The sequence below is a fragment of the Varanus komodoensis genome, unplaced genomic scaffold (assembly GCF_004798865.1).
Source record: "Varanus komodoensis strain SLA01 unplaced genomic scaffold, ASM479886v1 scaffold29_1, whole genome shotgun sequence".
NCBI lineage: Eukaryota > Metazoa > Chordata > Lepidosauria > Squamata > Varanidae > Varanus > Varanus komodoensis.
Window position 1 is genome coordinate 10,569,070 of NW_025335759.1, and position 69,577 is coordinate 10,638,646.

The window sequence follows — 69,577 nt, forward strand, 5'->3', positions numbered from 1 at the left end:
AAACTGGAAAAGTTTCAGAGGAGGGCAGCAAGGATGACGCAGGGACTGTAACCAAAGCCCTGTGAGGAGGCACGGAAAGAACTGGGCATGTTTAGCCTGGAGAAGAGAAGGTGGAGGGGAGATAGATAGCACTCAGCAGGTACTTGACAGGCTGTCACAAAGAAGATGGCTGGGATCTCTTGAGTGCAGGACACGGAATCACTGGCTCAGGTTACAGGAAGCCAGATTCCAGCTAGATACCAGGAAACATTTCCTGACTGTTAGAGCGACTTGTACACAACAGTGAAACCAGTTGCCCGGGGCGGTCACGGAGAGGCAGCTGGACGGCCGTCTGTCAGGGATGCTGTCATCTGGAGCCCTGCATGGAGCAGAGGGCTGGACCCACTAACCTTACGGGACCCTTCCAAGGCTACTAGTCTGTGTTTGTATGAGATGCGATGCAAATCAGCATCCTCACCCAGCCTGGCACCCTGCACTTGCGCTGGAATACAGCCCCCATCCTCCCCAGCCAGCATGCTGCTGCATTTGGTCTTCAGGGCAGGGATAGATGTCTTTTGGCCCTCCAGTTGTTTCGGTCTGCAACTCCCATCAGCCCTAGCCAACATAACCAATGATGAGGGATTGTGGGAGTTGTAGGCCAAAACATCTGGAGGGCCACAAGTTGCCTCTCCTTGCTGAGGAGATAACCAGCATCCCAAGATGCTTTCAGTCCCCAGACTCCGCCACCTCTCAGGGTCCCCCGAACGTCACCCCTGACCACCCACCTTTCCTCCCCAGGAGCCTGGTATCTTGGGTCGAATTCCGCGAAGGACTCAGTCGGGTCCACCCCGTGGATCCTGGCCCCATGGCCATTGCCCTGAAATCCACCATCGACCTCACCTGCAATGGACACATTTCGATATTTGAGTTCGACATTTTCACCCGCCTCTTCCAGGTACAGCTGGGCTGGATGGGACCCTTGTGTGGGAGCCGTTTTCTCTCTAAGCTTGCAAGAAAGCATGGAAACCCAGGTCCAGTAACCAGGTGTGGGCTTAGTGGCCTCAATCTTGCCTTCTGGGACTTCCTGAAATGGGCACACACCGCTTTTCTCCAACCACCTTTTGTTTAGTGGTTCCCCAGCCTTGGTGCCGTTTCCCCCCATTCTAGAAAACTTGAAATCCCCTCCCAAAGCTCAGTGAAAGCCCAGAGCTGAGCCGTGCTGTTATTTTGACCCAACCACAGTCCCAAAGTGATCCTCCCTGGAAAGGAATACCCGAACCCTAAAGCCTCAGAAGCAAAGTGAACGAACCCAGAGGCGCAGACGGAGCATCTCCAGCACAACCCTTCCCATTGCAGAACTTCGAATTTTGGAAGAAAGGGGCAGCTGTGCTGCTGTCCAGGCTTGCACATGGCGCGAAGTCCCCGGGCTGCTTCTGGCCCTAGACGCTCCCTTCTGCACACGCCGGCGAGGCGGGCGCACCTCCCCCTCCCGCCCCCAGTGGACGGATGGTGCCTTTTCACGCATTTGCTCTAGCACCTTTCAGCAGGGAGAGCGGCCGACCACATGGCAGGATGTGGCTGCCTGGAGGGCCATTGCTCAAGGCTGCCGGGCGTGGGTGGAAAGAGGGGGTCAGCCGCCCCAAATTTCCGTTCCGGAACGGTTGACAAGCACTGCAGGTCTTTTAGTTCAGCTTAAATTGGGCTGGAAGGGAGCTGTTTGCTTCCTGGACGGGCAAACGCTCCCACTTCGCATGGACAAGTAACCGGCAATGATTTGTGGAGGAGTGAGAGGGAGAGGGTGCGTTAAGAGTGCAAGACCAGGACTCGGGCAGTCTGGGTTCTAGTCCTCACTCCGCCACGGAACCCGCTGGGTGACTTTGGGCCAGGCGGACCCTCAGCCCAGCCTGTGGGGAGAAGACTGAGAGAAGGAACGACATAAGCCGCTTTGAGTTCTTCACCAAAAGGAAAAAGGCGGCACATGCATCTCATAAAGTCATGCATTCTAATAAATATTTATAAATATGTAAGCTCAGGTGATGAATGCTGATGCAAGAGACCCAAAAGAGGGCCAGGCACAAATGAGGCATGGAGGAGGGATAGTGTGTTTTGCAGAAGTACGACAAAAATCTTTTTTAAAAACTACCCCAAAGGCCTGATTCTGCTGGGCAGCACAGGATAGCTTAAGTGTCGGCTAAGCAGCATGGCTGGCTGGCGGGAAGCTTTAACACAAGCACCTGTATTGATGGTTCAAAGTCTTTGCCACATACACACCCAGTGAGGGAGCTGTATAAGTTGCTTGGGTTCTTAGCAAGAGGAAAAAATGTGGGCTATAAATGCAGTGTTGCTTTCAGCATTATTATGACCACTACTATTATTATTATTTCTAAAAAACCCCATAATAGTCACCAACCGATACATGAAATGAACTTTATCAGCTCCAGCATGTGGGACTGGGAAAAGAGAAAACAAGCTATCGTTATGACTGAAGCTTGGCTGTCTGCATTCCCTGTGCTCAATTGAAGAGGATAATCCTATTCGAAGAATTCAATTCTTCTTACATTTGAAGGAGGGCAGGGCATGATTTGAACACGAAACTTCGCAATTCCCCCTCGGGGAAATCGTGGGGGAAAGGATGGTGCTCAAAGGACACATTTTCACCCTGTGAATGCAAGTCTGGAAAGCTGAGGCTTTTTCCCCCCGAAGGTGATCTGGCTCTCGCTTGTGTTTGGGCCCGTGCACCTGTCCCGCCACGTTTTCCCCTGAGCTGTGGCTTCCTGCCTCACCTCTCTCCCCATCCGCCGCCCCTCCCACAGCCTTGGGCCATGCTGCTGAAGAACTGGACACTACTTGCTGTTACGCACCCAGGATACATGGCCTTCCTCACGTACGACGAGGTCAAGGCCCGGCTGCAGGCGTACGTCAATAAGCCCGGCAGGTAAGGCCCATCTCCTCGAAGGGAGATCAGCCCAGGTCCAAAGTCGGCGTGCTTGGAGTCTTCCAAAGCCCGGGAAATCCCCATTCGTGGCTAAATGCAGGCTGACACCAGCACCTTTGGACCCAAGCGATTTGTAAGGCTTCCTTTTCCTGTGCTGGCCTGCCCACGGTTCGAGGACACCCACAGAAGCCCCTCGCGCCCCTCTGCTGCCTGCCACGGTCAGGCTGGGGAGTACAAGTGGAAGGGCCTTCTCCATGCGGCTCAGGAATCCGCTCCCACAGGGGGTTCAGGGGTCCCCTCTTTACAGGTCCTCAGGACACCTGCTTTTGCTGGCCTCTGGAATCTCGGGAGGCAGGCTTTCTTGATACAGTCTGTTTTTATACTTTTGATTATTTCTTTGCCTATTTGTAGATTTGTGTGTGTTCCCTTAATCCAGCACGCCACCTGGTGAGGGTTTTCCTTTAAAGGTCTGCTAAAAACTTTTTCGATTAACAAAAAACCCAGAGCCGCAAGGCCCAGACCCATCCCTCGAGGCAACACCTGCACAGCTTTTCATGCCCTACCCCAAATGCCAGAACCCAAACCTGGCAGGGGGGGTGGGGGGGCCCTCCTGGACTGATCCGTCTCCCCTCCTTCCTCCTCCACAGCTACATCTTCCGGCTCAGCTGCACCCGGCTGGGCCAGTGGGCCATCGGCTACGTGACGGAGGCCGGGAGCATCCTGCAGACCATTCCCCAGAACAAGCCCCTTTTCCAGGCGCTGATTGACGGGCACAAGGAGGGCTTGTGAGTGCTGGCGGGGAGGGGGGGGAGTGTGCAAGACACGTGTGCTCCGTGCGCCAGTCCGTGGCCGTCCGAGCTGGACTTCGCAGGCCGTTCTCAGGCAATGCGACCTCGCGCTTTAAGCTGGCTCGGTGTGTTTCAGGATGGAACGGCACGATGCGGGGAGAGCTAAGCCTTCATTGGACTTGGGGCAGAGACCCATGGAAATCAATAAGAGGACTTTAGTTGGCCATGGCTAACTGCGGCCTCGTTGATTTCAGTGTAAGCATGATAAGTCTGGATTGAACCCCATCTGTTCAGTGTGGCTTACTCCCAGGTAGGAGCGCTAGAAGCGCTTTGCAACTGGTGTGGAGCAGTGGTCAGAGGGCAGGATTGGGACTCGGTCCTGACCCTTCCTGGCTGTCTTTGGGGCCAGACACAGACTCCTGGCCTGATCTACCTCGCAGGGTTGTTGTTAGGATAACATGGAGAAGAGAAGAATCTTGTAAGCTGCTTTGGATTCCCTGCAAGAGAAAAAACAACAGGGTATAAATGTAAACAATCACAGCAATAATAATTCCTGTTCGCTTTGCCAAAGAAGCTTAGCAACGCCTGCTAAGTTTACGATCACCTTGCCAATTTGAGTTCTGCACCAGCCTCCTGAAGCCTAGGACCCCCCCCCCCCTTTGCCTTGGACTGCACTGTCCATCACTCCCAGCCTGAGAATAATGGGAAGTGCAAGCCAATGCACCTGGAAGGCTACAGGTTGGGAAAGGCTGCTCTGAGTCTTCAAAAGATGCAGTTCCTTGCAAGCCAGGAGGCAGCTGTTTGATTTCCATGGAAATGGACATGCCATGCACTCCCCAAATGCTAAAGAGTTCCAAGGAAGGCTCTCTCTCATCCTGCAGCTACCTGTACCCCGATGGGAAGCATATGAATCCGGACCTGGCAGAGTTATCTGAGGTGCCCCCACGGAACCGAATCAAGGTCTCACAGGTAGGCCTTCCCGCAGGTAGATGCATCTTACACATCTTAAAGTTTCACTGCACTGCACTTTCCTGTAACCCCCCAATAGGATCAGGCCACTGAAATACTGGGCCACAAATACAAGGAGATCTGGCAAGGAACGGGGCTCTAGCACAATACACAAATGTGCCTCTTTATTAAGATCGTCATCCGAAGCTTTTTTCCAGCGCTCTTATCAGCAGAGGTCAGGCAGGTGTGGATTGGCTGCAGGGTCCTTTTTGTGGTAGCTCCATTTCCGTGGGATACCCCTTCCCCAGAGAGATATATTTAGCACCATCCCCTTTTTCTTGCTATTTAACATAGCAGATTGAAACTGTTCTATTTGTCTGAACTTTTGGGGAATAACACAGAAACAGAGAGAGTCAGAAGGGACCTCCTGGGCCATCTAGTCTGACCGCCGGCTCCAGCTGACTCCACTTATGACATGCTTCCCATGTGCATGTCCAGCCTGTCCTTGAACACCCTCACCCATATTGGTGGAGATGTTTGGCACCACTTTCTTGCACCTTCCCCCCTTTGGCACATCTTTGGTATCATTGCCACCTTTGTGGGGTGAGGGGCATGGAGTTACAGAGGCCAGAGAGAGATGTGCTACCTCCCCAATCTCCTTTTTAAAATTAAAGCGCTGCGGAATGCAGTGCTTCTTCATTAAAAAGCTGTCCATGCAGCGGCTGAGATGAGACGCTACTTAGCAAAAATCCAGTTTGGAACCCAGGTGATAGGTTTGACAATCCTTTTGCAAGGAGGAGAACTGGTGCCCAGAGGAAAGCCAGCACTCCCACCTGGGCCTCACCTGCTGCCTGTTCCTCCGTAAGGTCTCCTCAGCCCTTGCAATAGGAAGGGAAGGGACTGCTTCGGTTGCAGTACACAGCTCCACCCTGAGCAGGGATTCAGGCTGCCTTCCTCGGGATGCTTTGGGCTGCAACCTGTCCTGCAGAACCAGCAGGCAGGTGTACTCAGTGCACCTGGAGGGCATCAGCGCGCAGAAGCCACCTGAGCCCCAGACTTCTCTCAGCTCCACTCCCCTCCCTCTGCTTCTTCTGCAGGAGCAGTACGAGCTTTACTGTCAGGTGGGCTCCACATTTCAGCTCTGCAAAATATGTGCCGAAAACGACAAGGACATCCGCATCCAGCCGTGTGGGCACCTGCTTTGCCGGGGCTGCCTGGAGGCGTGGCAGGTGAGTCCTGCACCTTCTTCCTGGTGGGGCTTCCACCGCCACCACGGCCCCACGGGGTGGAACCCACGTGCGAACTGAGGCAGCCGTTTCCAGTGTTAAATCCCACCTGAATCTCTCTAGCCCTTACCGCCTCCTCCAATGCAGTCCACGCTCTCCCGACGCTTGTATTGAAAAGGGTTTTCTTTCTGTTATTTATAAAAGGGAAATTCCCACTACTGGTTAATATTCAACTCCTGCAGTTGCTCTGTAAAAGGTCTGAAAACACAGTCTGTTTGCTAGTGTTCCAGGTGAAAGATCTTCCAAATACGCCTTGTATCCCTTCACCGCAGAAACCTCATTTTCTATTTGTTTTCCACATGACCTGTCTCAGACCTTTTAGAATTACACTTCAGGATAGGTTCCACTTCTAATTTTTCTGGTCTGTTCTGACAAAGTGAGAATCTTCTACATCTGTCCTCTTTTCCTGAATTTCTTTTCCAATTCCACATTTCTCTCTCTCTCTCTCTCCTCTCTTTTAAAGACAAGTTTGGAAACTTTACAAACTTTAGACCTTCTGAAGTAACTTTGCTCTCAACGTCAGAAAGTAAGTTGAACCTTCAGGTCACACAGAACCTTCTTTGTCCTGTTTTCTTCCCCCTTGAGCAAGAATTGAGAATACTCTCAGCCTTGGAAAGCTCCAGGGCTGGCACAAATTTTCCCGTATTTTGGAAGCATGCCTTGGGACTGGGAATGGGAAGGCATTCAGTCCTGCAGATTCTCACTTAATGAGTGCTAATATGTTGTTAGTCCAGCCATTTTCGCCTCAGCTTTGCTGGTGGGAAATTAATAGCTATAGGGATTTCCACGAGACCTTCACCCCTGGAGAGGGAGGCCAGAAAAGTCCTCTGGGTACCGGGATAGGATTCCCGCCTTGGGACTTGTAAATGCTTCTTCTTAATGGCTTATGTATGGAGAAGTGCTTAGAAATGTCGCATCAAGATATAATCTCTTCCCAGATGACTCAGGAAGGTTCACGAGTCATTAAGAAAAATCTGATTCATTCTCATTTACGGTAGCTTCATTTTATTTTGAAAACTTTAATCCGACCTTATTTCCAAAAATGATACCAGTGACGATTTCCTAAAGGCTCAGTGTACAAACCATTCACAAAGTCATTCCCATTTCAGCTGAATGGAGCAATTCCATCTCATTTGACGACGCATTTGCATTCACGACTCATTAGGGCCATTCCTAATAATAATAATTCAGCACAGAGAGGCCTCGCGCTTGTGTTTTATGGATCCAGTTGCTCTTGCGGGTCTGGACGGCTTCGCAGTCAGACCACTGGGCGCCAGAAGCAAAGGTGGAGGCTCCTCGGCGCGAAACAACGGGGTAACTTCAGGCCAGTCGCTACCTTGCCATCAGACCTACCCTGCAGGGTCGTTCTGCAGATATGGGAAGGGATGCTCAGGGCTCCTCTGCCTCCCGCCAGCTCTCTGAAGCGCATACCTGCCCCTTCTGCCGCCGGGAGATCTGGGGCCATGAAGAGGTCCTCATCGACCCGTTCAGCCACCAGAAGGGCGGCCTCCCCCCAGAGGATGATGGAGACGACGAGGACCTGGAGGACGTCCAGCACGTCCTGCAGCAGCTGGATCACATGCGCCAGGCCAAAGCGGTTGGTACCACGTGCCAGCTCGGGGAGGGGGTGGGCACAGCAGGCCGGCACGCAAGGCGGAGAGCCCCAGACCAACGGTGCACTCTGCCCCTTCTCCCGCCCCCCCCCCCGCCACCCCAGGCAGCGGATGCCGTCTCTCCTCCAGGCCTGAGCCCCGAGGGGCAGACACCTCCGGTGCCCCCGCCGCGGGCCAATCTCCCACCGCAGAAGAAGGCCCCCCTGCCCAATCCGGACTATGAGGTGAGTGGGCTGCCCGACCCGCTCCGGTGGGCCGTTTGCACCTTTGACTTCTGGGATGGAGAGGTCCACTTCTGCCCGTTTCACAGACCAGACCCGTGCCTCCTCCCCACACCTTCGCCCTGCCCTTGTGCAACAGCCCTGCACACACGTCAGGCGTGCAGCACGCTTGCTCTCCCCCACCCCCGCCTCTTTCTGACGAACTGAATGCCGGGATGGGAGCACCGGAAAAGCCGAGGAGCCCCACCGGACAGGTGCGCCGCCCTTCACGCGGCGTCAGCTCGTGTGCCCCTCTTAGCACAGAAAGTGTGGGGGCTGGGGAAGGGCCCACCTGCTCACCTGTGCGCGTGCCGCAGAGGGTCAGAGCGGGGGCCGCGTGCAAACCTGCCCCCAAGCCCTGCTGCCGAAGCCTGGCTTTAACATTCGCTTTCAAACTTCATTACGGCAGAGTTCCATCATGGCTAGAAGAATAAAAAGGGGTGCGTGGCTGCCCCCCAGATGCATTTAACTGGGGATAAGGGGAAACCTGGGCAGAAGCAATACTTGTTAAAGAAAAGGACTGTATATTTTTGAAGTAAAAAGAAGACAATTGGTATTCTGGTTAGCCATGCCAACCCTCAAATGTTTCTTAAAATAACAAGGAGTACAGGATACTGTGTCATACCACGTCCATCATGCTGGGTGTTGGGAGCTGATGCTGGGCTCGTTTGCTCCTTGATATCACTTTGGGTGTCATCTCACCCCCCCCCCCGGGTTGTGGGGCCCAGCTTTGGCCTCCAGGCCTGCCTCTGTACCAAAAATGACACCCTCCCCTCCATCTCTGCCTCCAGCAAGACCCTTCAGTCCACTGGCTCCACCAGCACCCCCTGCCAAGCATTCCCCAAGACGGCCCCCCTCTGCCAGTCCTGTGGGGTCCCTCCACATCCTCCCCACTTCACAGGGGTCAGCCGGAGCCACAAGAGCTGAGCTGATTAAAGGTAAGCTCTAAGCGATGGACACGTGTTTTCCCTGAGTGAATTCAGCAGCCTCCGCTTTAAGAGGATTCTCTTGGGCGGGGTGGGGGGGAGGTTGACAATTGCCTCTTCCCTGGCAAGGTAAACAGAGAATGCTAAAAAATAGGAGACCGAACTATTCTGCTGGGTTGCAGAATGGGATGAGAAAGGTAGGGGTGGAAAAACAGGGAGAAAACCTGCGGGGTTCTCCCTTGCACTGGAGCAATTCCTGCAGGCCCAAGGTTGCAAGCTTTCCAGGTTACACAGAATTCTTCAGCAAAATCCCCTCTGACCATAGATCAGTATCATCATGGTGATGATTCATTTCATTTCTACGCTGGCCAATAGCCGGGTGGTTCACAACAGTTCACAAAAGTTAGAAGCCACGGGCGAAAAGAATTCCAGTATGAGTCAGCAGAAGCCCCCATGGATGTGTGAGAGCAGGCAGCCTTACTCCAGCACTGAAAGGGTGACAGAGCGGGCCCCGAAGGGGAAATGGTTCCATAATCCCTGAGCCTTCATGCTCCTTCAGAGACTCCCTTGGAGGGAAGGCCTCGGGTGTTAACCATGGCTTGTTCTTCATGTGGGGAAAGTAACTCTGTTGGGCATGTGAGGCTTGCTAGGTTAAAGCAAACACTGAAGCAGGTTTGCAAGCACCCCGGCAGCCAGCGCAAGCAGGCCAGAACGGGCCGTCTCTCTTCAGACCTACTGGTCCCAGTCTTTAACCAGGCTGGTGCATTTCACACAAGCGGCAGCTTCGGAACAGTCTTCCAGGGCAGCCCCATGTGCAGTCAGGCAACCTGGAGGTTACCAGAGCAGGTGGGGTGTGCCCGGGCTGCCCGCCAAAGCGGGTAGAAGGCCCTCCATGCCACTGAAGCCCCTTGAACCTCGAGGGACCACAAGGGCTTCAGGAGAGTTTCCAAATGATGAACCTGCACCTTCAGGGGGGGCCCAGCCTCACCCAGACCAGGTGGAGCACCTTCCTTGGGTCAGAAGGACCACCCACCCAGCTGGCTTGCAGCACCTGCCTCTCTGCTGAGTCTACTCTGCCGGGTCGTTGTGCTGCTCAGATGCCATCCTAAGCTCCTGGAGGGAAAGCCTGTCTGTTTCCCTGAACCCATTTCCCGTATGAATGGTGCTTTCGTCATCTTGCTTCACCTGTTACCCAACAACAATCCAGCAAAGTTGGTTTATCCAGCCAGCACTTTCCATCTGAAGGAGGATCCCTGCTTGGCTCGAACCTTTTTCCTTTACAAAACATTTGGCCCCTGACTTGTTCCTTCAGGTGTTTTAGGTTAGAATATTGCTGCTGCATTTTCAGTTGTTTTACCGTGATGGCAGGATCTTTTCGGCACTTTGCAGTTGCCTGCTTGATTCATCTCAATAAGCATTTTGTGGCCCCTTGGGATCAAAGATGCAGTGTAAGAATTTTAATAGGAATGACTCAGAAGCTTGCATTCTCCCCCACCGAGGGAAAGCGGCTGGGTGCCAACCAGCTTCTTTTCTGTTTGTTCAGCTAGGGCCACACGATTGCCTCTGGACCACACAGTCACCTGCCGGCCTCCACCTATCGCGCTCCCTGCCGCTACCTGTGGCCAGCCTGGACTATGCAGGTTGATCTCCGGAGGTCCGAGAGCACAAGATCCCCCAAGCCAAATGTCCCCATCAGAGTGACAGTCATGCATCCCTCAAGTGTTATCGCTGGAAGCGCTGATGGACGCGGCAGCTGCCAGGATCATGGCCTTGATTTTCCCCCCTTGCAGGAGGACAGTTTTGATAAGGTCCACAGCTCCTCTCGGGCAGTGCCCATGGCATCGCTGCTGAGTGCATTGAGGGCCCTTTTGCACCTCATCATTTTCGGCAAGACACCGGCTTCTAATTGCTTTTCTGCCTCTTTTGGGGGCTGGGCATTCTCACTTTCTGGCAGGAAAGCCAAGGACATTTTCTTTCAAAAAAAACCCTGGGGTCAAAGCAAAATCTGGTTTCTTGGAAAGAGAAAAGGATCGTTTTCACAGGCATTTCAAGTCCAAGGACTGGCTAAGTACAGAATGGTTGTCCTGGGTGGACAGGCGCTAATGCTGGTTATGTCCATTAGGTGGCGCCAGTGTCTTGGCGATAGGCGCGTCCTGGTAAGTATCCTCAGGTCTTGTTCCCACGTGCAAAACGATGCCTGCATACTCTCCCTCTGTATTTTTTTGTTTATCATGGATCCCGGTGGATGAAAAGATCTCAGGAAAATAATAAAATGTGGCAAGCTGATCCTTGCCTTAAAAGTTCACTGCCATTAAAAATTCATCAAGAAAAGACACGGTTTTCTGTCCGGCGGACATTTCAAACGCAACCTCCAGAAGGGTTTGAGGTTTAGGGCCCTCCATCTCCTGGACCACAGCATCTCTTGCACTTGAACAGCAGCTGGAGAGGCAGAGTTTTGACAGGCATATCTGGGGAGGGAACATTTTCCGCCTCCCCTTGGTCTGTGCGGAGAATGTCCCCTCCCAGAGCAAAAATATTGATCCGTCTCCCCAGGCGGAGGTGACTGCTGCCTCCGGATGGTTTGCTGAGTTCAGCTCCTGTTCCAGGAACCGTTGAGAGTGCTGATCGATGCTTAGTGGTGGAATGGAATGCCGCCGCGTGCGGAGAGGGGGGTCCTCTGAGTGGGGGCGGGTGGCCAGGCCCACGGGGTATGGGTCAGACATGAAGAGCAGCAGTGGCCGCAAAGGCAGACAGAAAAGGACATGCTGCCCCTCTCGGGGTCTTGGAGGCAGGCGGTTGTCCCACGGGGCTGTGGCAGACCGGATGTGCTAGGAGGGCGGCCAAGGATGGCTTTGATGCATGGGGAAAATCACCTGTCCCAGCGCCACTGGAAGCAACCAGTGAATTTCCCCACAGATTGTGTGCCTCATGCTAATTTTTGATTCGATTTGATTCGATTCGATTTGGATGCTGCCCCATTAGCCATGGGCTCTCCGGGCCGCTCACAGCATAATAAACAGTTAACAGTGAAAACAATGCAGTTAATTCATAAAACCGTAATATAAAAACAACCAATAAGGTAACAATAAAATCAAAGAGAAAGAAAGAGGGGAAAAAACCCATCTGGGTGAAGGAGTGGTCCAAAAAGGTTCGACTCGTCCTGCCAAGGTTCGACTCGTCCTGCCGTCTGCCCCTCTGAGGCACAGAACACCTGCCCTAGAGAACTAGCATTATTTGTTGTTTATTATCATGTTTATTTTCTCTTGCAAGGAAACCCAGGTGACTTCTGTGGTCAGTCCTCCTCCTCTCCATTTTATCCTCACAACAACCCTGTGAGGTAGGTTAGGCCTAGCGGCAGCAGCTACCCAGGAATCACCCACTGAGCCGAGGGAGGATTAAGACCCAAGTCCCAGCCCGGCTTTCCAAGCCCTGCGCTGCACTGGCTCCTTGCTACCGCCCCCCCCAACCTGAAACCCCCCAGGTGTCTCTGGCCGCGTGGCCTGGCCTCCCCCGGGCAGGCTGGGAGCTGCTCTCCCACACGTCCAGAGAGTGGGCCAGGGCTGTTCTAGGCAGAACTCCCTCTTACCCTTCCTGTGCAGTAGGAAAGGCCCCAGAAAGCCGCACTTGGGCAAAACATCCACAGAAGCCGCAGCCTCTTGCCCCCAGCCTGGCTCAGCTGGCACACCCTTTGGGACAAGCAACGGCCCATGTGCAAGTCCACAACGGGTGTTGCCGTTAGAATGTAAATTGTAGCTCGGAAAATGGGCGCAATCAGAGGACAGGGCCAGCAGGAGCCGTCGGGGAATCTGACGAGGTGCCCTCTACCTGGAGCTCAGCCCAGCATCACACCTGTCGGGGGGGGTGAAGGAGGGAGGGAGGGAGGGGAGCATCTCTTTCCCCCTCTGCCCCCTGTGTTCTTCTTTTAATCCCCCACGTCACGCTGCGCCCACTCTGCAGCCTCCTCCGCAGCTGCGCTCACGCTCCGTTTCCCAATTTCCATCCTGGCCCCGAGCGAGGGGGGTGGTGAAGCCAGCCTGGGGAGGCAGACGACCGGAGGCCGCTGTGGGCGCCCCAGATTGCTTCCTCCCCCCTGGGCACACCCAGGCATCGGGGACACGCACTCCTCGGAAGCGAAATGAGGTCCCTCCGCCGGGTGTGGGGAGGGAGGGAGGGTCCCTTCATGAAGCCTGCGGCCTGCAAAGGGGGGCGGGATGAAGCAGGGGACAGGGTCCCCCATCCATCCCACCCCCTCCAAAGAAACGGCCCGCCTTCCCGCCACACGTGACCCGTCCTTGCTCTTGCATCCCAAGGATGTGGTCCAGTCGGCAGGGAGGGAGGGATACGCGGTTTCCACGGAGACGGATGAAGCGTCTTGCTTGGCCAGCTGATTTCAAGGTTGGGGTGGGCGGGATCAGAGGGGTAACTTTGCCGGCGGGGAAACCACACAGAGGAGAGTCAGTGAGGGGGAAAGACGGGGAGTGACAGAGTGGGGCGGTGGGGGGGTGGCCATCCAACAGAAAGCAGTGCCTCGGGCTGCTGGCCACTTTCAGGACCCATTTCCAGACACCCCATCCCTCCTGCAACCCCCCCCCCCACTGCCTCTCCCCCTGGGTGGCATCCAGATTCCCCTCTGCCTCTCACCCTCAAACCGGGAGAAATCTTGGTGCAGGCCTGGGCTGGGTGCCTGCCGGGGAGCTGTGGATAAACCTTGTAAGTAAATCAGTTTAATAAACTGGGACTGTTTGAACACCGAATTCACTGGCCACGTCTGAGCAGGTTTGAGTCGCTTCTGCCGGTGGGCAGCCAGGACATCGGGGGGGGGGGGAATTTTTTGCCCCTAAAGAGGGAATGGTGCACCTCATTTCTGGACAGTCGGCAAGCCCTACGCCTTAGCTCCTGGGAAAGAACCACCTCTGTCTTCGTTCCGTGGCCTCCTCACATCTCGGGACCTGAGAAATGCGTCTCTCGCTTTGCACGTGTCCATGCAAACATCAGCAGCACAGACCCAGCTTTTGCAGTCCGGTCTCCTGGTGGATCCGTGTGCCTCGGCTGGGGGGGGGGTGCGCATTGCTGGGGCCCCTCCATCCCCTTTCTTTCGCTCTGTTGTCACACCCAGGCAGCCCGCGTGATCGTGAAGAGCCGGATGCTCACCAGCATTTATGAGCCCTTAATAAGGTTTTGGCTCCGTTTGGCGGATGCATGTTTTCTTTCAGAGTTCATTAAACTGAGCCGGCTCATTAGCCATGCTCATCCGCTTCCCTGCCCTCTGTGCCAGCTCTCAGCACACACCCACCCCCTCCACACCAGTCTCACCTCCTGCTTTAGGGGTAGCCAACCCTGCCTGCACCCTTCCCTCTCCCAGTGTCTCCCCTTCCCCTCTTGCCCTGAGAGGTACCCAGGAAGAGAGCCAGGGAAAAGAGGGATACTGCCTCCCACAAAATGCAGCTTGGCTCACTTTCTTGAGCTGGCCAAAACATCTAGTCTGCTGTCCTGTGGTACTCAAGAACCTGGGAGGTGGACTGTGTTCTGGAGAATGGAACCCACCCAGGCAAACTTTCAAGTCAGGGTGAGGGGCTGTAATCAATATGGGGAGAGAGACCTCTTCCATATGCTGCTCTGGAGGTCAGGTTTATGCCCGAAGGGGACCAGGCGTGCCAGATGTCCCTTGGTCGAAAGATGACACACTGTCCCCTTTTTCCACTGAATATCAGAGTGCTGCAGAAAATGCGCGTTTGATAGAGGACAACTCCTGAGTCCATGTGCCCCAGTGCTTCCACTTCTCGAAGCCAGATTGAAGCTGGATCACCTGGGTCCAAAGAAGTAAGCTCCTCCAACCACACTTTTTCACAGTGGACCCCCCCCCCGCCCCCAGGCAGAGGTCTTTCCACTAGGCGAGCTTTTCTTCTTGTGGACGGACTCTCCCCCCCAGTAAAATGAAATAAAATAAAATAAAAGCTAGCCCTTATTCACAAGTCATGAACCTGGAACAGCTGCTGCGTTTGACTTCAATCCAGCTTTCCCAAGCTGCGGTCCTGCTGGATTGCAACTCCCATAATCCCCGGTCAGCATGGATCGTGGCATCCCTCTTGAACTCGGGCAAATTCGGTCCAGTGAAACCACCCATAAATATCCTTACGAATTAGAATATCGTGGCTGCAGCCCAGTTCTGCAGCACAGCGACCATCCGCCAGCCGGCTCCTCTTTGCACGGGTATGATGCTCCGGCCAGCTCACGTTCGCACATTTTTGCACGAGGGGCTCTCCAGCACCTGTAATATAGGACGCCGGGAGACCGCAAGGCTGTTGCGCTAACAGCGCAAGCCGGCAAGCCCGCCCCCCAGCGGTGAGGCAGCCGGGCTCCACGGGGCTTCCTCCACAGGTGGGGCGCCCCGCGACCCAGCCTGCCTGGGGGGCCCTGGGCTGAGTTCGGCCCCGAGGTCCAGCCCTGGCTGCACCGCTGGCCGGCGAGTCTTCCCCTGAGGTCGCTGCCGGGGAGGGAAGTGCGCGCTTCCCTCGCTCTGGCACCCCGGCCGAGCTTGCACACGCGCCCCCCCCCCCGCTCCCCGCGCCCCCCCACCCCGCTCACACGCCGCCCGCCCGCAATGCCCTGCACGGCCTCCCGGTGCTGAAGGACGCAGCCTCGTCCAGGGGCTGCCCGAAGGGAAGGAAGGGAGGGAGCAGGGCTTCCCACCCAGCCCTTCCGCCCATAGGGGAACCTGGGTGAGGTCCGCGCATCCACGCCCCGAGCATCAGGAAAGGAAGGCGCTCGCTGCGCCCGGCCGAGCACACACGTGCCCCGCGCCGCGCAACACGCCCGCGTTCACCCTTTCTCTGGCTTCTTGCGCTCGGGACCGTTGGAAATTGGACTGTGCAGGGAAGAAAGAGGAGCTCCCTCGCTTAACGCGCGCCCCCCTTCCTGCCCTGAGTTTGTGGCGCGTGTGGATTCCAAGCCCCAGGAGGGATTGCTGGGAGCTCGGCAGCTGCTGGTCCCAGCTCTGCCCTCTGCCTTGAGCAGGAGCCTCGCAGGCCACCTGGCTCTCCTCCCGCTCCTCCTGCGCAGCACAGGCGAAGTTTCCCCGGCTAAATCGCTGTGCGTCAGGATCCTATTCAAGGCCCGGGACAACCTTCCCAGGAGTCCGGCTCCTGTGTGTTTCCAGCTGTCAGCCCTGTTCAGCAGCCCCAAGCTAGACGCGGGACCCCAAACCCCGATGGTGATGATCATCGTGTGCAGTCAAGCATGTGCAGAGTGCTGCTTGCTCATTAAGACGGGCGTCCAAACCCTCAGTGGCTTCCCTTTACACGCTCCGCACAGATTGAATGTTCCTTTCTCTCTGCTCTACCTGGAATTCCAGCAAAAGATGCCACATTCAGCACAGGGAGGAAAGCTCCCCGAGGGGGTGGAGCTGGCATGTGCCCGCACCATCTGCGCCGGGTGTGTCGGGGAACTGCTGCATTGCAGCAGGATGAGGGATTGCCCGCATTCACGGAGCCGGGAGAGGGCGCAGAGCAAAGCCGGGGGGGCCGCGAGTGGCCTGTTCACGCACGTCTGCAGCTCGCATGGGAGAGCCCCAGGATCAGGCACGGATAACAAAGGCCCCCCCAGCTCCAGCAGCACCGGAAGAATGGGTGCACTTCATCCAACAGCCAGGGGTATCCAGCGCAGGGGCACATACCTTCACCCCCAAGTCATCAAGTAGCGAAATCCTTTCCGTGGGCCAGTGACTAGTGCACCAGACTGCAGCTCGGGAGGCCTAATCCCCACTCGGCCCTGAAGCTCAGGGACTCCCGGGCTACCTGGCAGGGCTGTCGTGGGGTTTAAAATACAGAGGGGAAGAGCCCTGTCGGCTGCCTTGGTTTCCTTGAAAATGGAAACAAAGGAGGGATGTGAAGAGATCCAGCAATCATGTGGAACCCCTGTTCCCATTCTCGTACGCTCCTGAAAGCAGATGGGCTTTGTTGGCCGGCTGCTCAGGATAACCAGAGTGGGCGTTGGAGCACCCAGAGACACCCTCTTGCTTGTAGACGCCCGGAGAGGGAAACCCCGATGCAGCCCTTTCTGATGATACGACCCTGACCTGGGCTCCTGAACCCTCATTTCTGGAAAACTGTGAAAGTGAGCGGTGTTCGCGGAAGGGCCTCCTGGCTAGAGCTTCATCAGGAGATTGTCCCCTTGAAGAGGCGCGTGCTCTCTGATCAACACGAAAGAGGTTCCCGCATGAATAGCAGGGCCTGCATTTGCTAACTGAGCTCTCTCCCTCGGAAGTTTTGCCTGAAGTGCCTGATCCTGCCTAATCTTGGAAGTTAAGCAGGGTCAGGCCTGGTCAGAATTGGGATGGGTGACTTGAGTGTATGATTCTATGATTATTGCTGTCAACTGCCTAGAGAGCCTTGGCTATGGGCAGTATAAAAATGTAATAATAATAATAATAATAATAATAATAATAAGCAACAGGGAACCACAGCCGCTGTGGAGCTTTTCCTTTTCTCGCAGTCACGCCTTCCAGGCATGGGAGCTGTCAGTTTGGCCCAGCTCTGCGTTTGATCTGCAGCCCAGAGGGAGGAGCCCTCGGCCGGCCGGGTCACTCGGGCACCTGCTCCGCCGCCCGTCCCCCTGGCTGGCCCCGGCTTGCTCTCCTTTGGGCCCAGGGGACCCGCAGGCTACTCTGCACACGCACTGGCTTAGGTGTTATTTTCGAGGCCGGTTGCCAGTGGCCATTGTCTCTCTGTGACTTGGCTCGCCCTGCGGCCTCTGTATGGAACTGGCAGCATAATGCTATGCAGGGAGCCAAATCATAAACTATGCATCCTGTCCAGAAGCACCCATGGAGTTCAGGAACAGACTGAGTAACTGGGTACCCACCTCCCTGTGTTCTCTTTTCCCTGGCCGGCCTCCTCTGATAGGCAAGAATGCAACCAGTGGCACTTTCTTTTCCGTCCGTTGTACTGATGAAAGCTGCACCAGTTGGATTTCTGCCTGTGCAACCCCTCTGAAAGGCACAGAAACACTGCCAGGAAAGCCCCTGGAAACCTATACAAAGAGACGTCCTTCCTTAGTCATCTTGCCACATTCTCATTTCAGTTCTCTGCCAAAGGCACCCTGCTTTGTGTCAAAATTTGCATGCGTGTTTACCGGTAGAAGTAGACCAGATTTTTTGCTTATGGGGTCTCACACTGTAGATTACACACCCTGCATTATTGAACGCTGTAAAACTGAGATCATAAAAGTTCTACATTATTCACTAGCCTCTGGCTCCCCAGACAATGGTTAGGTAAATGTTATACACAGAGAACACTTTGCCTTGGAGCGTGGCTCTTTCGCACCAGGAATTCTGCGGGCATGGGGCTTACCCAGAGCAGTCCACTGGCGCCCCATGTCCATTACCCTGAGCTGGGGAACCCCACCGTTGTGGCTCCTCAGATTTTTCTGTGCCAAGGTTCTGTCTGCCAGCATAGCATGCAAGAAGAGCATTTAAGCAGGTGCAAAGTGCCCTTCTTTCCGAGTAGCCAGAAACTGCCCCCACCTCTCCAAGATTAGAGCAGGAACGGATTTCTTCCCATAGAACATTTTCCTGGCCCGAGCCCAGTTCACAACACGGACTTTAATGGGCAAGAAATTCAGCAAGTCCAATGCAGAAACCCCTCAATGGAAACAGGGCTGGTCTGTTGTCTCTCTTTGTTGTGTAGCGATGAAAGGCGGGGGAGTTGTGCCAAGCAGAGGAAGCACAGAACTTCAGAAGCACAACTTAAGAAAATATATAATCATACACACTACACGGATGGAATTAGTTTCCATTCTCCTGCCAGAGCTGAGGGAAAATACAAGGTGTACTCTTCATCCTAGACACCACTTAGCATCCTTCTACCCCTGAGGCCCAGCTACAATTCCCATCCTCCTGGACCTTCAGTACGCTGACTGTGGATAATAAGAGCTGCAGTCCAAAACATGGGGAAGTCCAAAAGCTGCTCTGATCACTGGCAATCCCGCACACACATCCATGCTTCTTTACAGTACCTCTGGAAACTGGAAGCTGGTCAGTTCGACCCACTACCATTTATACAATGGGTGGACAGAAGTCCAGCGGCCGTTTGCCATCCCATCCCAACTCCTGGCCGATCCTTCCCTAATCAACAGCTCCTGCTCCTGCCACTGGTTTGCAAGCTAAACCTTGCTGAGCTTGGAAGCAAGCAAAACGTGACCTTTTTAAAGACATGGGGCCAGTTGGAGCTGAAATTCAGCAGATGCGGGAGGGGGGATTTGCTGAGCTCCCCAACACAAAGCCACTCTTCTGAATTCAGATAAAGATGCTGCTGGAGGGACACAGCAAGCCAGTTTCCCAGACGACGACGATGATGATAAAGTCTTAAGAAATAAAATCAGCAGAGAGGGACACAGGGCGCCCTGTTGGAGACCCCAAACAAGCATTGCCTTGGCCAGGCTTGTCAAGACAGCCCTATAGGAGAGGCTGGCGTTCCTTCCATGGCGTGCGTCAGGGGAAATCTAAGAGAGAAGGAGCTGCTTTGACTGGGTGGCCGAGGCGAAACCGGAAGGGAGGACCGCTCGGCTCGTTCTCTTACGTGCAACGCTCTCCCGGCTTCCGCCTCCCCCAGCCCATCTTCCACACACATGCGCACGCGCACGTGCCAGCATTCCTCAGAGGAGGCACGCCTGGGCTTGAGAGTGCCCACACCTGGCCGTCCTCCTGCTCCTGGCAGCTGTGCCCGGGTGTTGTCGGCCCTGCCGGGCAGGCCCGCACACCCACAGCTCCGCCCTCGCACGCTCGAGCCAGCCGCCCCTGCCTAATGGGAGGCACGGCCTCGTGCCAAGGAAGATGACAGCACTGCAGCGGGGCCTCCCCAAGCCTCCCCCGATGGCCCCCGTCTCCGCAGGGCTCTTGCTCTGCACAGATGTCCCCGTCGGCCCTTTCCTCAAGCCCCCGCCCCACCCCGCCCCGCCATGGCTCCTATTTCCAGGCTGGGGAGCTTCTCCTTCTGGGAAGAGCTCAGGCCGACTCCAGCACGGGGTCGGGGTCAGGCAGTCTCCCCGCATCCTTCTGGCCGAGCGCAGGCCTCTGCCCCCTCCTCCAGGGCCTGTGGAGAAGCGGAAAGGGAGAGGCGGCGCCTGCCATCTGAGCTGCTTATGAGGCAGGAGGGGTCTGTCCAGCCCGCCCTTCCCATGCCCCCCCAGGCATTTTGCGCCTCTTTGGGCTGCCCCAGGAGGCTTCTGGGAGACGCCAGAGTCTCTCAGGCACACTGAAGGCCCCCGTGTGTGGTGGCGGCCCTCCGCGGTTCCCCACGGAACAGGCACGCAGGGGAGGGATTCTGGGGTGGCCGCTGCCCCTTGCCCCAGCGCCTCAGCCAAAAGGGGACCAAAGCGCTCGGGGGGTCTAAAACGTGCCATTGGCAGCCGGTCGGAATGGATGAGACCCTGGAGGAGAGCCCTCCGAACCGAAGTGCAGTGGGGCACGAGTCAGGGAGCTGGGCAACCCTCCTTTGCTCTCCAGGGCCTATCTGGTGGCAGGTGACCATCCTGCGGGTTTTGGACAGTCCTCTAAAACAGGGCACGCACCATCGTAAGCGAGGAAGGCCCACCTCTCCCAGTTTCTGCCTGCCTCTCTCAGAGCCGAACAGTCAGCTGCAGTCAGGGGAGGCAGAGATGCGGGTCCAGGTGGACACGGCGGGAGGGTGTAGGCGTCTTCCGGAGTTCCTTTGTCCCCACCAGCACTCTTTCGGACTTTGGAGAAATGCTGCCAAGTGCACATGGCCACACCCCATCCTTCCTTCCCAAAGAGTATTAATAGATCCCCCCCCCATTCCCAAGCATGGAAAAAGTCAGCCCAAATTTGGGCCTTACTTAGAACAAGATCATACATTTGTTTCCAAGGCGAGAAATGGTGGAAGGAACAGTGAACGAACCGGGAACCCTTTTGACGCAAGTATCAGCTGCATCCGTACAAGGTGCTCTGGCAGGAGGCACAGCCGTTTCGTCACAAAGCAACGCCCGGCCTGAACGCTTCCACTTGGGAAGGCTGGCAGTCACCCCCTCGCAAGGTTCTCGGATCAACAAGTGGCACAAAACGTGAAATCTTTGAACCCTCTGAAACAATTTCACCAGGCGAGAAATTACCAGTTGGTCACCAGCCGATCGGCAAAATGAACGTCCTGGCTCGCTCCTGGACCTTAATGCCAAAGCATGAAATGTCGAAACTCCCATCCCTTCGGGGAGAAGCCTGGTCGTCAGTCTAGAGGTTGGGCCCATTAAATCCCTGCAGCGAAACAAGAGATTTTTGTGCTTCTGCAAAGTTGAACACATTCATTTTGGCATAAGCTTTCGTGGACTGCAGCGCATTTCATCACAGAGTTATCCTGAGATACAGGAATAGATATACACATAGTTGGAAGTGGCAATTGGGATCAGAAATGCAAAACGGCAAAATGCTAAAAAAAATGGCAAAAATGCAAAAAATGGGCAAAACGCATAATGGAATGATTGAAAACCGTGCTGCTAGCACAGGCCAGCGGCAAATACAGAAACATAGCCCAGTGAACGTGTATTGCCTGATTTAAAACAAAGCAAAGCAAAACAAGGAGGAAGAAAGAAGTCTTTCTCCTCATTCAGTCCTCTGCAGACACAGGATTTTTCAAGAGCTTCAGTTCCATCTCCGGAGGGATAAAGGTGTTTAAAAACAAGCGTATAAATCAACCGTACTGCGTATGACTGACTGGTTGACCCAGAGATGGGTTTTTCAGTTGTCAGCAAACAGGTATTTCTGATAATGTGGTTATCGCTTAGTACTTTCTTTGTGCCTTTCCCCCCAAACCCCCCACCCCACCCATCATCCTTGAACACAGATCTCAAAGTCAGAGGGACCCTTCGCACTTCCAGACTGGGCCACAAAGGGGGGAGCCGTCACAAAGGTCTCACAGGCCTCTTCGTTGCACTGGCTGCAGCTTACTTTGCTTTTAAAGGTCCAGGAGTCACTTCGAATGTTCCCAGTCCCATGGCAGCATGAGTGCAAGGAAACATACCTGGTTATTCCTTGGAAAAGACCGGGGAGGCAGCGAATGTGTTAAAAGGGGTGTGGGATCCCTTGGAAGGAAGTGAGGCAGGATGCTGTGACTAATGAACTGTGCAGGAAGGAATTGCTCTAATTAGCACTTTATGAATCTTTCCAGTGCTGTGGTCCCAGCAGAGCCATGTGGAAGATGGAAAATCTGGAACACTTGGGTCAGAAGGCTCTGCATGGCTGCCCATGGTTGGTCTCCAGAGGAACATCTCTGGCTTCGAAGAATTCACACCTAGTTCCACTTCACTTCCAAGCCCAGGAGGACTTCATGGAGCCCAGAAGCGAGGCACACATGTGAGCATCCCTGGAGGGCGGGTGGTGGGGGGGATACACTTGAAAGAAAAAGCAGAAGAGGGCCCTGCCAAAGGGGAGCTGTCCATTGTTTCAGTCCTCCTACCCACTGATCAGGCAGGCGTCCTAGGGCTGGACAGTTGTGGGAACCCACAATACAGGAGAAGTTCCCCCTTAGCCTGCTCTATTCCACCCATTATATACACTCACAATACCAGGCTGTCTCCGACTTTCCTAAATATCCTTCAGCAGGTTGAATGTTGGTGAACATTCCTCGACATCACATCAACTCAGCCAATCAGGTAATGAAGACGTGGCCACATGGTATCTCGGTGCGTTCCAGTGTGGTTCAAGGCACACACCAGGGCCTGGCATCTCTGCAAACCGCAGGCAGGATGCCGCAAGAAGGCAGCTAGGAGGACAACAGTGCACAGAAGGCAGGCCAAGGTTTGCCTGCAGGCTGCTGGGTGGCTTTTGCAAGAGGGGTAAGACGGACTGGCGAACGAGATCCGATTGCTCTTTCCAGCAATCATCAGCTTGGAGACAATGCTTCTTTTCCCCATAATCCACCTGAGAATGTTACCCAAAGTTATAGCGCTGTTTACATGGGACTTCCGGTAATACTGGGAATTGGGCAATACCAGTCTCTTCCCCAGAAGGCTTCAGGTGCACAGGGAAGGGCTGTTGTGGTAGAAGCAAAAACTCAAGGGGAAAAAAAGAGGCCTCGTTCTGCCCGTTGTGCCTAAAAACATTTGATTCACCCTGAATTTCTATTTTTGCCTCTTGGATGAATTCCACTGGCACTCAGGCCTCCAATTCTCCTATTTTGAAGCAAACTGGTTCCACTTCACTTCACTTCAGGGAAGACCAGTTCACACAGGTTAACTTCCCACTCCTGTAACCACTGAAAGATTGCTAACCTGCACTCTTAGCTTTTAAAATTGAATACGCTGCCGTGGGCCACGAGGAGAGCAGATCAAAAAGCACGGTGGCTAACAAGAGCGAGAGCGTTAGCCCAGCCCGAATCACACTGCCCACCCTGCGGGAGAGAACAATCAAGTCAAAATAAACAGCTCCACTTGCGTTCTCAGCTGACATTTCCTTCCCTGGAGGAAGGAAGGCCGAGTGTCTCCAAAGTCAATACCAAAAGCATCGGGAAGGTCAGCCAGGGAGAGGGGCTACCTCGAAAGTGCTGAAGGAGACCTGCCCCACCCAAGCGAGGCTGTGGGTCTGATCTTCAGGGACAAGGGGGTTGTGCGAAGGCGGCACAACGGCCCACCAGGAGATGGATGAAGAAAGACGCAACGCAGGAGCCGAACGGAGGTTACAAGACTTTTAATGGCTAATGTACAGTGTAACCCGGGGAAGGGCAGCAGGCATCACACATCTGAGGGCAACCTGGAGCTATGGCACCGGGGGCGGGGGGAACTCGGGGGACGGCCTGGGTGCCCCGCTCCCGAATCCTGAGCCACTTGGTCTGCAGGGAACATAAATCAGGAGGTGGAGCTTTGCACAGCTTTGGTTTGCACAGAACAACACAGAATGTGGGTTGTTGCCTTACCTGGTTGATCCATGGTTTGTTTGCCAGACCACTGCAAAAGCAGCGGGGGGGGGGTTCCCCCAATTCCTGGGTTCTCAAGTCTTTCCTGTTTCCCTCCTTCCCCCCATCCCTGTACCTCAAATGTCTTTCTGGATTTGTAGTACTGGCATGTACAGCCACTGTGAGGTTTTATCACTTTTGCCCGCCAGCTCTGTACCCTCACAAAACAACCCATGAACAACCTCTCATTCTGAGTTCACATGTAAGGACAACCATGGTTCAAGCAACCCAGGGTTCACAACCCATCCATAAAACATTGGCTCTCTTCCTGAACTGTCCTGTTCACTCATCCTTCTTTCCAGGTTTGCCTGTCGTGACAACAGCAGGCTCCAACCACCCCTATGGGGCCCATGCTTGGGTTGCCACTGCTTGCAAACCAGGCCTTAGAACCACAACCGAAGAGGTCTTGGAGACCCCCTCGTTCAACCCCCTGCTCAGTGCAGGCAATTAGCACTATCCCTCCAGCAAGAAAAGGAGCTTTAAAGCAGCAGATCAAGCTCCCGTGATCCATGGAGCAACAGGGCCATTGCTGTGTTTGTTTGGGTTTTTTTAAAGTGGGCAACCCTAAACATAAAAACAGGTAGGGTGAAAAGGCAGGGGAAGGGCAAGCTTTAAAGGGGAGGTTTTGGTCAGTGGGGTGTGCAACACAAACACAACTCCATCCCTTGTTAGGAAAAGGAGAGCCACCGGATGGGAGGGAGTCCAGGTGTTTTCCCAGCTGCCGTTCAAGGAGGAAATGGGAGCATCTGTCCCTGTGAAAATGCTTCTTTTAAAGAACTTTGTGATCAGTGTAGCCCCAGATATTGCTCAGCACCTCCCCGGGTCTCCCCGCTGCCATAGCTCCAGTCTTGGCCTATTCTCTAGGATGCACCACCATTAAATATACTACACCTTTAAAAAAAGATAGCCCCAACTCCCCCCAAAAGCCAGTGTCTTGACCAGACAGTGCAAGAGAGAAAGATGCAGACACACACGAGGACCGGGGGCGGGGGGAAGACTACAAACCCCAGCAGGCCTATCTCGGACAGACAAAAATGCCATATAAAAACAATACATTTCAAGGAAGGGAAGCACAATGCTGGAAGCGCAAGATCAGGCCATCCCTGAAGGTCGGGGGGGGGGTCTCCATGCGCAGAGGCGGACGTCATCGTGGGAGCAGCAGCGAGCGAGGGGCCGCAACTGGCACGGATGAGCTGCTGCGGGAAACGATGAGGTGTTTGGGGTGGCTTCTTTGTTCCCCAGCTGGTGGCGGGAGGGAGGGCGGGAGGGATACCGTTGCAGCTGAGCCTGTCTTGAAGTCCCGGTCCCTGAACCCCCGAAGTTATGGGGGCTCCCATGGTGACGAATATCAAGGGAAGCCTATGTGGGGAAAGCAGCTTTCTTCACAAGCTGGCCAGGGAGAGATGCAGAACTTAATACAGGGCAGGTCATGAGCCGAGCCAGCTGGAGCCAGGGGTCAGACTAGATGGCCCAGGAGGCCCCTCTGACGTGCTCAGTTTCTTTGCTAATCCAGGTGTGAACCCTGCACTGAAATCGTCGGCTTGTGCTCATGGCACATGGGTGCCAGACGGAAAGATGCGTGGGTGTTTAAGGGCTGCTAACAGGACTAGGGGAGAACATACCCCACCGGCCTGGCCCAGTCCTGCACCTTGCACAGAGCATTACGCTGCAGAAGCCGGCCGTGGAAGCGTGTTGCACCAGACGGCAATGGCGCTCCTGCGTCTTCCGTGTGGCAGATCAAACAGCCACACAAGGGGCCGTCTGAGGGGCCCAGTCAAGAGCTGGCAGCCCCAGTAGGTTGGGGGGCACGTGTGGAAAAATGGGGGGGGGGGGAGCCGTGAACACGGATCTGCGTACTCAGTGGAAAGGCAGGTGGCCGGCAGGTGTTTGGAGGATGCTAGGTGTGCATGCATACATGACTGTTTAGCAGCATGGGTGTACACACAGGTATCTGGACGGGACGTGTTCACACACGCATGCTACTGCGCACATGCAAGAAGGAGGGCCCCACGGTCACGCTGCCACAGCAGGCGACTCGGCGTGAAAAAGCAGCGCCTGGTGCGTGGCCACCGAGAGCACCGTGGTGCGCGTTTTGTGCTGTGCATGCAGAAGTTGTGCGTGCATACAGAAGCACGGGTGCACAGGTCTCATCACAGGAGTGCCAACAACACACACTTGCCCAGGGGCAAGCTGGAACTGCCCCCGAGTGACCAGGTTGGGAGGACTTACAAAAATAACCTCCCTTTTAATCACAAGTGAGCTGGCGGAGAGGCGGTAGAAAGAGCAACATAACAGAAAAGGGTGGAGCCAGTGGCACGGGCGGATTTGCTTCTAGGGCTGTGTTTTCATGCTACTGGCCGAAGTGCTTGCGTGGGTTAGTCCATGTTCACAGGTAGGCAACAGGTACGCAGGTGTTGGCAGGTGTGAGGATATGTGAGAGGAGGAAGGGGCTCCTACTGAACCCTAATGACTTAGCTTTGGAATCTCCCCGAACAGACTCGACGCATGCATGTGTGATGCGCAGAGACCGCGAAGAACCGGTGCACTGATGTACGTCCACTTGTATCGGAAGGGCCTGGGCATACGTCAGTTTTTCTTGAAAACACAACACAAAATCAGGCGTTCTTGAGGAGGAGGAAAAAGTGGCAGTACAGACAACCCTTGCGTCTCCCACAGCAGAAGTCTAGAGGAACGGATGAGTCCTGCCCCTCGCGGAAGGGAGGGCCTGAAGAACCGCCGTCCCGTCGCACAGTCCCGGCAGGGCACCCTCTTCGTCCGTGGCAGGCGGTGCAGAGCAGGCGGGGGTTCCTCTGGAACGGGACCACTCTGGGCTCGACTCTCAGCAGTGCTGGGGAGAGGCCAAGAGCCGAGAGGCACTCGTCAGCGCTTCAGCCATCCTCTCTGACGGCGCGAGGAGCCCCAGGGACTTCGTTTGCACCGACAGCTGCCAGCCAAAGGAGGAGCCCCTCCCGCCAACCCCACAGCCCCGCAGGGATGGTGGCTGCCCCTTCCCCACGCACCTCATTTGTCCCGCCACCGGCCCCCCCGGGGCTCAGCAGCCCCGTCTGCTCATTCCGCTTGTCTGTCTTCATCTCCACCACCGTGTCCTCCGGGTTCCCTTCCTTGGGAGTCCTGGCGGGAGAAGGAAACTGGCGCTGAGCACCCATTCCAGCTGCGCCGCTCGGGAGTGCTCCTCGATCCGGAGCTGTCCCTGGGATCCCGGGTGGCAGCGGTGGCGAGCGGCGCCTTCCTCCAGCTTCGGCCGGTCCACCAGCTGCGCCCTTAGCGGGCTGAGCGCTGCCTTGCAACAGCGGAAGGAGCCCAGGCAGGCACCCAGCGCACAAGCAGGGCCCGAATGCCAGGACCGCCCCCCCCCTTTCCGCCCCCTGGAGGAAGTCTCTGTGGGGGAAGGCCTGCTGCAGACTGGCCGGTGGGCCGGCGGCACTCACAAGGATCTCTTCTCGCCCCCGCCGCAGGGCAGCTGGCCACGGCGTTGCATGAAGTAGAAGAAGGCCACGATGAGGAGCAGCAGCAGGACACAGACGCACACGGCGATGACGGCCACCGTGCTGCCGCCCTGGCTCTCGTCGCTGTCCACTGGCGGGAGAAAGACACGTCACGGGGTCCTGAATGACTCCGCCCCAGGATGCTGGGCTGACCACCTTCCCCACACTTCACCCAGCCGAAGATGCTGCTCCCGGGAGCTTCTGAAAAGGCCGTCTGCTCATTCCAACGGACAACTGGCCAGTGAGCAACGGCCAAAGGAGCGCCGGCAGGCAGCAATACCTTCCCCGTGGTGGGCCCTGCCCTTCGGGGCACTTCTCCCGTGAGCGGTTTGAGAGCGGCACATTCTGATGCCTCTTAAAGCAGCAGCAACTCACACAAGCCTTCCCTGATCGGTAAGGGACCCTGATGACTACTTTATAACTGTACATGATTTTTAAACATCTGAATTTTTATGTATTCAATATTTTCATCGGGCTTCCATACGCGTATATGTTAATGCAGACTGTGTGTGTTACAGACAGAGTTCCTACAGCTGCAGGGTAAGACCAGCTTGAAACGTTACCTCCCACCCCACTCTAAAAGATGCCACATCTTCTGTGAGTCTGCAAACTTGCTTGCCTATTTATTTACTTATTATCTACAGGAAGTAGAATAAGAACCGCATTTCCAATGCGAGTTACTGTCTTCCCACTCCCAGTCCACATACAACAACCCTCAATGGCCTCGATGCCACATATGGTGGCGAAACGAGAGCCTGCAGAAGGCGTCAGTTTGCATTTCTCTCAACTCCCCCCAGCCCCACTTTCCTTTCCATGGGGGTGGGGGGCAGCCAGGGCGTGTGTGCTGGAAACAGGCACAAGCCAAAGCCAAGATGTCCCCGCTAAACCACCCACCTGTCCGGAGCTCGGGGTTTCCTATGGCAGCATGCAGGCAAGGAGAAAGCTGTTAGTGGGTGCCAGCACCACTGGCCTGTCCTGAGCCACGGGGCCCTCGCCAGCCCCGCTCACCCGCCGTGTTGGCAGCACCATATTAGCACACAGGAAGAAAAGGGGGCGCTTACCTGCTGGCACTGGGGGAGCAGATGCTGTTGGGGAAACTACAGGGAGAGACGGGCCCATTAGCAAAGGATCACGGCAGACGCTTCCCAAGAACTCCCCGCCCCATTCCCAGCCCGCCTTTGCCCATCAAAGAAGCAGAGGACTGCCGGGGCTGCGTGTTTCCCATCACTCCGGAACGGCACGGCAAGCCGGTGCCTGAATTACAGGAGAGGAGGTGCGCCCCTTTGGTGACGGTCCCTTCACCGAGACTCGTCATTCGAAAGGGTTAGAGAACTGAAAGATAAAACCACCTTGGAAGATTCCCTTTTGCGTGTGTGGCTGCAGAGAGCAGGTGAAGGGGAACCTCGGAAGCAGAGGAACAGGGAAGGAGGTGGGTGGGGCTGAGCACTGTTTGCAGGGTGTAGCACCCCATCCCAGGCCTAACCAAGACGGGAAAGCTCACGCACGGGGCTTCCTTGCGCGGTGGACTCCAACAGAAATGACCCACGGTCAGCAAAGGCGCCCAGACGATCAGAAAAGTGCCAGCTGGAACAACGGGGCTGCTATTTTGTGCAGGATTCACACAGCCAGGACAAAGTCTAGGATGGGGTGTGACTTTTCCGGTCTCCACCTCCTTTCCCTAACCACCAACCATTGTGTGGTGTCCCAGGTGTAGTGCAGCTCACCCCACATTCCGAAGGGCTGAAATGCCTCTCCGAACATTGCGCTTAAAAACACTGACCATGATTAGGATTCCTGGCCGTGCCCACGGCTGGAATGTGTGCCCGGGCAGGCCCTCGAAACAGAATTCAGCCCTTGGGCCAAAAGGGATTCTGCAGCCCAAATCCTCACCCCAACCTGCCAGATTAGCCGACACGGTCAGACCAGAAAACATGGGAAGCCGATTCAGGCCCCCTCAGAAATGATGTGCTGGAAACACCTTGGGAAGCCACATGAAGCGGAACAAGGGTAAACACACGGTCGGTTCTGGGCCAGCCCAGCCAGCAGCACAGCGGGCCAAGCGAGCCATCTGCCACAAATTCAAGCCCCAGGCAAGGATCCTGTGGCTGCTGGGTCCCCCCGCCACAGGCAGCTGTGTGTGCAGCTCCTTTCCTGATGATGCCAAACGTGGGGGTCGTCCTTTTCGCAGGAGCTGCAGACCGGCTCATCCCCACCACAAGCTCACATGCCCGCTCTTGGTTGCTGCGAGCACAGATCCCATCAGCTGCCCCCGTGTCCGGTGGGCAATGTCATGTGAGGGTGCCCGGCGAAGCCCTGCATCTCCTGCTGCCCTTCCCCTGAAAATCCTTGCAGGTTCCCCATCCCTTCCCCTGCTGTCAATAGTTGCTGATCGACTGTGTGAATGCCAGCGCAGAGCGGGGAAGACCACCTTTCAGAAGGGTGAAACCCCTCGCCCCTGCATACACGGTCCCAGCCTTCACGCACGCAACCCCCCGCAGCCGGCCACTTTTCAAAAAGTCAGGGCACTGCAGAGCAATCATGAAATGGCTGTCGCTTCAGGTTTGGCCTTGCAGTGCTGTTTGGCCCTGGGCTTTTCTACAAATCAGCTGTGAAGAAAGCAAAGCAGAAATCTGCAGCGTTCACCCATAAGAGCAAGAGGTGGAAGGGTCCCGCGCTGCTTGCTGCAGAGGCACTCACCAGTTTCGAGCCGGAAAGTCTGCTCAGCCAGGCCGTAACTGTTCTCTGCCCGGCACTTGACGCCGTTCTGGGCCAGCTCAGGGGTCACCTCCAAGGAGAGTTCGGCAGTGACTTTGTTCGCGGAGTGTCTCAGAGACTGGCGGGAGAAGCAAAGGGGGACGAGTCGCGTGAACTGATTCATCTTCTCCACCCAGTTCAGTTCTGCCTCCTCCCGTCCTGCCTAGCTTGGGGGGGGGGCACACGGCCAGAATCCAGCATAAGGAATCTCCATGTGGGAGTTGCATCGTGACCACTAACGATCAAGACTACAGATATGACATAGTGGGTGAATACTTGCAGCCGGTCTGGGTGCCATTTTTGACCCCCTCTGAATTTCTTTTAAAAAAATCTGGAAAATGTAGAAGCGACCCCACAATGGAGCACTTTGTTGTTATGATTGGTCGTGAAGTCGCGTCCGACCCATCGTGACCCCATGGACGACATTCCTCCAGGCCTTCCTGTCCTCCACCGTCCCCCAGAGTCCACCCAAGCCCACACCCACTGCCCCAATGACCCCATCCAGCCACCTCATCCTCTGCCGTCCCCTTCTTCTTTTGCCATCTATTGTTCCCAGCATTAGGCTCTTCTCCAGGGAGTCCTTCCTTTTCATTAGGTGGCCAAAGTATTTGAGCTTCATCTTCAGGATCTGGCCTTCTAAGGAGCAGTCAGGGTTGATCTCTAGGACTGACCGGTCTGACCGCCTTGTGGTCCAAGGGACTCGCAGGAGTCTCTGCCAGCACCACAATTCAAAGACCTCAATCCTTCGGCGCTCAGCCTTCCTTATGGTCCAGCTTTCACAGCCATACATTGCAACTGGGAAAACCATCGCCTTGACTATACGCACTTTTGCCAGGAGGGTGTTGTCTCTGCTTTTTAGTATGCTGTCTAGTATGCGGTTTAGAGCACTAGGGAGTGCTCAAATAGTTAAAGAAATTGTTTGCAAGCTGCGTTTAACCCTTTCAATGTCCTGCAGTAGCCATGGCAAGCTGAAAGGGTTAAGCAACAGTTATCTGTCAGATTGTATGCATTTACTGTGTTTTATTGTATGCCTCTTTAATTGCATGGCTTTTTAATCGTTATATATTTGTTCTGGACTGCACACTGTAGCGAGATCCCTGGAGGGCTACAGGAGAAGTATATAGATGTAACAATCATAGCCAAGGCAAACAAGCTAAATTTGACACAAGCTAAATTTGATAAATAGAGCTCTGTAGCACTACGGATATTTTTTTCTTTAAAGAAATGGCCACTGCCAAATTCAGCAGCACCCAGGGACTGTCCTGGTGTTGCCCGCACCAGCTTACACGCTGAGCCGGGCACTCAGTTTGTGCTTCCCCCCTGCAAGGCCTTCCGTGTCTTACACCTCCGCACTCTGGGGCAAACGCAGGGCTGAGGTGCTGTGTTTATCTCATAGCACTTGCTTCACACCCGAGAAAAATATCATCTCTGAGCCACCTGAGGGAGGTTTCTTAAAACGGGTCTCTTGTGCAGGAAGAGATACAGCTGATGGGGGAGGCCATGCAGCCTTGGAAGGATTTAAGAGTGCATTTCCTTTAAGGATTTAATAAGCTGTTGGTAGGGCACCAGAGGGAGAGAACAGAAGGCAGCCTTTGAGAGCGGAGCGTGGGGAAGGGCGAGGGCGAGGGCTTCTTCCTTTTCAACAGGCACCCAGATCTTCCAAGGGGCGGGCGGATGCCCTCATAGCCCAGAGCACAGGCTTGCCCAACCTGGTGCCCTCTGGGTGCGCTGGCCATGCTGGCCAGGAGTGACGGGAGCTGCAGGTCAGAGCCCGGGGGGGGGGGCAGAGGGGGAGTCCAGCCCTCTCCCCCGGAGACGCCTCAGCCCTTCCGTATGAATGGATGCTCTGGGGGGGGGCGGTGTCACAGATCGGGGGAAGTGGGTGAAGCCCGGCAAAGAGGAGCAGCCCGTTCCAGCGTGTCCGTCCGTCGTGACACGCGCGTTTTCTTGCCCTCCCACTCTTCCCCCTTCCTACCCTTCATCTCAAGGCACGGAGAGACCACCCAGCAAGACACCTCCCCTCTCTGTCTCCTTCGCCCAACAGCTTGAAAGCAGCTGGGGATGCGAAGTGCAAGGGAGGCGGAGGGAGGAGAGCACCTCAAGTCAGCCGCCTGCACAGCTTCTTCTTCCGAGGAAGCCTTTGGACAGTGGCTTGTCCGCGGAGGATGCCCCTGCGAGCCCGCGCTGGGCGGCGGCAGACACAGCGAGTATGTCATGGGCTTCAGTGTGGCCCAGGGAAGCGGAGAATTGCCGTCTCCAGGGCACCACGTCGGGGAATCGAAGGCAAAGGGCTGGCCTGGCCTATCTCGTCTCCCGGTGAGCTGCCCCTTTTATGCTGCAACCCCATGTAAAGAAGGGCCCGATTATTTTCCTGGGCTCCAAGATCACCACAGACGGGGACTGCAGCCAAGAAATTAAAAGACGCTTGCTACTGGGGAGGCAAGCTATTGCAAATCTAAATGGCATACTGAAAAGCAGAGACATCGCCCTGCCAGCAAAAGTGCATATAGTCAAGGCGATGGTTTTCCCAGTTGCAATGTATGGCTGTGAAAGCTGGGCCATAAGGAAGGCTGAGCGCCGAAGAATTGAGGGCTTTGGATTGTGGTGCTGGCGGAGACTCCTGCGAGTCCCTTGGACTGCAAGGCGATCAAACCGGTCAGTCCTAGAGGAGATCAACCCTGACTGCTCTTTAGAAGGCCAGATGCTGAAGGTGAAACTGAAATACTTTGGCCACCTAACGAGAAGGAAGGACTCCCTGGAGAAGAGCCTAATGCTGGGAACAATAGATGGCAAAAGAAGAAGGGGACGGCAGAGGATGAGGTGGCTGGATGGAGTCACTGGGCCAGTGGGTGTGGGCTTGGGTGGACTCTGGGGGACGGTGGAGTACAGGAAGGCCTGGAGGAATGTCGTCCATGGGGTCGCGATGGGTCGGAAGCGACTTCGCAATGAAACAACAAACCCTTCTCTGGGCCTTCAAGAGGGAGGATTTCTACGGAGAAGCGGCAGTAGCAGGGACTGAACCTTCCCGCTCCCAGTGGCTTTTCCTGCACCCAGCCACGCCTGCCCCTGCTGGTGGAAAGTCCCTGGCCGGGGCTGGACCGAGCAGGGGGGAAACCGAGATGGAACGGTGCAGAAAGCCAAGCTCCAAGGCAGGAGCAGGGCCTGAGAGGCTGCAGCCACAACCCAGGAGTGCCGCCAGCGGAAGGACGTGTGGGAGCAAACTGCTCGGACCGGAGAGCCGGTGGAGCTGGGAGGGCTTTGCAGGGCTGGTGTGTTGCAACGGGCCCGGGGAGGCCCCTGGCGCTCTTTCCCCTCCGCTTGAGAGAAAAGGGGGCAGCAGACGGTGGGCAAGAGAAAAGGGCGGGCTGCCCACCCTGCCCCTGGAGCACCCACTGCTGGCTTGGGCCTCAGCCCTCCACCAGCAGCTCCAGTCTTGCTCACCCCCAGTGCGCAGTTTCCGAGGAAAAGCCACCCTTAACACAGAAAGGTGCAACCCTTCCCGGCCCCTCAGGCCTCGCCTGGGCATCTTCCCACAGACTCAGAGCTCTGGCAGGACATGAGGTGAGGGGGCCCCGGTCTGAAGCCCCCCGGCACAGCGCAGGGCGAGAACAAAGCAACTGGCGGGGGAGGGTGAAGTGCTCCCTTTTGCCCAGTGATGCAAAGCACCTACTTGGGAGGGCGCTTTGCCGTGGAGCAGGGGCTTTGGGCTGCCTGTGCGTGCATGGCTGAGGCAAAATGGGCTCCAGGATGGAGCGAACCCTCGCCCAGCCAGGCAAGTGTTCTGCAGGGAAGGAGGCCCGAGGAATACCGCCCCACGGCCCTGACGGACTGCCCTTGGTCTCCCTCGCCAGCCTCCTGCCCTTACCTCCTGCCCAGGTGCGCTCCATTTAATCTGCGGCTGAGGATGGCCGGAGGCTGAGCAGGTGAGCACCACCGTCTGGCCCAGGCTGTGGTAAAGGGTCGTGGACTGGCGCTGCTCCATCTCCGGCCTCCCTGTTCAGAGGAGGAAGTCAAGAAGTTACAGCCGGGACCACGGGCATCTCGTACCCAAGCGAAATTGGACACGGTCTCTCTTTTCACCAACACGGAAGGGCGGCAAACAGCTATTCCGCCTGCTGTGATTGTCCTTCCAACCGCAAGGGAGAAGCGCTTGGGCCCACTGGGCCAAAATGACCGGGCCAGCCCGTGTGCTTGAGGAACCGGGGTGTCTTGCTGCCCGCGGCAAGCTGCCCGAACTGCCCCACAGGCAGGCGGGGAGCCCCTTCCCGGCCCCCCCGCCGCCCAGCAGCTTGGTCCTCTGCAGCCCCCCTGCGCCCACCGATGTCTCCCCCTCACCTTCCACAATGAGCTGGACCGACTCCTCCCGCTGCAGGCCTGGGATGCCCGGCACAGAGGCCTTGCAGGTGTACATGCCGGCCATGTGGTAGGCGAGTGGAGGCAGGACCAGGGTCTCCCCGTCGCCCACCGGCTTGTTGTCCTGCCGGAGAAGGGAAACACGAAGTCAGAGGGGTGCTCTTGCCCGGACACGCTGCCTTCGCAAAGGGGAGACGTCAGATCTCTAAAACGAAGCACTTCAGCGAGGAGCGCTTGCTCTGTGCCTGGTGGTCCATCGTCGATGCAAGGAGAAAGGTCGTATGTTAAAACGGGCTCATGGTTCTGCTCTGGCTTCCGCAAAAGCACGTGTTGAAAGGCCCCGGGAGTCCGAGTGCGGCATCCCTTTCCTCTGCGAGAGTATGGCGCCACCCCGATGACCGTCGGTGGTCCAGAAACGCAACCTCTTTGCTGCAGCGAGAGAGCTCTCCTCCACCGGCCGCCACCGCAGAAGCAGGGGATGCGCAGGGAGCCCTGGCCGAGCTAGCTGCCTGCCGCACTCAGACACAGAAGTAGTTGGAAATCTGCTCCTCTGGGAGAGAAACCTAAGGTTTTCTTTGGTTTCCTCTGCACGTCAAGTACAGTTCCAGCTTTGGTATCTTTTTAAAGTTAGCAACTGGAACGGTGGTCTAATGACGAGAGAGAGAAGGGGGGCGGGGGGGGGGGAAAAGGCAAAGCAAAAATGCCACTGTGCCCTGCCAGGGAGATCTGTGAAATTTCTCCTTTGCTGCAAAGCAAGGCTGTGGGGTCCAAATGCAGCGACGTTTCAAAGGGACCGTGATGGCGGCTTCCTTTTGGGATTAAAAATCGGAGGCCCCATTCTGTGTCACTCTTACAACAGGAGTGACCCACCCTGGCAGAGTAGGGCTGCCCATCACCAGGATTTCTGCACAGGTCAGAAGGCTGGAGATGCCTCCTCACGTCCAAGGGGCACGCGCAGAGCGCCAATTCATGCAGAGTTGCAGCAGGCAGCCTCCTCTGAGGGCTTGTAAAGCCTTGCTGCGTCTCTGCCTTGCAACCAAGGACGCGCTGCATCGGCCAGTGGGTGATCCATAACCGAACACCTCCTTTTAAAAAATGCAGCTGCAGACAGAGTCTGGCTCCAGTTGGGGCCACAGTCCTGAGGTGGGGATAATGTACTCTCTCCCCCCACATTTCCCCAGTTAAAACCGCAGTGTCCTGCCGTCCCATCCTCCACAGCCCTCTCAGCAAGGCTATCTGAACCAAAGGACACAACGCAGGATCAGGGAGTCGGAAGGAGTCTCAGAGATCATCCAGACCAACCCGCTGCCCACTGCAAGATCTGCTGTGCAGGATGGAACTGCAGCATCCCTCACAGACCCTCCTGCTTCAACGCAAACTGCTTCCCGCAACTGCCGCCTGCAGGTCCTCCCCCTTCCCGCTGGAGCATGAATCCACTCCTTCTTTTAAGTGACCTCCAGGCGCCCACCTTGGGGGAAGGGCCGCACTCGGGCGTGGGGCAGCCGCTCCGCATCCGAGCAGGGCCAGGTGCTGCCCCAGGAGGTGGAGGACGAGTGGCCTGCAGTTGCGAAGAACCGCTGCCAGTCAGAGCAGTAAATACGGGGCTGGAGGAAGACACAGCCTGGCCTACTGCGAGGCCACTTCTGATGCACGGGGGAGAGTGGAGAGTGGGCCGTGCCCCCAGGGTGCGTGTCCCTCCCGGGTCGAGGGGCTCGCTGCCCGGCCAGCACTCCACCCACCTTCCACCACGACAGCGTGGGCGTCCGGGAGCCGGTCCCCGCGCAGGCCAGTTCCAGCTCCGTGCTCAAGTTGGCCGCCACCGTTTTGTTCGGGCTCACGACCAGCGGATCCAGATCTGGGGGGAGACGGAGGAGGTGGCGGCAAGGAGGAGAGAGGGGTGGGTGACGCTCAATCTGCGGCGGTCCCCCTCGGCCCAAAGAGCGCTCCCGGCCTCCCTGCCAGCCGCCAGCGGCACTCACAGTTCACGGAGATGTTCACCTCCTGCTCCAGGTCCACCTCTTCGGGGCTGTCGAAGTCGAGCACTTGGCACCGGTATATGCCACTGTCCGCCTTGGTGACCTGAGGGAGCCGCAAGGCTCCGGAGGAGTTGGAGCCCAGGTCCAGCTCGACTCCCATCGTCTGGTTCTGTGTGGGGGGAGGAAGCAGGCATGAGGAAAGGAGCCGAGCACGGCGGCCTCGTGGGCCTCATGCTGAACGGTCCCCTGCGCCTCCTCTCTCCCAGCCGAGCTCAGCCGCAGCACCAGACTCAGCACCTTGAGGTGCACTCCTGTCTCTTGGAGGGTGCACCTGGTCTGCAAACATCCACAACTTTGGGCATTTCCTGGAATTGGGAGGGTAGCAAACTGTGGGGGGGGGGGGCTTCCCAACTGCTGGAACCCCCTGGGGCACATGCCGCTACCCACCAATTTTCCTTCCCACCTGCTGCTGAAGTCAGCAGAGATTCAGCAAAAAGGGACCATTTTTTCCCCATGCAAGACAAACTCGCTCTCCCAGGAGGCTGCCCAGGGCACAACCCTGTCCCCTGTGTACTGTGACTCAAAAGGCAATTGTGAGTTTGCCTAATAGTTGTGGCTGCTGCAGCAAGTTTGGTGGAGGGTCGGTGGGCGGGTGCAGCATCGGCGTCTTCTCCAGCTCTTGCTGGGAGCCCTGAGCCTGGCTGGAAGCAAAAGCGAGCGACGATTTGAAAAGGTAGTGAAGAGCCCCAGAGATGCCTTCTAGCCCCGCAGCTGCCATTCCACGGGCAGCCATGGCGTGCCACGGCTGGGCAGAGCCGGTTGTCCCCAAAGTGGAACCCAGCGGCCTCCAGGGGACCGCCTGTCCCTCCAGCCAGGCACACGGGCTGAGCAGAGGCTCAGCTTCCTTGCTTCTCCCAGGGAGGAAGAGGAGGCGGTGGCAAGGTGGGCTCGGGCAAAGCTCGGACCAGTTGCCAGGGCCTCGGGGGAGGTGCGGAACTTGCCGGCAGGCCGTCACCCCGCATGAGCCCGCTTCCTGCAACAGGGTCAATGAACAGCTCGGACGAGCCATGAGAGCGAAATGAGCCTCTGGGAGACACCGTCCACAGAGCCAGCCTCAGGCCTCACCAAGCGGTGGGTCACACACGCCGTGCGGTGCCTTTAGCAAGTTAGTCTGGAACCAAGGACTGTTTTAGCTCTTACGTTGTTTTTAAATGCTGCATTTGGGGAACAGGCATGGTGTTCTATGCTCCTGTTCCTGTTCTGTTGAAAAGCACAGCTAATGGGCAGCACAGAATTAAAACGATGCGGATGAGGAAGGGCACCATCTGGAGAGCCGTGCGGCTTGAGATGGTATATATGTTTGTGAGCCGCCCCGAGGCTTTGTCGCGATGGGGGCGGCATAGAAATGTTTTAAATAAATAAATTAAATAAATAAATAAATAAATAAATAAAAGTGCTCCATAAAAAAAAACAGAAGGTGCAGCTTAATGCTTGTGTTTCTCTCAGCTCTTTCTCGAACCAGGGTGCACGTCTCGCCCACTGTCCCCAGAAGGAATAGACTGGAATAGACTGGGGCAAAGGGAAGGGACCCAGAGCAGCAGTACCTGTAACTTAGCAAAGTAGTACTCGGGTTCGGGGAACCCATCCGCCTTGCACTGCAGCCAAACGTCGTCCCCCTCTTTGATGACCTTCGGAGAATCCAGCTCGAAGCGCACATTCTCCGTGTAGTCTAGGAGCCAGAGACGGGGCAGGAGGAGAGAAGGAAGACCACTTTGCAGCACGCGAGCAAAGCAACGCCACTTCTGCACATTCCCACAATTATTTATTTTATTACCAGAGGCACAGACCACGCCACCTCTGATAAAATAACCCCACGGTGAGCAATCAATAAGGATAATTGCTAATAAGGGTAACTGAAATATGTAATTACAAACTTTAAGATCGGCCGGTGCCAATAAACCTAAGGCTGGTTAGTCAAGGCAGGCTATAAAGAGTAACTCCCAGGTGCAAGCATTCATTCTCTGCGCGCATATATGCGCACACAGGTATTAAGAGAGATAAAGAGCGTGTGCTCGCAGGTTTTTGTACAGGTAAGGAGATATAAAGGAAATCATTATATTTGTATTTGTGTGCATATATGTATTGACGGAGAGGGAGGGAGGGAGAGGGAGGGAGGGAGAGGGAGGGAGGGAGAGACTGCACATTAAAAAATAACAGCTCAAAACATCACCATAAAATGAAACGATCAATACTCAACAAGACACAAGAATAGCAGCAAACACTACATCGAAGTCATCAGCCAGGAATGCAGCAAATTAGAGACCTGGCAAAACAACTGAACCATAATGCAAAATCGATATCTTGGTCCTCGGTCGCAACAGGACACTTGCAGTGGCTCACGAGAGACTTCCTTTTTTTAGCCCAATTAAACACAACAGCAAGACAGATGCAGCAGAACGAAGCTGTGAGGCACGATCTGGCCATGCCACGAAGAGGAGAAGCAGCAGCGGCTGGCAGACAGATCCCCGCGAAAGCATTTATCTGTTCAAGGGCCACACTAATGAGGCCTCCCCGACAGACACACACACTCAGGACGGGACACGGTCCTCCAAAGCAGGGATCACAACCCGGGCCAAAATGTCCAGCCACATTCAGTGTGATTTGGCAGCAAGAAAATCAAGAGCAACCCTCCTGGCCCGACACAGTGCAGCTAAATGCTGAAGAGGTTTCCTATCTTAAATGTTTTCATTTTGGCCATTTGTATTTTTGGTCTCCTAAGCTGATTTCCCAGCATCGTTTACACAGAGATGCACATGAAAGTTTGCGTGTGCATCTTGTGACTCACCCTGGGATGCCGCTGGCTGCAAGAATGATGCACTATATTCAGTGTGGAACGAGGGCTAGAAGATGCTGAGACCGGGCACAGCGGGGCAAATGCCAGGGCTCCGCACGGTGGGCACCAGCCTTCTTTTAATGCTCACCCCCCCCAAAAAAAAATCACAGCCCAGTGCTGCCAAAGGGCACACAGAGCCCGGCAGCTGCAGCCGCTTCTCTGTCCCCAAGGCCTCTCTGGGACCCGCAGCAGAACAGGGCCGGGGCGACGAGGGTCCTGACGATGGTGGTCACGCTTCCCACGCACGGCTGGCCAGGTGGAGGGAGCACGAGGCTGCTGTGTGCATCCCCACTGAGCTTTCGGGGGCCCATCCAGGTGGCACCGAGGGTGGGGGAATGAAGGCAGTTTTGCCTCCACAAGCCTGAGCTTGGCCTCAAACTTAGAAACATAGAAAACAGAGCGAGTCAGAAGGGACCTCCCGGGACATCTAGTCTGACCTCCGGCACCAACTGGCTCCGCTCACGACATGCCCACCATGTGGACGTCCAGCCTATCCTTGAACACCCACACTGATGGGGCCTCAGCGACCTCCCGTGGAAGCCCATTCCACACCCTCGGGGTCCTGACTGTCAGGAAGTGCTTCCTAGCATCCAAACAGAACCTTGGCTCCCTGAGCTTGGCTCCGTTGGAGCGTGTTCTGCCCTCCTCTGCAGGGGAGAACAGGTCTCTACCCATCTCCATGTGACATCCCCTCACATACCTGATAAATCATACAGTTGGAAGGGGATCTTGCAGGCCATTTAGCTGATCCATCTGCTCAACTCAGGACTCCAGTCACCCATCCAGATTTCAACCCAGCCCAGTGCTGCTTAGCTTCCTAGATTGGGCAGGACCAGGCCAATCAGGCTATCGAGAAGTCAACTTACAGTGCACCCGCAGCTTGAACGCCTCGGTCGCAGCACTCTTGACTTTCCCAAGCGGCATCGAGTAGTTGACTTTGCAGTGGAACTTGGAGTCCTTGTCAGCCTTGTTCACGCGCAGGTACAACGTACTGGAGATGGAGAAGAGTCCCGAGGCCTCTTTCACTGTCCGTGACACCACATACAGATCTGGGAAGGAGTACAGACATGTGGAGATGGGGAAGATGGGGGGAGCGAGCCCAGGCGGCGGGGGGGCCAGAAGGAAGGGGAAAGCTCCAGAAAAGGGCTTCGCACAGACACGAGTCACATGATCTTTGGTCATTCCAAAGAGTCAGATCACGCCACCAATGCCATTCAAAATAGGATTTCGCAGCTGCACACTGTTTTGCTGGAATGCATTAGTTTATTTGATTTATATCATGCCTTACACACAAGCACATACACAAGCACACCAGTAACAATAATAAAAACCCACATTTTGCAGTGAAATGGCTTGTTTTGCTGTAAACTGCTCTGAACACTGTGCACAGACATCCTTGAGGAAGTATTTTGCAGAGGTTCTTTAAACAGCCTCCCCTCCAGGGCACCTACAAGGATAGCTGTGGTTTAAATCCTGGGCTAGTTTCTACCTGGGTAGGCAGAATCCCAGTGGTGGACTGGAACCTTAGGCTCGGACTGGGCCGACCCAAAAGGCACTTATGCAACCTCTCGATCATGCAGGAGGGCCTTTTTACACGGCAGCCAGGAATGCGAGACTAAACATGTGGTAGCTCTCAGAGCCTCTAACACAACGTCTCAATCACAGGTGAAGTTTTTCAGAAGCAGCTCGGAATGTATAGAAAACTGATGTTCTCGAAGGCCATAGGCTTGCCTGCTTGCTTTGGCACTCATTGCACAGGAACGTCTTTCTTACCCTTATTCCGCTCGGTGGAGGCATTCAGAAGGCGGTCGTCTTTGTACCAGAAGATGACTGGAACCGGGTTGGCATTTCTGCTGGAGCACGTCGCAATCTGGAGAGGAAGGAAAGGCAGCCTTGAAAACCCTTTCCCACACCTTTTTAAGTGTTCCCCTGTCCGGCTTTCTACCTACTTTCATTACTGTTGTGCCCTCTCAAGCTCACAGGGCAGGACTGTACCATGCTACGAAGAAATGTAAATTTTGCTTGGAGGAGCCCTAGATGCGCACAAGCCTGGCTACCTTCTTCCCATGCACGTGATCATGGAACATCTTCCTCTACAAGCTTCCTCAGAAATTCACCAAAAATTCTTGCCCGCCTGTTCCAAACCATGCTTTAAACAACAAAATAATGCATCCGCGAAAACAGATTCCCAAGCAACAGGGCCCTAATGCCGCATTTGGGGGCTTTTCTGCATGCCCTGTGATACTGCAGGGAAAAAAAGGGGGCTGGATGACATTGTGAGGAGGGCTCCTGGAGCCACACGGGCAAGTCTGCGCCCTGGCGCATGGCAGCCATGCTCCTGGCCACCATCGCCTGCAGCAAAAACACGGGCCATGTGCAGGCGACGTGGGAAAAGGTCCTCTGCGCATGCCAGGGGATGCGAAGTGCCCCGCTGCAAAAGGAGGGACTCCACGCTGGGAGGAACTCCCCACATGTGGAGGGCGCTTTGTCACGGCATCCAAATACGCAAACGCTGGGGAAGCGTTTTTGCCCCGGGGGAACAGCGGGGGATGCAGCTGTGGCAGGGACGGGCCACATGCCCTGCCCGCCACAAGGCCCCTCCCGAGGGGCAAAGTCATAGCTGCCCATTGCAGGGGAAAGCAAACGTGCAGATGGAGAGGAGGCCTCCAGCACCGGCCTCCCCACCCTTCCCTGCTCCTCAAAAGGTCCGTTTCACCCTTGCACGCCCCCCCAGAAACCATCTTCTTCAGAACCAGGAGAGTGGCTGGAAAAGGAATTCCTCTAAGCATGTACAGAGTGCCCCTTCCCACAGCTAATGCCCATCTCCAAGCTTCGGAGGCTAGGAATGAAGCTCTTGAGGCTGACCGGGGTGCTTCTCAAGATACACAGAGGCGCTTATCAAAAAACGGAGGCCAAGCTCTCACCTCTGAGGCGTGCTTCTCAGTCACTGAGAGGGTCCTGGAGTTTTGCGTGAGCTCCGGGAGCTCAGGTGGGTCTGGGGTAAGAGAAGGAAGAGTCAGACAGGCCTGGAGAAAAGGTGGGCCAGGATCAGAGAAACGGGCTCCTTAAGCACAAGCTCTGGCAGCAGGATCTTTCAGCGACATGGTGCTGGATTTCTGGCTCCTCAGCTCTTTGTCTTTGGACCCAACACTACTGGAATTCCAAAACGGAACTTGGCCCTCAGCCTGAAAGGGGCTCAGCACACCAGATCGGAGGGTTAAATAGCAGGGAATTTCTTTCCCCAAGTGCTTTTCCGGGAATCCTTGCGTCTGCCCACGTGATTTACACTTGTCAAGCAAGGGGGCTTTCCCACGATGTCCCCAGAGCTTCAGCATCACCAATCTGGGCTAAAAGATCCAAATATGTGCATTTGCTTTGCATTTGATGCTAAGCAGTAGCAGACCAAGAGCTATCCAGACTAATATCTATATTTTTAAAATCCAAGTAAAGAATCGGCCCTTGGTGGTCCACCAAAGTTGGACGGTGCTTTTTCTTCCTGGTCATGCTCTGCAAAGTAACACCCCACTAGAAGTGGGGGAACGGATGCTCCATTCTGTGCAAATCCATTGTGTATGCATCCAGTCCTAGAGTCCATGACACCAAGGATGCAATCCTACACTCACTCATTCTATTAATTCAGTGGTAAATCCTGGAGAAAATGAGTTTTGCATCTGGCTAAGTGGGCCTAAGATCAGACTGTCAGTCTCCTTGAAATCAATAAAACTGTATTCACAGCCCCGGCTTTCAAACATGGCCCAGAGCCACAAGATTCAATAAGTACATTAATCAGCCACATCTTTAGGCTGACTGTACTGGGGTGGGGAGATAGTGATGTGTGAGTTGGAAAGATAATGGCACATATCTGCTTTTGCAAACACTATTTTGATTTCAGTGTTGTTGTAACAGGGGAGAACATACTGTGAAAGGGCTGTATTTCCCTCTCACTCTCACTGGCTGCTTTTGTTTGCTGGAGTCTAAGTTTGTTTATTTATTTAAAACATTTCTATGCTGCCCCATCCCAACAAAGCCTCGGGGCGGCTCACAAGTTCTCTTTGCTTCCCGAAGTCTCCCAAACTGCTTGTTATATCAAGGTGCTGGTAATGTCAACAGGAACAATTTAATGTTCAAAGGCAAGCTGACCAACACGCAGTTTTGGAAATCAATAGATCACTTGAACGCAGACCGGTCTGTGTCTCTGCTGCAGGAGATGAGAGCACCAATGACTTTTCCCAGCACGGCCACAGAATCAAGGGAAAAAAACTAAGGACTAGAATTGGGAAGATTAATGGGAAGCCCCAGGCAACGTAAAATTAAAAACAAACTCAGCCCAAAATGTAAGCCCTTATCAGTAAAAGCAAGATTTAAAAACAAACAAGAACCAGCAGCCCCGGGTCCCCCCTGTTTTTCCTTTATCAGAGAGCGGGGAAATGACCCGGAGCTTTCCGTTTCAGAGCAAGGAAGGAGTACAGACAAACACAGCTGCTTCTCCCATTTTGTGTTTGCAGCTGTCTTGGTGGAGCCGCTTTGCAGCGTCGAGCACCAACCCGGCCCCTGAAGGCTGAGCTGCCGAGGCCGCCGCCAATGATGCTCGGTGCTGCTGGAGTGGAGGGTTGCCGGGAAGGGAGAGCAGCAGGTGGGGAAACTCACCGTACACCTTGAGCTGGGTCACTCCCATTCCGCTCCCGGACGAGCTCGTCACCTGGCAGGAGAAGGCCCTCTCGTCAGCCACTGCAGCGGCTTGGATGACCAGGCTGTGGTTGGGGTCCATGGAGATGCGACCCGTGTACTCCGTGTCCTGGTCCACCCCCTGCTGACCCTGGTCGCTATAGGCCACCCGTCGCAGCTCCCCGTTCTTGTCCGTCTGGTTTTGTTTTGGGCAGTAGCAGGGAAATAGGGAGGAAGGTTTGGTTAGCGTGGTGGCCAGCAATGGCCCTCCAGGTGTTTTGGCCTGTATTAATCAATCAATCAATCAATCAATCAATCAAAAGCTTTTCTATCCCATCCCCTACAAACGTCTCGGGGCGGCTTACAATAAATTAGTAGAATAAAACAAACCCCACGGTATCTGACCATTAATATACTAAAACCGCAGTTAAAATCAATTAAACATTAAAATAGCAGGAAAATAAAAAGGGCTTTGCCTGACGCTAAGACGAATATAACGTCGGTGCCAGGCGGACCTCTCTGGGGAGCGTCTTCCATAGTCAGGGGGCCACCGCAGAGAAGGCCCTCCTCCAGGTGTTCACTCTCCTAACCTCCTTCAAGGAGGGCTCCCAAAGCAGGACCTCTGCCTCAGACCTCAAGGGGCAGAGGGAGGTATCCCGGACCCAAGCCGACTCGTTTCTCATGAGTCACAGGCAAGGGTGAGGCATGGTGGGAGCTGCAGGCCAAAGCACCTGGAGGACAGCAGGCCGCCCACCTTGGCACAAAAGACTCCCGCTCCCTCGCTCACTGCCACCTCCTTCCCCAGCCCCGCGTACTCACAATGAACCATTCCACCAGAAGGAAGTCATCGCCGCCGGTCACCGTGTGTGTACACAAAATGGGCACCGGGTCCCCAAGGAGAACCTCTGTGACAGCTGGGACAGAGACCTGCACGTCTGCCTGGCATCCTGAGATAAGGAGGGGTGGTAGGGACAGAGAAGGAACGGAGGACTGTCAGGGGGACCCACAGAGCATCCCCTGAAGGTACTGGTCAGCAGCTCATTTTTGCTGGCAGCCGACTTAAGAGGGACCAGGGCAGGTCCCCGCCTGAAGGCCAGCCGGCAAGTCTGGTCACAGCAGGTCCCGCGGCTCCCCTTTTGCCTGCAAGGGGAAGACCTCTGATCTTCTCACAGGGACCAGATGGGTCCCTGGGACCACCGACTGCTGATCCACATCCCAGAGCCATGCTCGTGTGAAAAGCTGCTTTCAGTGCGGTTCCCTCCGTTTTGAGGCAAGCACAGCGTAGTGCTCAGCAGAGGAAAATGGGCTTGCTAAGGGCACAAGCTTCCTGATAGCATCAACAGCTAGAAGGTACATTTGACTGCAACAGAGATTGCACATTTTTAGATGCTGAAGTCATAAATACCTCTGCTCATCGTCATCGCTTGAGCTTACTTCAGGCCTCAGGAAAAAGACTGGCTCAATTGCAAGGATTCCCAAGACGTGAACATGCTGCAAACTCTCGCACCCCTCTCCTCCTAGCACCTGTGCAGCTTCCCTCCCCGTTTCCTGGGTGGCGCATGGCACAGTCTAGGGCACAACCCCATGCATGTTGAAACAGAAGAGAGTCTTTCAACTCCCGGCATGCCTCGGGCAGCCACGCCTCGGATCGTGCCCATACCGCAGCTGTTCTGTTCCCCAAACGAAACAGAGCTAGACCTGACTTTCAGAAGCTGTCCCTGCTTCTCCTTTGGAAGAACAGTGCTAACCTCAGCTTGCTGAGCTGGATGGCATCACTAACTGGGGTTAGTGCTAAACAGGAAACAGGAAAGGGAAGCTGCACTCACAACTCCCCAAACCATGGTTTGAAGGATCATCTTTCCTGAGAGGCGGACCCTTCTCCTCAGAGGGCTGAACCTGAATTTGGTGGTCTCCGCAGGGCCCGTGCCAAGCCCCTGCTGGTGAGTGCCAGGGTGTGGTTTGCAGCAGCCACTTTGGTATTGGGAAGTTGCATCCAAAACTGGGTTAGTTTACAAACATGGCATTGTAACCATGCTTCCCCAGAGTTCGGATGCAACAGGAAATGGTAGTTAGTTAGAGGTGGAAACAGGTGCTTCCTGTCTCCTCCTCTTTCTCACAGCTGCCCCAAAGGCTGAGATGGGAGGGATGAGCTTGGCACTGGAATTTCAGTGTGGGGGCCAAATGCGATTTAGAGATGCTGTCAGCAAGCATATTCCAGGAGGGGGGCAGAGCCAAAGGCACAACAGGGCAGAGCCAAAATGCCAGTTTAAATGTTCCTGCAGTTGGCAATTTAGCTTTAGGAAAGGTGTTTCAAACTTTTAGAAGAAAAAAGCCATGAAACTACCAAAAAAATTGGCAATTGGCAACTCCCTGGGTCTGGAGGGAGCAACAGGATATGCTGCCCAGCAGGTGCATTGGCCTCAAGTTCGACACCCATGACCCACACCTGCAGCTCACCTTCCCAAGGTGTGCTAGAACGCGCCTTCCATTACCTCAGGCTATGCTGTCAGGGCTGATGGGACTTGCGCGTTCCAGGCTGAGGGAAGCTGGGCTACATTATCCTTTATAACTGAGTTCAAAGAGCAAACTTCATGAGAATTCGATGCACACATTTCGGGCACTGGTCTGAACGCTCATTTCAGGACTTTTGAAATAGACATACTTGCCAAAGGAGCAAAATTTGCGAAATCCTTCCGAGGAGAAAGAGCCCGTCTCCCATCTCTGCATAAAAGCTGCACTCTTTCCTCCTTTGCTTGACATGTGAACTTCTCATTCATGCACACAACACACACATACCCTCTTTCGCCTGTCAAATGCTGGACAGTTATTATATGCTTTTGGCCTCACTTAAGGCAATCTTGAATAAAAAATGCGCAGGCGGGTAGGAGGCGGAGGAGCGGGGCAGAGAAATAAAGCAGCGAGTTGGTATTGTGTGGGTGGGAGCGTGACGGGAGGGGGGAAATCCACCATCTGAAAGGCCCAAAGCGGAGCAAGCCAGCAGCTGCTTGGGATTCCAGGCTGGTGCTCCGGGCTTTGTTCCAGGATCAGGGAAGGGGGGGCATGCTTTCATCTCCTGGTCGGGCAGGGGAAACGAGGTGGGGGGGGCTGGCAAGGCTAAGTGCCCAGAAACCGCTCAACGCCAGGGAACCAGCTGGGAACCCCGAGAAAGAAAGAGGAATTGATTCACAGATACTGATGGGCAGACAGGCGGGGTCCTCTCCGCGAAGCATCCCAAACGAGGCGGATTAAGGCATGGCACAGATTGCAGTCCCCCTTTGCCCCCCGCCCCCAGCCAAGACGAGCCCAAAGGCTACCCAGAGTTCGATGCCGTGGCAAGAATACGGCGACGCCTTCTGAAACACACTTGCGGAGAAGGAAGCGACTTAGCCGGACTGCAGAACAAGGCGGTCAGGCACCCTGCCCAGTTACAGGGAGGCGGAAAGATGCTCAGAGGCAAGTGGACCTTTCAGAGCTGAAACGGCTTGGCCGATCCAGCCCTGCCCTGGGATGGATGAGCCAAGAGCTGACCTCAGTTTGAAAATTGCTTAATAAACCAAGGAAAGAACTGGACATTTAAACACTTCAGATTCATTTAAACAAATGATGTAAGCTGCCTTCACCCTTGTAGGAAAAAGGCAGGATATAAATCAAAAAACACATAAAATAAAAAATAAATAAATTCAGGGCAAAGCAAAAATGATCTGTGCAGCCCGGGCCAGGCCTTGGCTTCTTAAAATCCTGGCTTTGCTTCCTGTGTATTCTGACATATTAGGCATGCTGAATGAGGGTTCCCCACCACTGGTGTGTGTGTGTGCACACTGGCCCTGATCCTGGAGGGAGCACAGGGCCATCAGGGGGAAGAGCAGCCACAGAAAGCCTCACTCTTCACGTGTTTGTCCAATCCCACCATCCAAATGGGCGGCCGTCACTACATCTGGCGGAAGTGAGTTTATTTATTTATTTCATTTTATTTAAACCATTTTTATGCCGCCCCATTCGCAAAAAGCCTTGGGGCGGCTTACAACATCAATAAATAAACCCAAATAAACAGCCATATAAGCAGACTTAGAAAACCAGAAACATCTCAGCATGTACATAAAAACCCAATAAATACAATTCATAAATTAACAATTAAAATAACTTTTGAATAAAAAGGTCTTGGCCTGGCGCCGAAAAACAAATAACGACGGCGCCAGGTGGACCTCTCTGGGGAGTTCCACAGTTTAACGAGGCGCTATGTGAAGGACTTTCTTTGGCTTGTTCTGCAGGTCTCCTTTAGTCCCATCCGCTTTGTGGGATGTTCCCAGGTATGATAAGAGACAGCAGAAACCCCCCTCCACTTCCCTGTTCCACACATCCCTCTGGCAAAGTCCACGTCCATGCTGGCTGGGGATGACAGGACTTGCAAACCAACTATCTGGGGATGCCAGACTGGGGGAGGCCGTTTTATATGAATTAAGTTGGAAATAATTTTAGCTGGCGGATTAAGTCAACGGAAGCCAAATTGGGTAGCCTTGTGGAACACCTATCTTTGCTCCCCGGAAGGCTCTCGATTTGCTCCCTGGCAATCAGAAAATCCTGCTTGAAACATCAAGTGCCGCTGCAAGTCAGTAATACTGGGCAAAAAGGACCACAGGTCTGACTCAGCTTCCCTTGTTCCTAAAGATCAAGAAGCGGCCCTGCCCGTCACCCAGGCTAGCTGGACTGAAAAGCTTTCCTATGCCGGTATCAGTTGCACAGAAAGGCGGGCAAGTGTAACTCTAAGCTGAGTGCTTTAACAGAGTCCAGCACTGAGCAGGGATTGGACCCAGTGGGCTTCCAGGCCCCTTCCCACTGGACTGATCTACAGTTCGAGGGTTGCGGGAAAGGACTGCCTGTCCTTCTTGGGAGAAGCCAAGGTTTGGGTGGCAGACAGCTGTGGAAGAGCAAGTCCGGACACACGATTTTCTCCCACAGATTAAAGTGTGCCCCGAGCAACCTAAATCCAGCTACGAAAACATACTGAACTGTCCTGCTTAGCATACCCTGAGCAGAATGGCAGCAAGCTCTTTCCCCCTTCCACCCCACGTGCTCTCCTTTGACGTAAAGTCACTGAACTGAAAGGGCTTCTCACTCAGATCAGCAATACAAGAGACAAACCCTGTGGATCCAGTCTTCACACAAGGACGTAATCACAGTGGTGAAGTTCTTTCCAACACGCACATTCACTCCAATTTGGCTTGGCAAGTAGCAGAGCTGGAGGAAGTGGCAGAGAAAGGAAAACCTTCCAAAATCTCCTGCATTTGTTCGAGTCTTCCTGCTTGCAAACCCAGCTGACAGCATAATACCAAACTCCAAATTTATTATGCATGCAAAACTCAGTTCACTTTTATTGTTTAGAACACATTGTCATGACAATATAATAATCTGGCAAAGTCCCTGGTAGTTTTGAACATTTTCGCTCCGAACCAGGTAATTTAATTATGCTTTGGTGTAATGCCTCAATAAACAAATTAAGGGATGCCACTGGTCAGCAAAGAGGCACTGGAAACCATGGTTTGACGTGGGCTTGCACAAGCACGGGTTGCACTATCAATGGTTTGGTATTTATGTTTGCTGTTCCATCTGCTGAGGCCAGAAACATGGGGGTCATGAAATGTGATGTGCCAAGTTTATGAAAGATTTAGAACAATTTACAAGAAAAACATCTCTAAAACTGATCATTTTTCCCCTCCAGAAGTACTTTGGTTTTTCATAAAAACGGGGAAGGGAGGACAACTGCTGAACCTTTGTGAGCACAATCTCACATATAAGAACTCCAAAAAGCACATTAACGGACACCTCCAGCCTCAGACTGGAAATTACACAAAAGTCTGTCTCAGAAATGTTGCAAAATATCTACCGGCTGGAGTTTCACACCCACCAAGCACATGCTAAATTGTATGCAAATGAGCTTAATTACGCATAAATAACTCTGGCAGGTTAGCTGCCGCCTGCCAGCTTGCAATGCTTCATCACTGTGGCTGTTGAAGCCGAACAAACCCTTCTAATCCCAAGATGGTCCGGATGGGCTACAATATATAATATGCATTATTACATTAATCTCTTCTAAACCCAGGTGGTGAAAACTGATGGCCTTAAGGAAGGCTATTAAAATCCTTAAATTATAACTTGATTCTCTCAATCTCTCTCAAGCCTATTTTTAGAGAAGCATTTAAAAGACCATTCCGGCCACTAAACAAACACTTAAAAAAAGAAGCCTTCTCTTTCTGTGCTCCTCTTCGATTATGTATTAGGATTTATGGCTGAACTCTCTGCGTGTTTATAATATTCAGGAAAGCACCATTACAGAAAATGGAAAGCAGAAAATAGATGGCTTTGGTTTTGGCAGGTTTTCCTACACCTCTGGTAGTCAGAACACAAAGGGAAAGAGGCATATGCCAGGGAGGCACCAACACCCCCAACGAGAGGCAGACTGCAAGGAGGCAATCTGCCAACCTGAACACTCGCAGCAAGACTCTGTGTGACCCCCATTCCTTGCGACAACGGCCGGCACCAGGAACCAAATCTGCGCAGGCGTGTCCCCTCTTCCAGGGGCCAAAGGTATTCTGCAGAACCATGTGGGGTTGCTCCCCTTTCGCTTCGATTTGTCCTCAGGGGCGTTGCCAGGTATAACTCCTCCAGAATTTATTTCAATTAATTGGGGGAGGTGGCAGAGTCATTCCAGCACAACCAGCTGTTTTTGCAAAGGAGAACATGAGAGCATCTCTGGCCCTCCTCCAGAGGCAGTTTGGTCAGGCTGGGGCTGCCAGGTTGGGCCTGGAGGGTGAGTCATCCACCACCGGCCCTGCAGGCTCAGGTGTGCAGGTATTATTTATTGGATTTATATCCTACCTTTTTCCTACAATCGGCTTGAGGCAGCTTACATGATTCCCTGCCTCCATCTCATCCCCACAACAACAACCCTGTGAGGCAGGTTGGGCTGAGAGTCTGTGACTGGCCCAAAGTCCCCCAGTGGGCTCCATGGCTGAGCGGGGACTAGAACCCAGATCGCCTGAGTCCCAGTCCCATGCTCTTAACCACTATGCCACACTGGCTCTCACTGGTCAGCCACACTCCGCCCGTGCATCATGGTCTCCAGCCGGCAGCACCGGAAGGAGGCAGCACCGGAACCACACCGCAGACCCCACTGGGGTGCAGTGGGTCACCTCTCTTCTTGGGTGGAGGCTGAGCACGGTTCCCAGCACCTGTTCCTTCTCCACCATACCTGGCCATCAGGTGAGCAGTGTGGGAATAGGACAGTGCTCTACTAACAGAAATAGTGTCTTCAAGCACATTTAATGCTCCCCAAACTGTTCTTCTTGGGGTGCAATCCTATGCCTATTTAGATCGGAGAAATATGTCCTACAACATCCAGCATCCTCCAGCCAGCATTAGGATGATGATGAAGATGGGTCTGAACAGGTGTGGGGGCTTGAGCCCTTAATTAACGTTGCTGAGACCACAGCTAACACAGGATATGGACCCTTCGGCTTGGAGAGCCAGAGACCAGAATGAAAAAGAACTCCACATATTTGACTCATCCAGGTTCAAACCCCAGTTTTAAAAAATGCATCTCAGGTGTGTAGATAGGGAAAGAACTCTTCACGGCGAAGGAAAAACAGGTTAGATTTGTGGTTTTCCAATCTGTGTTAGAGAAATTCCTGTGCAATGAGAGGTACTTCAGTGTGAAGATTAGATATGGTAGGCAGTTTTCCCTGAAAGATAACTTGCACATACCAAGGCAAACACTAAAGTTAACTTTCGGTTTCTGCAAGACCATGTCAAGGCCGAACAAGCCTGCGCCAAGTACCCACGCTCCCCTAGAACTTCTCTCAGAGTTCTCTTCAGCTAAAAGTGGATTTTACTATTTTATTTGGTTTTGAAGTTGTTAAGGGTTTTACAAATTGTTTTGTTATAATTTATGGATTTGTGAACTACCTGGGGAGCTTTGAAAGCTGGATGGCATAGAGGTGTAAGAAATGCTGCAAATTTGGAAAGGATGGACTCCCTGTGACTAGTTTTATGGCAAGGAAATCCATTCATTTAAATGCCCATGTGCACTTTTCACAAGTGAACCATGCAAGACTTTGCTGCTCGTGCCTGTAATTTTGTAAATGCGCTTTTGCAGAGTAGAGGTATCCCTCCAACGGAAGCATATGGCAATATTTAGACTGTCTTGCTGGTTGAAGCCATACTGAAAAGAATGTGAATGTCTGTGATAGATGGTTTTTTTGCCCCTTCTGCTGCATGCATCTACACAAGCAAATGAAAGTCAGTGTGTGCAGATGTTCACAAATGTTGTGCCGTTAATCTCTCCCCTGCAACTATGTGTGTGGGCAAGTAAGAAAAGACCTTGAAACAGATCTCATTTTACAAAGCAAGCATGGCACAAAATACATCACGGCTTTCTTTTGGAGGCCTTGCAAAACCCTGGGTGAGAGGCAGCTGGCTGGGATTACCGTGGCAAGAGGACTGCACTCTGCATGTACTCTGGGGCACTCTCTCCTCTACTTAGCCGACAGTGTCAAGGGGGACCGGCACCATTCACATGTTTTGGGACCATAATAGGGTAGGAATTAGGCGTAAGTACTGATGTGGCCAAGGTTGCTGATGACACTAAACTTTTTAGGGTGGTTACAACCAAAAGGGATTTGAGGAATTCCAACTGGAGCGTTCCCAGGTGAGCAAACAGGCACCGAAACAGCAAATATAAGCAAATGCAGAGCAATACATACTGGGGCAAAAAATCCCAACCCTAAGTATACACTGATGGGATCCTGGGATAGTGGACAGCGTGATAAAATCACTGGCCCAGAGTGCAGCAGCTGTGGAAAAGACAAACCCCATGCTAGACGCAATTTGGAATGGAATAGAAAATATAACTCCCAAAATTTTACTTCCCTGTTACAATTCTGTGGTGCAACCACATTCGGAATATTGTGTTCCATTCTGGTCACCTTATCCAAAAAAGGACAGTGCTGAGTGGTGTGAAGTATGAAGAAGAGCACCAGAATCAGTCAGGGGCTGGCGTGGCTCCGCTCGGGGGCTGTGCTGAGGCCCTGTACAGCGCAGAAAAATGCAGGTAGGGAGACAGGATGTTGGGGTACAGAAGTGTGCATGGTGCGGAGCAACTGGAGAGGTGACCTGTTTCCCCCTCTCCTGCTACACTTGAACCCGGGGTCATCCCACGCAGCTGATTGTGGGAGGTTTAGGGCAGAGAAAAGGAAGGACCGCTTTGCGCTGCGTTTAGTTAAGCTATGGGATTCACTGCCATGGGAAGCGGCGATGGCCGCCAGTCTGGGTGGCTTTAAAGGGAAACTGGGCAGTCTCATGAGGGGGGAGGCGATCCGTGGCTACCAGCCATGCTGGCCATGGGCTACCTCCCTCACCAGTTGCCGAGGAGCTTGGGCAGGAGGAGGCCTTGCGCCCGTCCTGCTCGAGGGATGCTTTGGGCAGCTGGTTTGCCCTCGTGTGCATGGCAGCTGGACTGGATGGAGCTTAGTTCTGACCCGCCAGGGCTTTTCTCCCACTCTGGGTATTTACTCCAATATTAAGAACAGTGTTTCGGAGCCCAAGTCCTTGCAAGGGGTAGGCACAGATCTGGCCCATGCTCATGTCCACCTTCTCACCCAGCATCGGCCGAAGAGATTCCCCAGCACTGGGGATGATGGACTTGAGCTGGACACAGCAACCCCTGTGCCACAGGCATAACGTGGCTTAAATAACCGCCCTCCCTGGAAAACCCCGGGAACCGAGCATGTGACCCTGAGCAGGGATTTCTCTGCAAACTGCAATTCTTCAGATTCTTTGGAAAACACCACAGCAGTTCAACTTGATAAAAAACGGGTATAGACGTGCTGTGAAGACCTCTGATGCCTTCCCTGCGCCTTCCTCGCAGGGCTGTTGTGTGGCTAAAAAGCCCCAGCTGCCCAAGTCCTTTTGCCAAAACGATATCTAAGGAAACGTGTGCCCTTGATCACACTGTCAGCCACAAAAAGCAGGAATAAGCTGCACATAGAACAATTCGGAGATTTTTATCTCTTCTCCCAAGTGCTTGAAAAAACACCGCCAATATTTTTTTGTAAAGTGTGCTTATCCCTCTTCCCGCCCACATCCCTTTTTGCCCCCCCCCCCGCAACCCTCACATTCAAACTGAACAGCCAGCGACTTCTGATAGCTTAAGAGATTTGAGTATGCCGGTTGATTTGCTTTAATGACGAATTCTGAGGCAAGCTTCTCGGATCCAGCCCAACCTCGCTCTGCAAATTCCTTCCCCAGGGAACCAAACGAGGCATGTCGGAGACGCTCCAGCATCGTTTTAACATATTATTGGAAGAAATTGCTTTCCCCCTTATCAGGCTGTGGACTGCGGCCCACCTCCGACATGCACACAAAAGCCCTGCCGGCACATCTGAGCCCAGACGTGTGCCCCCCCCATTTCCCCCCACCACTCGGCCTGGACCCTGGCTGTCCTGTCCTCCCCCAGGCCACCCCTGCCGGGGAAGGGAAGCCGGAGTGACAGATTAGCCTCGTTAGTGGGAGTCTCACCGAGGGGACGCAGACCAGCGACAGCTGGGTCCGGGGACGTTCCCGGGCCACGAAGCAACCCCCCCCCCACACCGCCTGCATCCCACGCCTGTGCCAGACACAACCACAATGGCCAGGAAAAGGTGGAAGACAGGATCCGGCCCACAGCCGTGCCCGACTCATTCAGTCTGAATGGGGCTATGCTTGCATTCCCTGTGGATGGGGGCAAAGGCTGGCCAGAGAGGAAAGCCAACGGCAAGAAATGCGAGAGCTTTGCAAATCTCCTGGGCCAACAGGAGGGCAGGCGAGCGGATCCTGGGCCCAAGCGACCCAGAACTTGCCCTGGAAGCAAAAATGGCAAAACTGAAGCTGTTGTTCTTTGAGGGCACGTCAAGACTCTCTGAAGGGCCATCATGCTGGGGAAAGGCGAAGCTGGAAGACCAAATATGAGACGGGTCAATTCCGTAAAGGAAGCCTCAGCCCGGGGTGCTGAAGAGCTGAGCCGGGCTGACAAAGGGCACCCATCCATAGGGTCGCCATAAATCGGAGACAACTTGGCAGCACATAAAACAACAATCTTCTGCATCTTGCAACAGAGATGGAGTCTGCATGGACAAAACACAATTGCTGGCAACAAAACCACACAGATAAGCCAACAAGTCCAAGGGAAACCCGTATCTTTTGGGCAATATGTATGCTGGACTGCTTGCCTATGTTTATCTTTACAGCAACACCTCGCATGGCAGGGCAGCACAGACATGCCCCCCACCCCATGTGAGCCCCACAACAACCCTCTGGGGCAGGTTAAAGTGGGAGAAAGTGAAAGCCCCAAGAGTACCCAGTGAATTCAAGGCTAATTTGAATCTGAGCCTTCCGAGTCCTCGTCTGACACTCCAACCCAACCTTCCCCAATCCCGCATCCCCCGTACATGAGGGACTGCAAGTCTCATCATTCCCAACTAGCAAGAAGAATACACCAGAGTTCTAGCTCCCAGTTCAGTGACAAGCTTGTAAGGAACCAGGTGAATTCCAGAAACGGTCCAAAACAGCACCCTGTTTTGGGCAGGCTTTCTCAAATGAGATCTTTTTGCTCCCCTCCCAGAAATGGGAAGAAAGATTCCTGCTCTCCCCATTTGAAATTAAACTGCACATGATAATTTAACAGTCCAGATTCCTGATGACTCCCTTCCATCTGTGAGACCTCCTCTCTCACTCCCTTGCACATAGTCCCGGTTTTTCCTTAAAGGCAATACTCAGGCCATACAAACAAATGTGTTACTACGGCTGCCTGGTGGAACCTCTCTCAAACTTTCAGAGGCGGCAGTAGAGACTGTGAAGTGATCGGAACAGTTTCTCCAACCGGCCACTTCCCTTATTTCCACTTTCCCCTCCGAATGTGGTTTTCCCTATCCAAACAGGTCCTTCAGGCTACAATTACACTCTTGTTGTTACAAGCCATCAAGCCATCTCTGACTTACAGTGGCCCTCCAAAACATCCTCTCTCTCTGACAGTCCTCCTCAGCTCTCGTAAATTAATGGCTGTGACTTCCTTGATGGAGACGATACACCCAATACTTAGCCTTCCTCTTCTTCTGCCTTCGATTTTCCCCAGCAGGATGGTCTTCCCCAGGGAGCCCTGCCTTCTCATGATGTGTCTGAAGTATGACAGCTTCAGTTTTGTCATTTTCACTTCAAACAGTTACATGCATCTGCATAAAATATGCTATTTCTCCCCACAAGCACGATAGCCAGGGCTGTGCTTGTTGGCCGCATAATGCAGGTGCTAAAATAGCTGGGAATGGCCACATAATGCAAGACCCTAGATTTCTCTTTTTCACTGCAAACCAAAGTTCCTAGCCCTCATGATAGTGTACCCATGCTTCCATGCAGGTAACGTCGAGCAGAGTCTCAAAAGAATTTCCAAAGGACAGGCCTTCACTGCACTGCATAATTCTTAACATGTTCTCACTTGTTATGTGCCATTAAGTCGTCTCTGACTCATGACGGCTCTATGAATGAATTCCTTCCAAAATGTGCCCATGCCCAGAGGATAAATGATGCACAGTTTTTACATGAAATTTACTTCATCTGTACCAGTTCCAGAATGCAGTTGCCTTGCTGCAGGATGCTGTGCCTTATTCTCCTCCCAGGTTCCTTGCACCAATTATATCTGCCCTTTTTAATTCTTCTGTACAGCATGGTGGGTGAAGAAATAGGCTCCATGAAGACCAAATAAAAAAGAAAACCATGGTGAACTGATCTTCTTCACTGACACACAGTCGTGCCTAAAACTGGCTCTCTCTAAATACCTTTCCACAGCTGAGAAAATCAATACATGTGTCCCGCTCGCTTGCCATCAAACATTCATTTAGTACATTACTATCCTGCCTTTCCAGTCCACAATGGCAATGCTGAATTCAGAGAAGGGTATGTAACCAGTAGAGGGAAAGGGCAGCGGTGGCCAGCTCCCCTCTGACCGAGTGTCTCCCCCAGCTAAAAAGAAGAAGCACAAAACATTTCATCACATTCTGAGAAAGTACAACAGGTTGTCACATACACCAAACGATGAGGAAATTCTGTTGTTGCAAAAGGGGGGGGGGCTGGGAAATCCAGCTGTTACAACTCACACCCTCCTACACTGTGCTAATGTATTATTACTCCAATCACCAACACAGATTAGACCCCGAATTAATCAACTTTAATCTGTATGTTAATCAGCTAATTGGTGGCAGGGGCTAAGACCGAAGGATAGACAGGTTAGCTTGTGGTTTTAAAAGCCAACTTGGCTGTGGTTTGCTTAATGCATTAAGGGAATGAAAGGGAGACGGCTTTGCCTTCAAACAAATTTTAGCAGCATTTCTGTTGCTTATTCTGATCAATTTCCCAATTAGTCACTTACCTGAATGCTTTAGTTACGTGCATGTTAATTACACGTACACGGGACATGGGCAAAAGCTACTATGCTTATTGAATAGCATCCGAGGATGGTTAAATGTTTTGTTGGAAGGACCACAGCACAGTGGCAGAGGAACAGCTGTGCATCTGAAGGTCCCTTATTTAAACTAGAATTGGCCTTGAACAACTCAGCACTTTCCAGATGTGCTGGACTATAACTCTTCTTGGTCATCCTGGCTCAGAAAGGACAGATGTGGCCCAACACATCTGGAAGACACCCAATTGAGGAAGGTGCTGGACAGAGGTCCAAACCCTAACTCGGGGATTTTCCGATGTTTTCTTTTTCCATGGAAGAAAATTCAGTTTCCTAAGTTCATTAGTAACAATGAATGGATGTCAATTACAAACTCAATATTAGCCAAGCTTGACAGTTTCCCAACTGCCATTAGTAATTTTCAGGTTATTATCCCTAGGGGCAAGTAGTTGAGAAAATACATATATTATTCTCATTATTATTTCTCTGCATTTATGCCCCACCTTCCTTCAATTCGCAAGGAACCTAAAGCAGCTTACAAAGGCCTCATTCTCTTCACTTTATCCTCTGAATAACCCTGCGAAGTAGGCCAGGCTAAAAGTCTAAAGTCACCCAGTGAGCTTTACGGCTGAGTGGAACTAGGATTAGAACACCCTGCTCCATTCTGCATAGGTAATGCCAACACAGCTAACATAAAATGCATTGCACTGGTTCCATATGAGACTCTTCCCATGTTACGTTACTTCAAGCTTAAGTTAAGCTTCTGGAACAGACATCATATACAGTTAATTCTAAAGAAGAGGATGGACTGAGAAGGCAGACACATGAAATCTGATTCCCATATTCTTTTCAATTTCAATTTCCGTAGTACCTTTACCCATGTTTTAAACAACTCTCTCCGTGCCATTTTATATTTTAAATATTTTAAATACATACAGAATACCACCACAAGAAAATAATTAAATCAAAAAAGGGTAAAAATAACTAGAAACAAAGAAAATAAAAGACTTTCAGAAGGATGAATATTAAATATAAGTATCTGTTCTCAAGTCCAAACCTTCAAATTGTTTCTAACCAAGCAATAAAGGAAAAGTGGTTTCCTGGGAGATGGTGCATGGGGAAACCCAGGTTCCAACAAAATTCTCAAACATCAAATGAGGTAGTAGACCCTGCCTCAATCATGCCAGTACAGGCTGCAGGTGGAGAAGTCACATTATTTCTTTTTTTGGGGGGGGTTGTGCCAAACCTCCTCCAATCACACCTATAGAAAGACAGCCTGACAATGCACCTCCATTCAAGAAACAACCTAAGTCTCACCCTCAGCCTGAATGGCAGCCTAGGTCAAACACCAGTTAGCATTTGAACTTATCCTGCAACCATATGCAAGAGCAAGAGCAGAGAAGCAGGTCTGGGGTCAACATTAAGTCTAATTTTCTAGCTTTGCTGCATACGCTCCAGTTAATTCCAATAGGTGCAAGTCTAATTATTTGAAGTCGAGCACAACCTAGAGTTGGATTGCAGGTGACCCTGTCTTTCCAGATCCCCTGATGTGATCCCGGCAGGCAAGGATCCCTTGGTAGCCATGTGGGTGTCAGATCATCCCTGGGGACAGTGGGGAGGAAGGGGTTACAAGACCACTGAGGAAAGGGAGGCCGATTAAACAGTAACAGGTGCCACTGACTCAGGGAGCAGCTGTCCCTGCATGAGAGAGGAGGCCGGGAAAACCAAGACTCAAAACAGGGATGGGAGGACGAGGGAAGGGGGCCCAAGAGGCCGGGCAAAGCGCCGTGAGCTGAGAGAAGGGGGCCCAAGAGGCCGGGCAAAGCGCCGCGAGCTGAGAGAAGGGGGCCCAAGAGGCCGGGCAAAGCGCCGCGAGCTGAGGACTATGGGCAGAACTGGTGTTACAGAAACGAGATGTCCTTGCCACTGATGTAGGATAGCAATATTTTGCACCCTCGGAGCCGAGACAAGTGGGCATACCTGAGAGGGTGATTTCTATGCCACTATTCTGGGGGTGGACACTTGTGGCTCTCTAAAGGTTGTTGGATGAGACAGATGGACGTAATAAAGGAGGGCGCAGCAGCGCGGTCATGGATGGGGGCGCCTGTATGCACAGGGTCTCCGTAAGTCAGCGCAATGTGACAGGACCAGGTAGCAGCAGCTGTCGGGGGGCTACATCTCTCGGCATCCCCCTTCTCCAGCTATGCCAGATCGAGCAGAGAGGAGCTGCAGTAAAAGCAACGTCTGAACAGCCACATGATGTGGTTTAGAAATTAAAGGTGCTAGCTAGTCCACGGCTTGGTACAGTGGAGGGCAGGACACTTGCACCTTAACAGTTGTGGAAAAGGAGGCATTTCTGCATGGAAAAGCCTCCCTGTTGGCATTCCTCTTCTACACTTCTTTTCTGGTATGAAAACGGCAGAGCTTCTTTTCTGCTGATAAATGACAAGCAAGAAGATACCTTCTTCACCAGCTGTGCAAGGGCACAGGTCTGCTGCTCCCGAGCCTCAGACCTTCCCTCCGGCTCTGTGCTCATGTTTCGCTCAGCCTCCCCCAGTCTGCTAACCAGCCGACACACAGGCAGGGGAATGTAGGAGCTGGAGTCCAACACCTTCACAGGGTACCAAGTGGAAAGAGGCTGGTTTAGACTATTGCACTAGATCTCAAGGTGGTGTCCAATCGGGGCTAGAAAATTATATATATGGCATGCCCTATAACTAAAGCATAACCATTCCAGAGGAAGGGCCTGAGGTAGTCAGCTTCCATAGAAGAACCAGCATGGCCTAGTGGTTAGAGTGCTGGACAGGGATTTAGAAGATGTGGGTTCTAATTTGCACTCGGTCATGAAGTTCCATGGATGACTTGGTTCAGCCACTTAGCCTAGCCTACTTTGCAGGGTTGCTGTGAGGATATAATGGAGAGGAGGAGCATCATATAAGCTGCCCTGGATCCCTTGGCGGACGAAAGGCAGGGAATAAATATAAATACTGGAATGTTCATGATTTATCCATACTATTCATTATTAAATTAAGCAAATGTATGTCTTCCCCTTATCTGCAGTCATAAATTTCAGGATCACGAAGACCATTAAAAAACTACAAAAATCATTACTGAACCATTAGCAAAACAATGGTTCAGAACAACAAAGGCAACAAAGACAAACAGTCGGTCTGATAGGTAAAATGTTTGCAGGAATCAATTGCTTAGGTGGTGGGAGATCAGGGCACCCGGCAGGCAGAACAAACATTTCGAGGCAGGGAATTCCATAAGGGCTGCAGCACGAAGCAGGTTTGCCGGAAGGGCCAAGGGACTCCCTTGCTGGCCGCAGAAATTCTAGGCGAAGCCCCTCCCTGTCAACCCCAGAAATAAATTAAGGGCGCTGCTAGACAAGGTGGAATAGTCAGCCTTTCGTGGAGCATGCCCACCGAAATGATGGGAGACTCATGATTAACATGGGCCCCATTCATTCCAATGGGTCTTTTCTACATAGGATAGATACCAGATACTAGCCAAGGCTTTAATTCCACCATTGCCCTACTTCATTCACAGAATTTTGTGAGGGTTTGTGATGCCAACATCTTTCACTCGCAAACCCCTCCATGTTTTCACATCTGGCTATTTTTAAAGCCTCATCCCTCAACTCTGCATTTAAGAATCTACCCTAGTTAGATTACGGAAAATGAAAAAGCACTCGGCAATACTCAGAGGTGCTTGTTTTTATCACTACCCTTCAGGTTCCAGTGTCAGATCCAGGCTCAGATCCTGCCCCTGATCATACCATAATTTAAGGGCACACCCTGCACAAAAAGGAATGAGCAAAAGAGAGAACCGTTCGTTGCCTAGGCATGCAAGGAGCAACCTGGGCCCGCATGGATTCATTCATTTAAGCCACGATACCAAGGGAATTGCCACAGTTCAAAGCATTAGACAAATTATCTGCGTGAGGCACAAAAAGGAACTCTCCTGTGACCCCTACTTAGAATTTTCTGGCGAGGGTTGCTGAGCTCTGAGGGGGCTGACGGCATCGGGAGGAGGGCGGGTCCTGGAACAAAGACCCAGCAGAGCAGAAGATGCTGCCAGTTACTTTGACAACATCCTGCACCTGCTGCAGGTGCCCCTGAAAAGAGAGACAGTCAGAAGGAGGGTGGGCTGAGGGCCTTAGGGTGCATTTCCCTTAGGGTGAATCCCTTAGGGTGCATCTCCCCCTCCCCGGCTCTCATCTCCTTCTGGTGGAAGATGCGAGAAGGGATGAGGAGTGGATTGTTCACCAGTTGCCGGGCAACAGAAGTGGGCTGGTGCGAGTGCAGTCTTACCTGCGGCACCTTTTTGGCCACTGTGTGAACAGGACTGCTGGGCTAGATGGACCCGGGTCGGATCCATCAGGGCCTTTCCATGCAAACTGATCTGCTTTGCCAACTTTTAATAACCATGTGACTGGAGGGAATAAGTTTCACACATAAACTGAGATTCTGGGGGAGCGCAGAAAGGGGAGCACATACCGAGAAAATTCGGCTTCCAGAGACGTTCCGCCTGTAAAGCTTTTGGCTCCTTCCTCTTCATTTGCTTTTTTTTTTTTTTTTTTTAAAGTAACAAGGTTCTAGTCCTAATGGCCATGATGATATTAAAATCCCATACACCATCTCAGAAGCCAAAGACGCAGATGAGCAAGATCTCATCTCCGTCTCCAGTCGGTTTCAATGCCCTGCAGACCTCCCCCGTAACTGGCATCATCGGAATTTTACAAAACCGTAAAAATAAATTATGCAAGAAGGAAAACGCTTGCCCTTCCCCAGCACGGTTTGCATCATGTACACATTCCACAGACTCCAGCTCATCCTCTTGCAGCATTTGCATTACCACGGCAGGGCTTTTGAACAACACACAGTCGACGCACCAGGAACACGGGCGCAAGGGGGTGTGTGCACGGAGCCACCCTCGGTCCCTTAAAACAGTTTCCAGTGTGCATGCAGGAAGGTCCCTGGCACCTCCAGCAAAACATTCCAGAGGTGGGAGTACAGGGCAAGAATCCCATGAAGCTCCGTTGCTCTTTAGTGTCACGTTCGAGTCAACTCCTCCTCAGCTCCTGACTGCCGTGAGAAACTCCGGGAACTAAATGCCCGGCTATGAATAGTTCCAGCCCTTGGCCGGCTGGGGAGACCAGGCCCCCTATCCCCAGAGCAGCTAAAAAAAGCCCCCCATCTGCAAATAACCATGGGCCAACGCTAGTGCAAGGACCTCTGAGCTCGCTCGCTTCCCCCAGCTCTGCAGTGCCCATCTAAGGAGCGAAGAGAAGGCGGTGCCTCGGGGCACATGGTTTATCTCCCTGACTCCCAGGGCAGCAATAAGAGTAAGGCATCGGCTCGGCATCCCAGGCACGCTTGGGCACCCGCAGACATGCTTAACCAAGCCGGTTAATTAACAGGGGGGAGAATTAGGGCTTGCCTGGGGTGGCAGGAGCCAAGTAGAGCAAGGAGAGGTGGAACTTGTGGAAACTTCAGGAGAAAGGCAGGGCTGAGAGAGCGGGGACAGCAAAAGGAAGCACAGCTCTCCCTCGGAATTGAGCTCAGCTCTCCAGCTCTGGGAAGAGAAGGCAGCAGAAGCCGCTTGCAGGAGAAAACCCACAAGGCAAAGTCTCATCTCAATGCACCGCTGCTCCAACGGCATGGCCTCAGAAACACTGGCCCCTGCTCCTGGCTGATGACAAAAATGCCTGGCTGATTAAAGACAAAGGTCCACCACGCATGCTCAGAGGCCCTTCACACAGCACACGGCCTCCCCAGTTTGAAATGAAAGGCCCTACCGCCAAATTCTGTATCTAAACCCTAGATGTAGACAGTGTAGAAAGCCCGGATTTGAAGCCACGATTTTGGGGTTCCCTTGGACAGCAGGGCAGTCTAGAGGAGCGTAGAACAAAGCCAAGGTACCCCCAGGAGTTGGACTCCTCGGATCCCACTCTCGGCTCCGTTGTTATAAGGCAGCAAAAGCAGCGTCTTTCTGTTCCCAGGGAATCTGTGTCCGAGCTGCACCACGGCCGTGTGTAGCAGCAAAGAAAAATCATTAATTTCTACTCCACGATTTGAAGAGGTTACACGCTTCGCCAGATAAACACAATGCAGCAAAGGGGGTGGACAAGCCAAGGAGTCACACCGAGCGAGAAAAATGAAGTGGAGGAAAGCGAGAAGGAGAGCGAAAGAGCGCGAAACAAGGCCTCGCCTCGGGGAGGAGAAGAGAGCGAGGAGAGGAGCTATGGGCAGGTGCCAAGCAATGAAAGGTGTTCTTGTGGGACGGGAACAGGCCTCGACACACCTGAAACCGCAGCCCTCCTTCATAAAGGGGCTTTGGGAGGCCTCGATGCAAAAGGGGGAACAATGCTGAAAGGATTACCGGCTTGATTGTGCTAGGGGAACAGTACAGGGAAAGAGCGAAAAGACGTGTCCTAACGGAGGCCCCCGAAGGGCGATTTAACAGCATCCCCTTCTCAAAATAATGTAGCTTCCAACCGCCGCGCAGGCCCCTTTTGAAGCGGCCAGACGGGTTGTCGCCGTGTGTCTGCTCAGGGATACCTGCGAGATGCTATCTGGGAAATGGTCAGGAGGAGAGATGCTCGTGGTGCAGAAGGGGAGGAGGAGAGATGCACGTGGTCCAGGGGTGTCGGGAGGCACGGTGACTGCCACGGCTTCACATGCACGAGTGGCCCAGACATCACGTTCCAGCGCTCCGTCCTGCCCGGTGCACCACCAAGTTCGCTGCCCGTGTGGATCTGAAGCAGGTGAGCCAAATGAAGAGAGTGCCGGGGAGGTGAGAGAAATATGTGCAATGGGCCCCGGAAAACGTGAGCCACGATGGGCAGTTCCCAGCCAGGCCTCGGGCCCCCGTGGCACCACCTGGAATTGCACGGAGGAAAATCCATGCACTCTCAGCCCAGCCTACCTCACAGGGTTGTCGTTGGGGGGACAAGATTGCTGTAAGCCGCTATGCTTCCATTATAAGAAAACAAATGGATATAAATCTAATAAATAAATAAATTGGAACTGCTCCAACCAGCTCCACACGCTTGTCTCCAGGCTGCCCTGCTCCACGCAGACATAAACACACAAATTCAAAATGCAGCCCACTGTGTACAGGTCTCTGTGCAAGCACAGCTCCCCTCAGCAATTCCATGTGGAGGAAACGGGCCCACATTGTTGCCGATTGAGCCAAGCTCTCGTAGAACATGAGCCACAGCAATTTCCCCACCTCAAATGTCACATATTGTGCCCGGGCAAAGCCAGCAGGGTCGCATTGGCCTCATTCATAATGCCCTCCAGCCAAAGCATTAAAAGGCATGCCCAGTAATCCAGGCACGGTGTTTCCACAGGCCAAAGCACAACCTTACTTAATTCTCTCTCCCCAAGCAGAGATCTGTCAGATTGCTATCTTATCGGCCCCGTCTGCACACAAAGGTTAAACCAAGGATGCTGGGGCTTTGGTTTTTGGTTTGGTGGACTTTTTTATGCATTATGTCTGAATCCAGAAGTCGGGCTTGTTTCTCCTATGACAATTCCCGAGCTGGAACAAAGGAACAAACCCTGGATTGCAACTCTGGCTTGTGGGGAAAGAGACAAGCCAAAGTTCTGGGTTTGGACACGGCTAACCGGAGAAGCCAAATGGGAGAGTTCAAGTCATAGGCAGTCCCTGTGAATTGAGCATTCCCTCGTTTTTCACTCGCTGAGAATTAAACCGACCATTAATGCTGCTTCCTTTAAAAAAAAAAAAAAACAGGGGAAAAGCAGGCACTGGACAGAAGGCAGATTTGGCAAAGGTGCCATAGTCCCTATAGAGAGCAAGAAGTGGATTAATTGAGGCAAGTAGAAGAACAGCTATCAAGGAACCCAAGAGATTGCAGGCCACCTGTGGGCACCTCCTTCTGGCTTTTACACTCCATATCTCCAAAATTCCCTTTTTTTCCAAAGGAATTCTCACAATAATATATGCTTTACTATTTATTTTTTCATTTATTTAAAGTCTTTTTTATACCTTCCACTACCAAGGTCTCGGGATGGTTTGACAGTAGACAGAATAGAGCAAAATAAAGCACAGCATCCTAATTAATTCCTAGCAATAAAACCCATGTAAAAATGACACTCAAACCTTAAAATATTGGAAAAATAAAGAAGTTTTAGCCTGGCACCGAAAATAAAGTGATGGTAAAGAATAACAGTGAATTTGTTTATAACCTTTACATGCCACCTTTCCTAAACCAAGAAAATCACCCAAAACCGTAAGAGCATAAAAGCACAGCAGCAAAACAGACTTAAAAATAAAGCAACGGAGAGCAAACACAGCCATCTGTCTGTCAGCCGCCTGATGGACCCACCGTGCTTCTGTGCAAGTGGAACCAAATGAAGGCACGACGTCAAATTTCATATTCCCTTTTTTACATCAAAGCCTTGCATTTTTTATCACTTCTCTCCGGCTAAATCAGAGCCACAATACCCAAGGGTGCAGTCTCGAACCCCACACTAACAGAACCGTCCCCACTATCGCCAGCAAGGAATGGCGTGTACTTCTGCCATATGCATGTGCGGGTTTGGTGGGGGAAAAGTATCTGTTTACCTCCCTAACTATCTCAGCTGGAGTAACGCAAGCAATCATTCACCAAATGGTAACTTATCATGGCAGGCATACGACCCCATGGTGAGCTGGCCATCTGCAGTGCCTCCCCACACAGTCGGGGAGAATTTTGTAACACATCTGCACCCCATCAGTTCGCTGGGAAAGCGAGAAAATGATACGACCCTCCCAGGACAAAGGACCAACTCCATCTCTGGTACTATAATTAAGTCGCTACTTGATGCTTAAATATATTCACCATTAGTAGAGTACAAAAAGATTGTTAAAGGGTATTAAGAGCCAATAATCCATTTTAAGCAATCTTGACTATAAGGCCTTCCACCCTGGATGCTTTGAAGAGATTCATCTCTCTCTTTTTATCCATCTGATCTGGATATTGATCTGTTTATATGCCAATTTTTAACTATATGTCCAAAGCTGTTTACAGGATTAATCTCTCTCTCTCTCTCTCTCTCTCTCTCTCTCTCTCTCTCTCTCTCTCTTTCTCGCGCACACACACACACACACAGAGCAAATAGATAATTAAAACCAAGAAGCAGTCATCTAAATTAATCTAAAAGCCAAGTTATCACCCCGACCTGGGCCCTTCTGATGGACTGGAGCTATAAATAAAGAAGGTACGGCTCACATCAAATATGCCCTGGCCATGAAGGGCCTCTAAGTGGGGAAATGAATGCATGGAGAATTCCCGGGCCCACCCAATCTCTCAGCAAGTGCATGCCCAACCAGGCATCCTTGGAAAACTTCTGCGGCTGAAGCACCATGGCATGTCCGCACTCCTTTGAGCAAGCCTACCGGCCTGGTGCTCAGAGGCCCTCCAAGCTGCAATGGGCCCTGCAGATGCCAATGACACACCTCTTCTTGTCTACACCTTTGTCAAGAGACAGAAAGGAGCTGCCTAGCCTTTTTCTTTTGAGAAATATTATGCAAAAGGATCAAGTGTTTGAAGGAGAGGGATATGCCGAAAGAGGAAGGGCAGCACGAGAGTTTAATATCAGCCAGGATTTGATTCTAGAAGAGGTATAAAGTGTGGTTCAAAGAATGTGAGGAAGTATTTCTCGGACTAATCAGAAAAAGGACAAAGCGCCTGCCCTTACACAGCCGGGACTGAGGACAAATCCTCAAGGATATCATCGCGATGCTAGGACTGGGCTGCAGAATCCAATTCAGAGAGGATAGGACTGCCTAAACATAGGATGTCGGCCTTTGCTCCAAACCAGCAGGGCCTCCTCTTAGTTCTTAGTTCAGGCTCAAGCTCCAGAACTGCTCTCTGTGCAAATCAAGCACCGGGTAAGAAAGGCTTGTGTGGGGTTAGAAGACTCCCTCCCCACAAAAAAAGCCCAGCGTCTCCTAGTCCCCCCTTCTATAAGCTTCCATCTAGGTAGAAACTGCCCTGAAGTGGCACAGCTCTTGCAGAGCGAGGCGTGGTTCCTGAAGATGGAGCCCAGGGGGCTGGGAAAAGCTAACGCAGGGACCTGGAATGCAGGAGGCTGGGGCTGAGCAAACAACCGGCTGGGACATGTCTGGGTAAGAGCATCCCTCCCAGTCGTCCAAGCTGGGGGAGGGGGCCAGTGACTTAAAAGTGATTTACGGTGCCCCCCTCCCCTTCTGCTGCCTGGGCATCTTCTGCCTCGTCCCAGGCTCCCACCTTCCACACCCAACCACACTGCTCTGGCATCCGGAGCTATTCACCTCCTGAAGAACCAGTTATATAAACATTTTTCCCTTTGTACCAGGCTCAGGTGTCTACAGAATCCAGTGCTGAGAAACGAAAATGTGTAGAAACTGAGGGGGGGGGAGTCAGGAACTGCTGGAGAAGGAAGGTGTTGTTAACTTTAAAAGCTCTGCAGAACCAGTTTTCGCTCTCTTGGCTCCTGTTTTTTGCTGGGGATTTAAAATTAGGTTGGATCTCTTGGCTGTTGTTTAAAAAAAAAAACCAACCTGCTGAGTTTCATCCTTGCGTGAAAGCCACACCAGCTGAACTTGGTATCCTTAATCCCCAAAGTGCGGAGATGGGCTGCGGACGGTTTGGAGATCAAAAATTCCAAAAAACAGAGTGACACTCTTCTTTAGTATTAATTAACATGATCCAGAGAGTGCTCAGCTTTGGCATATAAAAAAGGAGGACTCAGGAGAACTAGATATCCTAGTTCAGGAGGACTAGATATCCTTTACAATCCAAATGGTTAAACATACTAAACAACTTTCTTCCGGTTTAAGTTTCCAGGCCGGGGGAAGGTTCAAAGCCGCATTAAAGCATGTTGTATTTGGACTCTACTGAGCACAGGTATGAAACCAGCGCACAGCATTTATTCCAGATTGGTTGAACTGAAATCAAATAGCCAGACTTTGTATGTGTGAGGTTGGATGACTGGTGTGGGTGAAGATCTGAACATGCCACCATTCCCCATTTGTTAGAAGGAATATGTAGCAGAAGTTTGGGGGGGGGTGCTGGTGGCTATAAACTAGCCGAAGTTTGGCCTCCCCTCACTGACCGATGTTTCACACAACCCTTTCTCATCATGCCATCACACACATGAGTCACTTTAGAAAGGCAAGTCACTGCTGAATGAGAAGTGCCAGGAACAGAGAAGCAATGACTTGGGCAGTGGAGGGAGAGAGAAGAGAATTCAATCTGGAGGGCAGAGCAGAGGATCGGTGGGCGAGGCCTCTGCAACCCCCCCCCCCCCATATCATCTCAGGGCTCCCACCACGTGGGCATCTGGACTACAACAAGCAGCCCTTTCCCAGCGCCCTCTTCCCTTTCCCTGCAACCTGTCTTTGTTAACAGCTTGCAAGAGATCTGAAGGTCCTGGGAGCCTGCATTTGCGTGTGTGATTTTTACGCTGGTCTAATAAAGGTGCTCATTTTATTTATTACTTAGACTATATCCCATCTTTTTTCATTTTTAAAGAACTCCTCTCAGTCTTCCTCCCACAACAGCAGCCCTGTGAAGTAGGTTGGGCTGAGAGTCTGTGACTGGCCCAAAGTCACCCAGTTGGCTAAGCGGGCACCGGAACCCACGTCTCCTGGGTCCCAGACCTGCACTCTTAACCACTCCACCACACTGGCTTTCCCCAAAGCAGATTCGGGGTTTTTTTTCTCCATATGGACAACACGGCTGCCTTCGTTTCTGGTATGACTCAATGCTACTGTGCCGCTGCAGGTATCACTATCCTTGCTCCATGGGAAATATGATCCGGAGAAGTGGGGTGAGGCTGGTGGGAAGAAGGAAGAGGCATAAAAAAGGGCAGCCAACCAAGCCTCTTATCCAGTCCCTGCAAAGAGTCTCTCACACCCGAAGCTTTGAAGGGGCTAAGGAGAAGAGGTCCTACAAGGGGGCGGAGGGGGGTCTTTCTCACGTGCATTCAAACCCGCTTTCTCCCCCCTGCGATCTTCCATCCCGGAACACACCCTCGTCCACGTTGCTCGCCACGACAGCCCCCCACCCCGTGGCCCCAGCCGCCCCCCCCCTCAGGTCCAGAGCGGGGCCGCTGCAGCTCCACCCAGAGCCCCGTCCTGTCTTGCCTCTCTCTTGGGGTGGGGGATGAGAAAGCAGCGCGCCCCCCGCCGCTCCCTTCCCGGCCACTAAAGAAAAGAAAAGAAAAGAAAAGAAAAGAAAAGAAAAGAAAAGAAAAGAAAAGGGGGGGG

The 69,577-nt window shown here is 53.1% G+C and overlaps 2 protein-coding genes across 2 annotated transcripts in view; one reads left to right on the forward strand and one right to left on the reverse strand.

Moving 5' to 3' along the window:
• The window catches only part of CBLC (Cbl proto-oncogene C), a 15,128-nt gene extending 4,072 nt beyond the window's left edge, over nt 1-11,056 (forward strand). The window contains exons 3-11 of the mRNA XM_044435303.1: nt 778-934; nt 2,793-2,914; nt 3,562-3,699; nt 4,584-4,671; nt 5,748-5,879; nt 7,351-7,533; nt 7,654-7,773; nt 8,601-8,747; nt 10,279-11,056. Of these exons, the coding sequence (XP_044291238.1) occupies nt 778-934; nt 2,793-2,914; nt 3,562-3,699; nt 4,584-4,671; nt 5,748-5,879; nt 7,351-7,533; nt 7,654-7,773; nt 8,601-8,741 (1,081 nt within the window). The 3' untranslated portion in view covers nt 8,742-8,747; nt 10,279-11,056. The remainder of the gene's footprint in view (nt 1-777; nt 935-2,792; nt 2,915-3,561; nt 3,700-4,583; nt 4,672-5,747; nt 5,880-7,350; nt 7,534-7,653; nt 7,774-8,600; nt 8,748-10,278) is intronic.
• Nucleotides 11,057-23,409: 12,353 nt separating this feature from the next.
• Nucleotides 23,410-59,849, reverse strand: BCAM (basal cell adhesion molecule (Lutheran blood group)). The gene is made up of 16 exons (XM_044435304.1): nt 59,775-59,849; nt 44,656-44,826; nt 43,819-44,032; nt 42,096-42,166; nt 40,945-41,041; nt 40,038-40,220; nt 37,883-38,007; nt 36,282-36,447; nt 36,042-36,157; nt 34,285-34,426; nt 33,815-33,942; nt 29,893-30,028; nt 28,257-28,292; nt 27,139-27,286; nt 26,710-26,821; nt 23,410-26,537 (listed from the first exon to the last, which is right to left on the reverse strand). Exons 1-16 carry the CDS (start codon nt 59,847-59,849, stop codon nt 26,529-26,531), a joined length of 1,929 nt encoding a protein of 642 aa, XP_044291239.1. The 3' UTR covers nt 23,410-26,528.
• Between the last annotated feature and the right edge of the window lie 9,728 nt (nt 59,850-69,577).

Coding starts and splice junctions, on each gene's coding strand:
- BCAM (XM_044435304.1), bottom strand. CDS start 59,849: ATGAGCACAGAGCCGGAGGGAAGGTCTGAGGCTCGGGAGCAGCAGACC. Junction 38,008..40,037: donor GTTCAAGCTGCGGGTGCACT/GTAAGTTGACTT, acceptor TCTGGCTCCTAG/ACTACACGGAGAATGTGCGC. Junction 33,943..34,284: donor GGTCCAGCTCATTGTGGAAG/GTGAGGGGGAGA, acceptor TCCTCTGAACAG/GGAGGCCGGAGATGGAGCAG.